This window comes from Papaver somniferum, chromosome 1, assembly GCF_003573695.1.
Source record: "Papaver somniferum cultivar HN1 chromosome 1, ASM357369v1, whole genome shotgun sequence".
Classification (NCBI taxonomy): Eukaryota; Viridiplantae; Streptophyta; class Magnoliopsida; order Ranunculales; family Papaveraceae; genus Papaver; species Papaver somniferum.
The window spans coordinates 221,040,479-221,112,567 of record NC_039358.1 but is presented as its reverse complement, the minus strand read 5'-3'; the positions used below and the strand labels follow the sequence as shown (position 1 = coordinate 221,112,567).

General features: G+C 35.9%; 3 protein-coding genes, 1 long non-coding RNA gene and 1 pseudogene across 8 annotated transcripts; all 5 read right to left on the bottom strand.

The window, feature by feature from the left end:
- Positions 1–17,944: 17,944 nt before the first annotated feature.
- LOC113316519 lies at positions 17,945–22,524 on the bottom strand. Of its 5 annotated transcripts, none has more exons than XR_003342999.1 (7): positions 21,873–22,524; positions 21,094–21,171; positions 20,891–20,982; positions 20,693–20,752; positions 19,719–19,794; positions 18,508–19,158; positions 17,945–18,307 (listed from the first exon to the last, which is right to left on the bottom strand). It is a non-coding gene; the product is annotated as an uncharacterized LOC113316519 (long non-coding RNA). The 5 variants fall into 5 exon arrangements; XR_003342997.1 differs by lacking the exon at positions 21,873–22,524 and having other exon boundaries at positions 18,508–18,674; positions 18,965–19,158; positions 21,094–21,854; XR_003343000.1 differs by lacking the exon at positions 21,873–22,524 and adding an exon at positions 21,384–21,854.
- Positions 22,525–27,909: 5,385 nt separating this feature from the next.
- On the bottom strand, positions 27,910–32,002 carry LOC113360698. Its single transcript, XM_026604174.1, has 4 exons — positions 31,694–32,002; positions 29,902–31,312; positions 28,698–29,592; positions 27,910–28,582 (listed from the first exon to the last, which is right to left on the bottom strand). The coding sequence occupies exons 1-4, from the start codon at positions 32,000–32,002 to the stop codon at positions 27,910–27,912; spliced, it is 3,288 nt and encodes a 1,095-aa protein (XP_026459959.1).
- Positions 32,003–41,855: 9,853 nt separating this feature from the next.
- Positions 41,856–45,375, bottom strand: LOC113316511. Its single transcript, XM_026564678.1, has 8 exons — positions 45,135–45,375; positions 44,679–44,897; positions 44,497–44,559; positions 43,996–44,062; positions 43,805–43,905; positions 43,245–43,289; positions 42,628–43,098; positions 41,856–42,334 (listed from the first exon to the last, which is right to left on the bottom strand). The coding sequence occupies exons 2-8, from the start codon at positions 44,811–44,813 to the stop codon at positions 42,167–42,169; spliced, it is 1,050 nt and encodes a 349-aa protein (XP_026420463.1). The 5' UTR covers positions 44,814–44,897; positions 45,135–45,375; the 3' UTR covers positions 41,856–42,166.
- Positions 45,376–46,101: 726 nt separating this feature from the next.
- Positions 46,102–50,030, bottom strand: LOC113316502 (annotated as a pseudogene).
- Positions 50,031–53,624: 3,594 nt separating this feature from the next.
- Positions 53,625–54,434, bottom strand: LOC113360690 (G2/mitotic-specific cyclin-1-like). The gene has a single exon (XM_026604171.1). It carries the CDS (start codon positions 54,315–54,317, stop codon positions 53,625–53,627), a length of 693 nt encoding a protein of 230 aa, XP_026459956.1. The 5' UTR covers positions 54,318–54,434.
- Positions 54,435–72,089: the final 17,655 nt, after the last annotated feature.

Sequence of the window (72,089 nt, the reverse complement as noted above, 5' to 3'; positions counted from 1 at the left end):
ATACAGGACCGGTCTACGAGGAGGATGATTGGAGTGGCTGAGAGACAAGGTGGACTATATATTTTCTGTGGTGTGCCGCATGTTGAAGTTATGGCTGTGCGTGAAGATACATATGAGTTGTGGCATCAACGTATGGGACACCCTTCAGAGAAAGTTTTGCAGAAGTTGCAAGGTGTGAGTAGATTAATCAAAAAGAATAATGATGCTTGTGATATTTGCCCTCGGGCAAAGCATCGTAGAAGCAGTTTTTCTAGTAGTTTGAGTAAATCAGATTGTATTTTTGATTTAGTTCACACAGATTTATGGGGTCCTTATAAGATCCCTTCATCATGTGGAGCTCAATATTTTCTGACAATAGTGGATGATTTTTCAAGAGGTGTTTGGATTTATTTAATTCAGAATAAAACAGAAGTTGAATCAAAATTTCGTGAATTTGTTGCTCTTGTGAAGCGTCAATTTAACAAAGATATTAAAATTGTTAGAAGTGATAATGGAACGGAATTTAATGCATTGCGTGGTTATTTTAAGACTAATGGAATAGTCTTTGAGACGTCATGTGTAGGTACTCCTCAACAAAATGGAAGAGTGGAGAGAAAACATCAACATATAATGAATGTAGCAAGGGCTTTAAGATTTCAAGCAAGCTTGCCGAAATGGTTGTGGGGAGAGTGTGCATTGACAGCAGCGTACTTGATAAATCGTACGCCTACACCTATCCTAAATAATAAAACACCATATGAAGTATTGTTTGGAAAACCACCTATATATAAACAGTTGAAGGTGTTTGGGTGCTTGTGCTATGTACATGATCAAAATAGTAAAGGAGATAAGTTTGCTAGTCGAGGACGGAGGTGTGTGTTTCTTGGCTACCCATATGGTAAGAAGGCATGGCAAGTTTATGATCTAGACACAAGAAAATTTATGGTGTCTCGAGATGTGAAATTTGTGAGACACAATTTCCATTTAAGACTGAGTTGAATGGTAAAACAGTTGAGACGGACATTATGGAGCTCTAGAAGTCATATAGCGACTGATGTTGCTGGGACTACAGCTGAGACTGATCGTAATGGTGAAGAGTGGAGTGATGATGAAGAGTGCCTATCCGCTGGCGGTGAAGAAACTGCAGGAAAACGACGATAGATGGAGATATCGCAGTACAAACTGCGGCACCTGCTGAAGATGTCTGTTCAGCGTCAGACTACAGCGTCAGAAAATTCTGCTGTTGTGAACAATGATGAACAAGCCACGGATGCTGCTGTTGTGAATGAAGATTTAGGAAAGGGGAAGCGTCAGAAGATTCCCTCGAGTAGGCTTAAAGGTTTTGTGACATGCACCATTAGAGAAAATAGTCCATCTCACTCTCAATCATCACAGTCATCATCCTCAGGTACACCTTATCCTTTGACATATTATGTTAGTTGTGACAGGTTTTCGGACATGCATAAAAATTATATTGCTACAATATCTGCAAAGTCTGAGCCGAGGAATTTCAGAGAGGCAATGAAACATCCAGGCTGGAGGAAAGCAATGGCGGAAGAAATACGGGCCTTAGAAGAACAAGGCACATGGGATCTAACAGAACTGCCACCTGGTAAGAAAGCTTTAGGAAGTAAGTGGATATATACGGAAAAATATGATGAAAACGGGAATTTGGTACGTTTAAAGGCGAGACTTGTGATTTTTGGAAATCATCAAGTTGAAGGATTAGATTACAATGAGACATTTGCACCAGTGGCAAAGATGACAACGGTTCGTATGTTCTTGGCTGTAGCTGCAGCTAAACAGTGGTATGTGCATCAGATGGATGTGCATAATGCGTTCCTACATGGAGATTTGGAAGAGGAAGTATATATGAAAATACCACCAGGATTTGCTAAGGGTAATCCGAATATGGTGTGTAAGATGAAGAAATCGTTGTATGGCCTAAAACAAGCACCGCGGTGTTGGTTTGCGAAGCTATCAACTGCATTGAAGAATTATGGGTTTCGGCAATCATACTCAGATTATTCTCTTTTTACTATGATGAAGGGAAAGATGCAACTTAATGTGCTGGTGTCTGTTGATGATTTAATTATTGCAGGGAATGATCCAGTTGCGCTTACACAATTTAAAGCGTACTTGGGTCAATGTTTTAAGATGAAAGATTTAGGAAAATTAAAATACTTCCTAGGTTTGGAAGTGGCTCGTAGTAAACGAGGTTTCTACATATGCCAGAGGAAATATGCGTTGGATATTATAATGGAGGCAGGTTTATTGGGTGCGAAACCTGCAGAATTTCCTATTGAAACCAATCATCGTCTTGCTTTAGCAACATGAGATTTGCTTTATGATGTAGAAAAGTATAGAAGATTGGTTGGACGTTTGATATATTTATCTGTCACCAGACCAGATATTGCTTACTCAGTGCATATCTTATCTCAGTTTATGCAACGACCAAGAATGGAGCATTGGGAAGCAGCACTTCGTGTGGTTAGATATTTGAAAAAGAATCCTGGACAAGGAATTCTGTTGCGCTCTGATAGTATTTTAACCTTGAGAGGTTGGTGTGATTCAGATTGGGCAAGTTGTCCTTTAACTAGGCGTTCACTGACGGGATGGTTTATTTGTTTTGGAGATTCGCCAGTATCTTGGAAGACTAAGAAGCAACCACCTGTGTCTCGTAGCTCGGCTGAAGCAGAATATCGTTCCATGGCGGCGGCTACATGTGAATTGAAATGGTTGAAACAATTACTCAGTGATTTGAGGGTTTATCATACACAAGCGATGAGTCTTCTTTGCGATAGTCAATCAGCTTTATATATTGCGAAGAACCCTGTTTTTCATGAAAGCACAAAACATATTGAAGTGGACTGTCATCTAGTAAGGGATGCGGTAATACAAAAGATTATTCTACCTTCTTATACTCCTACCACAATGCAGTTGGCGGATATATTCACAAAGTCGTTGGGAAAAGCTCAGTTCCATGCTATTTTATCCAAGATGGGCATTTGTGACCTGCATGCTCCGTCTTGAGGGGGGGTATTGATACACGTGACTGAGACTGTTTAGGAAAGTCTCAGTTATGTACGTCTCTTTGAGATTGTTTAGGAAAGTCTTATATAATAAGACTTCTAAGCTCGGTAACAAATCCGAGAATCCGAGACTGATATGGAATGTACTTTGATTAGGATTCTTTATATTGGTCAAGAGTTAGAGTCGTGTTAGGAAGTTATTTCTTTCCCAAGTATGAATCATATATATATATGTATCAATGTATTGTAAAAGAGAGAACAAGTTAATAAGAGATATCAAATTCTTAACAACCGTACATGTGTACGACTGCCAACGTACCCACTATAGGATCAAGCCCAACGTAGTTCTAAATAATGTTCTCTATTACAACTGTTGAATAGTTTGACTACAATTATAATCGTTTAGTTACATGTAGTCTCTATGGCTTCAACATTGGCATGATAAGCAACAGTATCTCATCAAATCATCGTTGGTTCATCATTAATTACTTGCTTCTAATGCTCCTTCGAGTAATTCTGCAAATTCACCCAAGTCGTCTTCGTCTTGGTCTTGCAGGAGTAAGCTGAAGCCGGAAAGATAATTCTGCTGGTTAGTTGGTAACAAGGCATCTTGAACTCCAAGTGAAGAATCTTCTTTAATAGCAGCATCTAGTTCTTCGACTGATTGGGAAAAGTGGTTATCTGGAGTAGTAGTATTAAGATTATCTTCAACAGCTGGTACTAAATCATTATCATCAAACGGAAAGAATTGTCGATCCCCCCATTGATCACCAGTGAGAGATTCAAACTGATCAGGCACTGAGGCTGCAGAAAGCATTGTTGTTGGTGCTGGTACTGGCACGGGAACTTAAGGATCCATTGTTGCCGGTGGTTGTGAATTTGTGATGGTACGCATTCTGATAATTATGCGTTACTGGAAAGTGGTGCTGATGGAAACCATGCTTCTCAAGCCATTCTGATAATTCTGCGTTACTTTGTTGAATCTGCTGCATATTTAAATGGAAATAATGATGATGCCCAACAAAAAGAAGACAGCTATTGGATGATGTTGTACTCGAGACAACTATTAGAACCAGTGATGCTTTTCTATGTTGGAGAGGATAGTGCAGCTGCTCAAGCCATTGCTGAAGCCATGAAGACATGTAACTGAAAGTTAAACTATTGTAGTTGTCATCAAGCTATATTAAGCAGTTGTAATGGAACTACGTTGGGCTTGATCCCATAGCATAGCACATTGTTATGGGTACGTAGGCATCCGTACACACGTACGGTGCAGCTCCAAAACTATATAAAAAACAATTTTCCCCATTGTTACACATGTATGTATTTATTCAATCTAATCTCCTCTTGTTCTGGTTCACAATACTTCTTACTATACTTTGCGGAGTTTGTAAAGCTTAAAAGCTTAACCCTATTGGTATGTCTTCTTAATAGATTCTTGTGTCTCGTCGCGGTGCTCGGGCCTGGAACCCTGGAAAGACTTGGATCCACATAGGCTCTTCCCTCTCGCTATATATTTCTCGTTAATTTTTCCCGTTTGAAAGCATGGAAATAAGTGAATCAGAATTCAAACGTTCACGTGTTACTCAATTAAAAAATTATGAGTTCAATCTAAAAAGTGGAGTTGAGTATGCTAGCCTTCCTGAAAGGCTGGATGGATTGCATGAAGTTTATCGAAAACTGTGAGCATGAGACGCTTGATCCCTCCTAAGCAAGAAGTGGTTACGGTTTTACAAAAGTGTTCATTAGCCTTTTGTTAAGGTTTTACAGAGGTTTAAGGTTTATGATTAATGGGTCTACGGTATTCAGTAATAAAAGAGGAATGTATTTTTTTCTCTCCTTGTTTTGAAATTGGTCCTCTTGCGCATTAGAACCAAAGAGGTCAAGGATAAACTAGGCTTCTAAGAGAGGTTGAAGCTGAAAAGAAAGCTTAAAAACCCAATTGTATCAAGAATGTCGAACAAAATGGCCAGTTGCCAGGTGAGGTTGAAGCTGAAAAGAAAGCGAACGTCCAGCTGCCACGGAAGCAAGAACAAGTATGAGATGATGAGGGTGAAGTTGGAAAAAAAAAGGAGAATGAGGAAAAACAAGACGTCTAAGACAAAGAGGAGGCGTATTAGTGTTGATATCCATTGGATGCTAAGTTTGTGGTTCCTAGGCTAGAGGATACACCCTCAACGGATGAAATCTCTGTGTGTCTTCAGGCAATTCAGCAGTTGAACTTAAGAACTAATGCGGCTCGTGCTTGCTAATGACTGGTGACCTTTTTTTTGTTTTGGTAGTATAATCACACTTTTTGTGTGCCTTTTTATGAAAGCAAACCCAATCTCGCTGTACGCGCCTTTCCCCTCACTCCAATATTTCTACTTCTCATCGTTCTATTTTTGGAACGGCTGATTTGTCTTGCAACAAGTGTTGGGAACAAGTTCTTACATGGATTGTGTATATTTGAAGCCAAGGTGTTTTGTCCCACATCTTTTAGATGAAATTTAATTGAAAGTATAAAACTATTATAATTGGTGCTAGAACTGTTTATGTAATTGAACTACGTAGGGCTAGAACCCATAGCTTGATCCCATAGCATAACCGTGGCTTTGGGTACGTAAGCAGCAGTACACACGTACGGTGCCAGCTGAGGATATCCTCTTTTTCTTTTCTTTTTTCTTTTTTTTTTTTACGTGCAGGGATATCCTCTTTTTCTTCTTTTTTTTTCCGTGCAGGGATATCCTCTTTTTTTTTTCTTTTTTTTTATGTATGCAGCCGTACAGAATCACTTGTTTTTGGATTGCTTCTTTTCAAGAGCAGTTTGGTTTTCTTTGGAGTGTCTTGTTCTTACCAATAAGAATTATGATGAATTTCAGTCGTTATGACTAGAATTAATTTTAAAGAACTTTGATAGGATGTTTTCATAGTAACTTCACATTCAAATTTCTCTTCATAAAAATTCTGATATCTAGAACTAAGTGTCCAACTGCAGCTATAATATTTCCAGGCTAGGTAGTTTGAGGCTAATCTAGAACTAAAGTGTCCAACTGCAGCTCTAATATTTCCAGGCTAGTTTGAGACTAAAAAGGTGTTAATTAGAAACTACTTTTGCATTAGACATGGCAGGAGACTGAGTTTTTCCTTGTTCTAAAAGATCCTAATACTTCTTCCTGGTAGATTCATGTGAGATGACTACTTCGAGCGAGAGAGACTGCTACTTGAATGGGTTGTTTTTATTTTAGTTTTTTCTTTATGTTTTGGAGACGAAATATTTAAATCATTTATATGCTGCAAAACTGGAACCGTTCTTGTGAACTACATGTAGAGGAGCTGTGGTGTAGTTTCACCAAGCGTAATCTTGCTGTACCCTTCTTAGAAGAGAGAGAAATACAAATTTATTAATCTGAACACCTTAATAGAGTACAACCACAAATGTTGGATTTGTATTACAAGACATCGAAAAAAAAAGTATGTGAAGGAAATCAAATTCCGTTAGTGAACTTCTTTTCTGCAACTTATAAACCTCTGCCTTGAATTCTTGAATCGCACAACCAAATCCATATAAAAAACTCACAAAATTCAAATAACAAGGAATGGAGAGAAAATTAATGCCAGATATGTGTGTTACGCACAATGAAGTGGAACGAACGTTCTTTGGAGAGTGGTGTTGTTAGTGGGACGAGTAAAGCCATCTTTGTGAATAAGCATCACAGATAGATTTAGTGAAGATGACCGATAAAATCTTCGAAGACCTAACAATAGGCATGGTGGAAGATTTTGGTGACACCGATTATATCAACTGGGATGAAGAACTACATGCTACTATTAAAGATTCTTCAACATTGGATGTCCAAGATGCCGTATTACCAACTAATAATCAGCATGATGATCTTTTCCGCCTCCTAAAAGAAGAAAAAAACTTCGTTGAATCTGCTGTATCATTGGATGCATATTTAAATGGAAGAAATGATGATGTACAACAAAAAGAAGACGACTATTGGATGATGTTGAAGAATAACTCGAGACAACTATTAGAACCAGTGATGCTTTTCTAGCTTGGAGACGATACTGCTGCTGCTCAAGCCAATGCTGAAGCCATGAAGACGTGTATTGGAAGTAAAACTATATATTATGATTGTTGTTAATCTATATTAATTAGTTGTAATGGAACTACGTTGGGCTTGATTCCATAATGGATACGTAGGCAGCCGTACACACGTACGGTGCAGTCCCAAAAATATATAAAAAACAATTTCCCCGAGTGTTACAGTGTATGTATTCAGTCTAATCTTATCTTGTTCTTCTGGTTCAGTGATTTAATGCTTCTTAGCTATACTTATTTGCAATACAGTTTCGTACGAATTGCATGCCAGGAGTAGAGTACGCCTGCCTTCATGAAAGGCTTGATGGAATGCATGATCAACTGATCATTTGCGTATATTCTGAATGCTGTCAGTCTTATTGCTGGTTTCAAATGTCTCTATCTTGCTTATACTATCTATCGTACTTGTGTGAGTTCTGTGCCCAAGGTATGCTTTCTGGCGAATTGAAAATAATTGAAGAGTGGACCACGTTAATTTTAAGCCATACATCTGTAATCGATAAAAAAAATACTGTAGTTGTTGTTGTGGAGTTATATATCAATTCAGAAACTCTATTAAATATAGTAAAGAAGTATGTTGTTTGTTAATCATGCTTCGTTATTGTATTCTAGATTGATGCAAGCTGTTGTGTATAAGGCAGTTGAATGTGATGCGAGAAGTGGCATGTCAGAATGCATGCAAATGTATATTCAAAGATAGAAAATAAATTTATTACGCTGAAGCCTAGTTAGCAATTCGGGATTCGGTAAACATACGGAACGGCAAACGTACGAGTATTATACGGTTTTGTAAAATCCAGATTCGGTCCAAAATTCGGTCAATGGGACGTGATTCGTCAGTAATTCGGAACAACATACGTACGTGTATAATTCGATTTATAAATGTGAGTTCGGTTCTGAAAATTCGGTATCTATATATAACAAATAATTTGTATTTATAAGGTCATAGACCAATTTTTATGCATATGTGTGAGTTATTTAAAGAAAAAATAAACTTAATATGATGATATTAATAATAAATACAACATTAGTTATCCAAGAGGACGTCGTATGGTGGTTTAGATGCTTGGTTAGTGAGTTTGAGATCTCTCTCACCTTCACCTTCAAATCTCTTCAGTCGTTTTTGTTTCATAAAAATTACAACACGTTACACGTCTAATATTCGGTCGTGTATGCTCGGAAGGCAGTAAAGCCCAAAAAGTGGAGTCTTTGAAAAGTAAAAGCTAAAGAATTTATGGCGAATTAAGCGGACGTATCATTCGGAATACGTAAAATTCGTGAACGGTTCGCGAATAATCCGGGAATGCCACATAATACGCGACTTGGGTTCGGAGTTGCAAACGTACGCGAATAAAACGGTAAAATTCGTGATACGGAAAAATTCGCGAATAATTCGCGAATCATTCGCGAACTTACTAACTAGGCGCTGAAGACCCAATACATTACATTATTACAACAAGTTGGATTTGTACTGCAACATCTTGCAAAAAAAAAAAAAAAAGAAAAGAAAAGAAAAAAAAGGAAAATGAAAAATAGTCTCCCCATAGTGAACAAATTTTCTGCAACCTAGAAGCTTTATATTTATTGCAGAAATAAACATATATAAAACTCACAATAAATAATACTAACAGTTTGGTGAATGGAGAAAATGCCGCACAATAAAACAGCGTCGTGTTTGGTATCCTGGATATCCCATCCTAGATTGGGTTATCCAGTAAAAAATTGTTAAAATGTGTTTGTCTCACTGCAATTCCAATCCTGGATAAGAATTACTAAACCTTCCTTGATTTTTGGAAGATAAAAAAGTGAGGTTAAGGTATTCTTCCAAATATACCTGGGATACATGTATCCTCACCTGGGTTAGACAGTTATTTTCCTTTAAAATAAGTAATTGTCTAAGAAATAATTATTTGTATTAACCTATTTCTGTAGTCAAACATACACAATTTAACCTAGCGCAAGATATGATAGAATTTTAGACAAACACCATTTAAACTAACCATTAACAAGGTTATCATAAATTAAATTAAGGTAAACCTTTCCAGGATATGTTATCCCGTTTCCAAGCTCCCAAACAGACCCAGCAGGAACGCTCTTAGGAATACGATGTTTTCAGTTCCGCCAATTGACGCATCTTTGTGTTAAGCGTCAATCAAAGAAGATTTAACTAAAATTTTCAGTTTAAGGCTCATACTCAGCTGTCAGCTATTGCAACATTGATCAGAACAAATAAGGTTAAAGGGTAAACCAGGCAAGCTGATAGAGCCTTGCCATATTGAATAGTGGAGGCAAGGAAGAAAGAACAAGTTAGTTGTATGTACAGCTTATGATGAGAAGAGAGAATGCCAGACCCATTTATATATACAGTGCAGCCCTCGATTACATTTTCCTCTCATAATAATGCATTCTTGTACGCAGTGGGGTGATTGTCATGATTGAATATAGATTATTACCTGGACTTACCAAACATGGTGAGATGGAAGTAATGTAGTGTTATGCATTTTCTGTTTTGGTAGGGTCATATGTTAACTTGCTGAACATATACTGATACAACAAAAGGATTTGTAACTGCTGGAGGAAACATCAAAATTATCTTAAACGTTACAAAGTCCGATTACATAAAATAAATTTGCAAAGTTTGAGATTCATACATACATAAATTTGCTATCTAAGAAAAATTTAAACCTGTATATGACCATCAAACCACCATATTACAAATCACTCCCTAGAATATAGACTCTGCAACACGACATTTTTAACTAGTAACATTGATTTCACTGAAAAAACTGGACCAACTTGTACACGAGCTTTGTTGTAAGATCATCATTGGTTAATATCAATACCAATACAAAAAATATACAATGCCATGACCACGGCTGACCACGGCGTTTGGCTGGTACCGTGGGCACGTTATGTGGGAAACAGAACCCTCAGTTTAAGTTCTAAATAGAGAATACATCGATGGGGGTCTACAATTAGGAAACTGATGCGATTAGTCTCAGATTAGGAAACAAGTTTAGAGGTGTTGAGATTATTAGTCTCACATTGTCTGGGCAATTTAAGATCCTGCGGTTTATAACTTCATGGGCCTAGCTCTCCACTCATTGCCAATTGGTTTTGAGTTGGATGCCCAGATTCTAACATGGTATCAGAGCAGGCTAACCGCGCCTTTACTCCTCGTCACCCGATTTAATTGTCCTCCACGTGTTAAACCCAACAAGACTACATGTGAGAGGGCGTTATAACTCTATGGGCCTCTCCACTCATTGCAAATTGGTTTTGAGTTGGATGCGCCTTTACTCCTTGTCACCCGATTTAACTGTCCTCCACGTGTTAAACCCAACGAGGCTACACGTGAGAGGGCGTTATAACTCTATGGGCCTCTCCATCATTGCCAATTGGTTTTGAGTTGGATGTCCGGATTCTAACAAGAGGAGTAGGTCCATATATATATATATATATACTAGGTATCACCGGGGCCTTACGGCCCCGGCTCAACCTCCCATGTTAGTGTCAGTTTACATAATTTATTTTTTTCTTATTCCAGGGTACTCATAATTTCATAACATTAGTAAACACTTAATAATATCAATACTGATCGAATCAGTCTGCATTTAGGCACTCATTTCCAGTAAAAAAATAAAATCAATCACTTGATTTAATTTCATCAATACTCTAATAATTTTTATCATTACTGGAACGTTTGTAAGCAAATTTCGAGGTTAGTGGTCGGTTTCTAATTAACCAAGACATGTGCCGACAATTGTATTTTTTTGTTATCTAACAAACCATTATACCTTGCAACAGGTGCACTTGCATTGTCAACTACCAATGCCTCTAGAGTATTGATCAATCTGGAGGTATGAGTCAATGGATTCAAGAAGAAGCAAGTGCGCAGAACAAAAAGTAGTACCATATCTTTTTTTGACTGCTAAAATCATGAAATAAATTTACATGGGCTCAAATCCAGGGAAAATGGAGTCATAATGACCGGCACGCCACAACCGGATGATCCTAGTGAAAATAGGAAGACTATTCTGAAGGAACTTAGTTTACTTTAGAATGTAATGATGATAACAATGAGAGAACAACAAATGAGATGTCTTTTTTTCTACCAATGTGATACTAAAGCACCAATTTGGTTTTAAAAAAATGATATAAGCCTACTCAATTTGGTGAACAATATTTTTTTAGCAGATAAGATTCTAATACGTTGTTACTTGTTTTTCTAATCATTTAATTAAGTATATGTAACCAATTTGATTGCTTACAAATTTTCCGAGAAGTTGCACGTTGATAAACTTTCTTGAACAACTGTATAAACTTTCTAATGTTTAATGCAACTTCTAGAATTCATTCATGTATCTACTAATAGCGATAACAATGTAAAAAAAATGTACGTGTTTGGATTACATGATCATAAGAATCCATAAAATCGTTCATTAACTAACACAAAAATATGAGATGTTCATTCCCAATTTCAGTTGTCATATTCCTACTAAACCGGTAACTACACACATTCAAAAAATCACCAAAAACGTAATCTATGTCACCACTTTCATCCACCCCGTCGATCAACGACATCATGAGAATCATGATCAACAATATCAACTGGTTCTCTCTTCCTTGAATCAAAAAGATAAAATTGAATCTAGTGAAAGCTAGTACACTATTTAGATTCAAATAAAAATTCAACTCACGAATAGTGGAAAATTAAGGTATCCTTAAAATGCTTATATAGAACCCAGCTCAACTTTTTATCTTTACATGTTGCCTTTTGTTTAATCAAAATTTTCAGTCAATTATTAATTTCTAGAACTGAATCTAGTGATTATCAAGTAAATATTACATTCAAATAAAAATTCAATTCAAGAATAATGAAAAATTAAGGTATCTCAAAATTTATCCAAATAACAGATTTGATTAATGAAACCAAGCTTAACCTCTCACCTTTCCATGTTTACTTTTACGTTTGGATAAGAAAAAGCTCATTAATATTGTAAAAGTGTATAGAATTTTATCTAAGAATTGAAAATCACCGTAATCAATTATCCAATCATGTATTAATTTCTAAAATATATATGAAGATTTTCTTATCGAACACTCCAGTCCTATGACAAAGTTTCCCGTGTATTGAAAAGCATTTTGGAGCCTTACCCTTTAGAGCTCTGTCATCCAGTTTGCAACCCTGAATTCGTCTTCATCGTCCAAAATGCCGCACGATTAATCTGAATCATCTGATGCAAAATCTTCGGTGGCATACATACAGTTAATGTCATACATACATGGACAAATATAAGAAAGTACAAAGCCAAGAAATAGTTTAAATGTGAAGTTACATTCTAGTGTAAGATGAACCCTTAAATCTGCAGGATCCATGCTAGCGTTATGGTGAGATTCATCAGTACATTGATCTACAATAAAAAACTATTCTTAGATCCCTGGGTGGGTCTGTGAAGAGTACAAATTCCACAAAATAGTTATTCAGATTCTTACCGGATAGTCCGAGACAATACCATCAGACGTATTCTTTGAATTGCACGTGAGTATCCGTTTAGGTTTGGAATCAAAGAATAGCATGTGAGTATCCGTTTAGGTTTGATATTCTGCATTAGACGCATGAAAATTCTGTCAAGAACATAGAAATGCAAAATTCACATTGTAAACAATAATAACAAAAGAATCCAATTTTGACACTGTAAATCAGTGCATGGCATATACTTCTTTCAAACATCACATTTCATCGTGCTTGTTGGGAATTCTGTTGTTTCTAATACAGCCGTAAACAGAATATTTCAGGATTAACACCCACAGTTTAGTTCAAATATTAAATTAAAATACCATAGTACTAAACCCATTGCTCTTCATACATTTGAAAAAGAGACCCTTGCTCGACTATTGCAAATTTCACCATATACTACTTCTCCAGACTAATTAATCTACTCATCCAACACACCTGCTGCAGAGCATCCTGGGTATGGTAGGATGGAATATCAACTGTGGATGGTGATGTAACTGCTGGTTTCCCTGATAGACTAAATAATGGAAGCTGAAAATACCATAAGAGAAGATACAGAAACATAATACAAATATAATGTACATCATATATCTTTCTTGGTTAAATTAATAATTTCTTGGACATGAATGGTTTGATTTTTATAGACAGAGAGGTAGGACTTGATTTAAATATGTTCAATTCTTGTTGATTGGCCAAAAAAGCTATAGGTGAGGATAGCATAAAGTGCCTGTAACCAACGTCATTCTTTTTATTTTAAGTGAACCCAGTCATCTGATCAGAGAAAATCCTACGGGTTAGAAGCAATAAATCACCTGGTTCTTAGATCGTCGTTCTCCTTGACCTCCCTTTTTCTCCTTACACTGTTGTGCTCTCTTCTCTTTCGTGCTTTCTGTGCAGATGATCGGAATACCTGGAAAGTCAAACAGTAATCAATATTACGTTACATATGGATATCAATAACACAATAAGAACATGTCTATGCCCAAACCACAAAATCATACTTTAGCCCAGAGAGATGATACATGTAAACTTGCACGCTCATCTTCTACATGTGTATTGGACTGTTGTGCAATGCAATTAAATAAACTCAATTTTCAAATTCCTAAGAACATCTCATTTCAGTGGACGAACATAAAGACTTGGATTAATTAATCTACTTATAAATTGGAATACTATGGCTCGGAATCCCTAGGAAATAACAAAGGAATGACTAAATGTAGCTATAAAAGCTTGTGGGTGATCCATGATGTCAAATAGACAAATGAAGAAATCACGCCAGTAATAGATCTGAAATATGGACACATGCTCGACAATTACAAAAACGTGATCCTTAGAAAGATATATAAGATAGCAATTCTAATTGCATGCTATAACAGAAAGGCATTTACCCATAGAGACAGGGAAAATAAACAGATAGTTCTTCACCTTGAGAATCTACTACTATCAAAGTTATTTTCACTTCTAATTGACTTGCTCATAAATTCCCAACAATATTTCAGCAATTCCGCTAGAGATTCTATATTCTTGGAAATTAATATGAACAGTAAAATCATTCCGTGTAAGAGAAAAAACTTTTAAGAATCAAGCAAAAATTATTAAAAATCTATGTTGAGATTCTAGAGAAAATATACATGTAAAAGTGTTTAGGAGAAACCTGTTTAGAGAGGCGATTACTCGAATCTTTTTGACCATTGAATGATAAAACTCCATCATGTAAGTGAAAAGAAAGAGACAGACCGTGAGAGTGACTCTACAAAGATTAACTAATCACCATGCATGGGACATGGACTTATGGAGTAATGAAGATCCTAAAAAGAACATGTACACACACAGATAACAGAGCACCCCCACTCATACCTAACGCTTTACTAAAAGATAGAAAACGTAAAACTTTCCAGTGTCGTTACTAAAGGAGATAGTTTATAGTAGTAACACTAAACCATACAGCATGATACTGACTATTGAGTATACTGGCATCAGACTAAAATAAAACATTTATAAATTTCTTATAAGTTATACTTTTAAAATTTGAGTATTTTGCACATAGTCATCTATACTTTTACTTCTCGTGAGAGGTTAAAATCATCATCGGACACATAGGTAACGGTAGCCTCACTTTAATAAAGGGAATGCAGTAAAAAATGATTATTGTCCAGTTAAGATTATATACAGTAGGTGGATCCAAGGTATGAACCAGAAAAACATGGGTAAAGTCTGGCTGCATAGCTTCTTTTCTTTTTCCGCATGGCGATGTAAGGTCAAGCATCATGACCTCCAAACTGTCTGATGCTTTTGTTGCTGTTCATTCGGCTGCAACGTTGAAGGAAAAGTTAAATGATGAAACTGAAACTCTCAAACACCTGCAACGGATAAAAATTCATCGCAATAAAACAAAAATATCTGCTCAGAATGTTTTTTACAACTTTCTAAATTATTTTGATATCTTAGATTATGGTAAAAATAAAATTCTGTAAGAATAAATCTAGACTTACACATGCTTATATGAAGGTACACTTGCAAGGATTTTCATGACATTGCTAGGTTCTTGACAATAAATAAAGCCATAAAATTTCCTGTCACAATAAGGAATGGGTAGAAAATGGAAGGAAATATTAATAACGAAAACAAAATTCCATATAAAATCTTGCTTAGAGAGGAATATAATTAAAAGTCAACGTGTTAAAAGAGCTTGACTGCAGAATTAGGGACACCACATGCACAGTTTGTCCCATTTCCTTTGAAAAGTTCTCTGAAACCTTCAGTGTTAGTTCACTTCAGTGCGATTCACTTTTAGAATATCATAATCATCTTCTTAAAGCTTAAACTAAATCTCGTATTCTTTATAAATTGTGTACCATTGCCCATTGGGCAGGAAAAAAAAAGACTAAACGTAGTTTATAAATTAAAATGAGAAGTAACTCTATCGTACAAACTCTTTTTAGTGTATCCCTCACCCTACTTGGGATTAACTTTGAAATTCAAAAAGATACCAAGTGTTATTGGACTAAGTATCATTACCTCAATACATTGAGCTGCTTAAGGAATAAAATTACTTGCTCATCTTAACCGATACCAATTAAGTATTCGTACTGTTTAAGAAATGAAATTACTTGCTCTACTTACGATTTTACAGGATCCGTTAAGGACGAAGCTAATAAGACGCAACTCAACTTAATTCACCATCTTATTTTTTTCATTACAGGTTAATGATGCAAACAGTTAGCAAGGTTATTGTCACATTTTTTCCGGTCGGGAAAAGTGATCCAAATAGAAAGCAAACAAAAAATGAGTTGGTTAAAATCATACATTGAGCCAATAACAACACCAGATGGAAACACCTTTTTTTCAATTGATTACGCGATATGAAATTCAATTTTTCAACGACATGATGTGATCTCAACAAAGATTAACAACCAAGTTATGCCTTATTTTGCAAGCATGATCAATTCCATCATTCTCTTGAATAGAATATTGTTCCTACCTTCCATCAACCATGCTAGATATTGCAAAAAGAACAACAAAAGTAAAAGCCTAACAAATTCATACCACTAAAAAGCTTAATAGAGAACCATACATGCAGTTAGATGTTGTACTTGTTTTGTAATGCAGGAACATATAAATCAGAGAAATCTCATACTCCATTAAATGACTCTAATACATATTAGAAAATAGGTTCCTTACCAAACTGGAAGATCGAGACATTTATCGAGCTGCACCACCCAACTTTCGTAGAGGGAATCATAACACTGTATTATACAGGATCTCTGAAACACATATAATTCACAGATGTTGTATCAATTAAAACTGGATTATGCCTGTTTAAATTTTATAACTGAATTCAATTAGTATATATACTATATGTCTAACTGTACTTGTGTGCAAGAGAAACAAACATCAAATAGACAAAAACTAACAAAGTTCAGTTTGTTCAAGTGGTATCTTTTCCTTTTCCGCACTCATAACACATCTCTACTAAAAGCCGAATGAATACAGTTTATATACATCAGATCGAGCTAGTAGTTACATGAATGGAGAATGCATAGAACATCGTTGGGAAGAACTTAGACGAACTACCTGATTGGGTACCGGGTACCGTAAAAACCTTGCAGGTTACCCCACCCCACCCTTCATCACATGCACTTCCGGTGGGAACAATAATTGAACTTCAGTTTCTTCTCACAAAGGCTTATGATACCTGTCAAATGGATAAAGGTAATAAGCTAAAATGAGAAGCTTACGGATGCAAACATATAAGAATTGTAGATGATAAACAGGTGCACCGAATAGCTCAATTGAAGTTACTTGCACCATTGGATTTCCACTTCCTACTATTACAAACAAAGAAGCTTATATCCACATCCAGATTCAACTTAAAATTGAAAAAACAAACCAAAATATCTAAGAAGCAGAAATTTCTAACCATCTAATTCCTGGTAGCAAAAAAAAATATGTAACTGAGTTACTTCGGAAGAAATCAAATAGAAGTGGGGCCGATGTTGCAGTTAAAATTACAGTTGCAAATGGTGGAGGAGGAGGAATATCATCTCCTGAAACTTTTCCTAAACCCAATATCTTAAATTGCAACATAATCTTAATAGAACCCATAAACAATAGAAACTCCATAAGCGAAATTCAAAAACCCTAAAACAAAGAATCAAAAGCCCTAGATATCATATACGAAATTCAAAAGCGAGATATACTGCTAAAAATAACAATAATCGAACCATTTGAAACTAATAGATTCAGAAATCAAGCAGAAATTATAAAAATTTGTATTTGGAAGTGATTTCAGAGAGGAGAAGAGGAAAAGGATCGCTGTGAAGTGGAAAAATTCAGAAAGAGGGGGTAATATTTGGCCGGTCCCGGTCGTGGATTAGAATTGCTGGAGTTAAATATAGCCACCACTTTAAAATTAGGCGTGGTGATTAGGTTGAAATCTAGAGGGTGAAACCTATAAGGAAGATCATGATGTCTTGCTGGCCTGATCAAATTTAGTCAGTCGGTCGAGCTTTTTAGGTATTCATGGTAGCCGGGGTCTGTGACCCTGATATTATTTTGAAAATTATCATTAAGGTTAGTTGTTTTTAGTCGGGAGTCTGGGAAATTAAGTTTCATTAAGAAATCTGATTATATCAGGAAGAATGAACAAAGACAAATGGAGATCGTATAAATATTAACATCTGCACATAAACACTCTCAAGTTTAGTCTCTTTTTATGATGTTTCTAGTGTCATGGTCTTAGGCCTCTTGTCTCAAGTTTAGGTCTCTTTTTTTCTCTTTTTGAGATTAACATCCTACACTAGGGCAAAGCTTTAAGAAGGTTAATAACTTTATATCTGGAATATAGAGGGAAACAAAAAGAATCCATAGAATATTTCCATTTCATGAGATTTTCTCATGAATTGTCTAGCGAATCTCCTCTCTATAAAATACAACATATACCCCGTATATAGAATATGATACATAAAATCCGAATCCCTTCATATTTTAATCAACTTCAAGAAGAGAAACCTAACCACTGGCGTTGCTTCCTCAGTGGATGATGCAATTGCATGAAATGTTGTTTGTCCGTCATCAAACCATTGAGCCCGACAAAGAACCAAAGCGACCAGGATGATACCAACCATCTGTAGGCCAACCTGGCATCATTACTTTTAGCTATATCGTTATTCTCCAATTATCGCAAGATACCTGTTTAATAAGATTGTCAACTGCATTACTGATATCTCTCTGTGGCTGTTCACATGAACCAACTACCCAACTCATACGATTCAAAATATTGCTAACCTATCCCACCCTTATTCTTCTTGCTGAGATATTCTATCATAGTTATAACTGCAAGAGGAAGAATAAGAAGGCGCCCAATATTTTGAGAATCTACCATAGCTTACCTTTATTGTGTTTCCTTCTTTTTGAGAACGCTTGGTCGATCCTCGACTACTACAAATGCCCGCATTATCTACCCATGCTCTTGCATTTTAATGCAAACAAATTTGACACATTCGCCAATTGAATAATTTTTGGCTGCCACGAAAACGACTTACAGGAAACATATGCTCTTTGTATTCACGTACACAGAAAAATCAAAAAAGAGGCACTTCTTACATGAACACATAAGTATGCAAGCGGAAAAATCATTAGATTCAAAAGATTCATAAAAATTATGCAGTTAGATCACAATGAAAGGTTTACTCAGATAGATAGCAGGTTCGTTCTACACTGGTTGGAAGCACCAGCGTGTTATCTGGAAAACTATCTATAGTCATATTCTATTGGCATGACTAAGAAGAGAATATCAACAGTAAGAAGACCGGGAGACCATCTTCTGAACCAAGGAGATAAATATACCTTCTCGTCATTAAATTGATATTGATAAACACGTCCAACTGAGCCCTCTCCGGTACCGATATCCAGCTGAAGCGTTTACTGTGGAACTAATTGAGCGGCATTCAGTTTCTGTACATATAACAGGTTTGCTTGAAAATTCATCTTCATCAAATGATTATGGTCACTTTAATGGTTGTCAAATCATCCATCAATCCCTACAAAAGAGATGAATTTCTGTTATACTTCTTGTTGAGGATGAAGGGTATGCAACATCCTTCAATAAAATAAGGGTATGCATAAAAAGGTAACATCAAGATTTTGATTGCTTTATCTAGATTGTTCCTGAGACAATGGGCCAAGCAGGTTGTCTATTTACTATCACGTTTAATCTTAGCATTCAGCACCAAATCAACGAATCAAAAGAGATGTACCTAAAAGGTGAGGGTCGGTCTCGATACCTGAGAAGGAGTGCAACTACATTACGGAATACTCGAAATCTAGTAGCTAATTTAAGTTCATTCTCATTGTCACCACTGGGAACAAAAAAGTGCAGGTCTTGAATAAACTTATAAATGCCGATGTGGTTATCAAACTTTGTTATCTCCCCAGATATGGTTAACATTTATATAGCAGATGGTAAATATTTCGCTTTGACTGCCATTTGAAGTGACATCACAGTTAACATGGGAAAACTGGACATGAAGAAAACTTAACCAACAAAATTATTATTAACATTCAATGCAAATTCTAACATGGGAAAATTAGTGAAAATTACCTCTGTTTGATACTAACGATCAATTTGTGCTTGGACGCAAGATAAACTGGAGGCGAAAATGATGGAACATTGATTACTGTTAAAGGGAAGAATATGAGCAGCATTGAGATAAAACTTTGTTATCCAAATATAATAAAATGACACATGTTTCAACGCTTTTCCATCGTAGTCCAAATACTGGGACATGCATAATTTTTATAAATGGTGGATATATGCACAACAGTAAGATAGAAACACCACTCATATTTTAAATTATATACAAATGGAAATTCTCTTAAGGTACGTAGACATACAATACTTCACATTCCCATCATAAGCTTCTCTTTCTGTTGGATCACTCATAACCTGATAAGCTCCTTGAGGTACCTTTTGCAAAACTTACACCTAATAATTAATCAATCAACAGTTTCTTTCTAGACAATGTAAATCTACTTTCTAGACATTAATGTAGCAGCAAGTTTATTTTCTATTTTTGATGAATGGTTTTCGTTACTGCCCTCTACTAATGACCTGATTCTTTCTTTACTACCCCTGAGAATTTACCCTAGATTAGAATAAAAGAGAGAATAAGGTTAAGGGGTTTCTTCACTGACTTATTTTCTCTTTTAAGCTTACTTTCTCTCGCTGCCAATTCAATGGCAGTAACCTCCCCTTCCGTATGTTTTGAGCGGTTAGTAGGCTCTTGAATTCGAATTCGAGGGTTTCGATTAAGAAGTTCCATTGGAATTATCATCTAGGTTCGTATGAGGTTCAGAGGAGAGAATCCAGAGTGGAGGAAGCTTAACCTGGAAATTTTAATAAGGAAATCTGGTTTAGGATTAAGATTTTAGTTTGGGACTGTGAAGTAATACAACTGATTCTATAACATTACAACTAAAATATGCGGAAAACATCAACATAAAACGATGAAAATCAAGAGAAACAAAGAAAACTCTAGCGATAGAATAATAGGATTTCAATATGTTTATGTTTACCTTTTTCTGGTAATCCTCTTCATCTCCTTTCTTATTCGACTTCGCATCTTAAATCACCCCCTAAATATTCAACAACAAAGAACAAAAGTAATATGAACAATAGGTATTTACCTGTGTTGTCAAGCAAAACAATAACTTTCTACAGTCCTAGAGAATTTTCAACATTGAGTAATGCCAAAAGATAAGTAGTATTATTACCTTAACATATCATAAACAATAACCCCGCCATCTCGTTAAATTTACTGCATAGGCTTGCATCCAACAATGTTTTACTAATTGGCCAACTGTGCCTGCATGTTACAGAATTGAGTAGTATGTTACAAAACTGTCAATAAGATTATGCATAATAATGTGTCGATATTGAGTAGTATGTTACAGAATTGAATTGCAGAGATGATTACCTTTGTCTATTAGACATCAATAACCATCAAAAACCTTCGAAGATGCATAATAATAATGGTATCTTCACTACGACAAACCTATAAAACACATGATTTTTGAATGTATAAGTAATTCTGAAATCGAAATTCAATTGAAATTTATAGGGAAAAAAATAGAGAAATATTTGAAACTGGAATATGTTTTCTCGATTGATTTCTTCATCTGGTTGAAAATTGAGCTCAACCCAACTCTTATCATCATCCAAGAACTCTCAAACCCCCATCTTCAATTAACCCATTCTCATTCTTACCGATTCAGACACAGCCTCAGCTGCTCTTCCCAAAACCAAACCCTAGATTCTGAAAATTTTCAATTATTTTGACTTAATCATCAATCTCAGTTCTCAATAACCCTTATCTCGACAAACCCATATCAATTTTCGCTCCGATTCCCTCTTCAGTTTCATCTGAAATTTCAATGAAGAAGTAAACAGATTTCTCAACACTATTACGATCAGATACATCAGATTCTGGATTCGACAATCCCCATTAGAACCAGCTATAGATTAATCCTCCTTGAAACAACTACTTCTTTACGGAGTTTGAGATCGACGAAAGGTTAAAGAGAAAAGAGGAGAAAAAGATTAGGGTTAGGTTTCTCAATAAGGATTAAAAGAACAAAGCCTAGAATTAATCTATCTTCTTCTCATATATATTCTTCAGAGAGACGAACATATACACCTTCGGCAGGAATTGTTGTTTCGTGAATTTGGGAATTTGAAAAAAAAAACACAACCTACCGTTCGTAGCCGTCCAAGTCAAACCCAATCAGGACGATAAGGACCGCCGGATTACCCTTTTCGGTAATCCTGTCCACTCATTGACTCTTTGATCAAGGAGACAAAGACCACCTTTTTTTATTACATCGATGTAATGTAATCAAGCAGACTCGTGAGAGAACAAAAAATTAAAGATGGGATCATTAGTTAAAGAAAGTGACGATGTAATCACTCCGTACAGTTTTTCAATTGTTGAAGAAGGAATTTATAGATGTGGGTTTCCTCCTGGTTTTCCAAAACCTTGTTATTTCTCATTCATTGAATCATTAAACCTTCGATCCATCATATGCTTGTGTCTTGAACTATATGCTCAAGAGAATATAAAATTTCTACAAGTGCACAATATTAAGCTTTTTCAATTTGGTATTCAAGGAGATACCGTAGATCCTTTGGCGCCTCCAGAAGATGCGATTATGAAAAGTATTAGAAAAAAAAAGAAAGAAAGATATTATCAATGAAGCTGTAAAAGTACTGCTAGATGAAAGAAATCATCCAATTTTGATTCATTGCAGACATGGAAATCATAGGACGGTTATTGTTGTTGGTTGTTATAGAAAGTTGAAGCATAATTGGTGTTTGCCATGTGTCCTCGAAGAATATCAGAGATTGTCAGGCGAGATAGCTAGACGAGGCGATATGAAATTCATCAAAAACTACGAGCACGAGACACTTACCTCTTAAACAAGAGTTTTTTTTTTCTTTTTTGTTTTTTTTGGTACGAAAGGGATTATTTTGAGTCGTTAAAATTCGTACATAACTTTGGTTGGTAACCTAACAATAAGTGGCCCCCAATACCCTTTGGTCATTAAGATTTTTTTTTTTTTTTTAGGCAAGCCTCGTATATATTGATAATGATAATCTGACGTAAAATCGGGGTTGATTGCAGGACTGGCCAGCCGATTTCCATGAATTCCAACCAACCAAAAAATACCAATACAATCACAATACCTAGCCCCAAAGTTACAGGAAAACCATGTTCCCAATCAGAATTTTAACCATTTCAGACAATTAATTACATGAATTCCAACCAAGAAACAAATACCAATACAATCACAATACCTAGCAACTCAGACAATTTACTAAGTAACATAACAAGTTTAAATGACCTAGTTTGGATTCTACGTAACCAATCCAAATCAAAAACTGGTTTTGGTTTCACAAAAGTCTTCACTTGTTTTTTGTTAACATTTCGCTGAGGTTTAAGGTTTAGAATTTATGATATTGAAATCCATGGGCCTAACTAATTATGAAAAGTGAAAACTACAGTGAGACCCATTCTCACACATTTTTGTACTGAGAAACCCACGGATAGAAAACTGAAGGCGCGCACCCATTTATTGGGGAAAAATTATTCTCAAACCCATAATTATAAAATTTTGTTTTCTCTTTTCTTTCTTCTCTCTTCGTTCTTCTTCTTCTTCTTCTGTTCTTCCTCCGCCGAATTCAGTTCATAGAATTGAGTTAAATCTTGTGAGTTGTTCTTAGGAAGCTTGTTAAATTGATTAGTTGGCGACGAAGGTGATGGTGTAGTGTTTGTTTGAGTTCTAGGAGAAGAAGAAGATGATGTTGATGTTTGTGATGAATCTCTCAAGGTTTGATTTCATGAACTTATTATCTCAAGGTTTTTATATCTCATAGTTTTCTTGTGATTTGACGAGCTTTTTTTTTCATTTTTAGCTTTCTAGATCTGGGAACTTCGGTTCCAGATATGACACAAAATTCAACGGAAACAACAACAGTGGATGTGGAAAAGAGAATTGGTATTGGGTGATTTAGGGTTCGAGAAGATATTTTGACGGAAAAGAGATGAATATGTGATGGCTAGCAGTTGGATTTCGAACTTCAGAGATAGAATGGGTTTTGGTTGCTCATGTTAAAGCAAGAGACGATAAATCGTTGTCGAATAATAGAATTGAGATGGGTTTTGTGCTGCTGTCAAATTGAGAGAAGAAAGAAGATCACAGGTTATGTGATTTATGGGTTTGTGAAGGATTGGAAGAAGGCAACAGATGTGGTTAAGAATGGGTTGATTTGGATTCAGTTGATAGAGAAGATGACGATGTTCTGCAGCGGAAGGAAAGAATGAAGGTTCAAATCGAGAATGTATGAAGAAACTGGAGGTGTTATTGAGATGCATAGATTGAGATAAACAAGGAGAGCTGCTGGTTTGGTCCTGCAAACAATCGGAAATGATGACGAGATGTAAAAGCCTGGAGTTCTGATTTTTGGCTGGATGGGAAAAGAGAGGAGGTCGAAGGTTTGGAGGCTTGATGAATCTCGTGTTGGCAGGTGAAGAACGCTGTAAGGAGGAGCTCAGAAAGCAGTACGGATACAACCCCCTTATGCACAGAAACCGAGCTTCAGCTGGTCGATACAGTGCCGGAAAGAAGAAGTTTTAAGGGTCAGAAAATGAGAAGTTGGTGCCTCAATGGTGTGTTCGATATTGATGGTATGTCTGGTGTTGGCTGAACTTGTTTTCCGTGGATCGAAATGGAAGCTGTTAGGGAGTGTTAATGGCATGGATCAATCGCAGACGAAGACTAAATAAGAAATTAAGCTTCCTTTGAATCTTGTGTTGTTAAACACCCCAGCTGTCAGTGTTGATGGGTTTTATCCCAATGTTGTTGTTGATTGATCTATAAAGCCAACTTTGAAGACCAAACTGATGGGACTGTAAAAAACTCTCACCAAAATTAACACAAGCAAGGTTTTTTTTCTGTGCTTGACAGGAAAGTGATGGTGTTGATCATCGAGAAGCCTGCAGCTAGGTACTATGTTTCCTTTAGTTTGGAAAATATGTTGGATGGTAAATATGTGTGTAAAGATACTCGAGACAGATGTAGGTTAATGATACATAACAGGTTATGCTTCCATAAAATTTGTTGCATAACTTGTTATGCATTCTCGAAATTGGTTGCATAACACGTTCTGCAGATTTCTTTTGTTTTGCATAACTTGTTATGCAGTCTAGAAAACTGTTGCATAACACGTTATGCAGCTACTTTTTTCTTAGTATTGAAACCAACAAAAAATAAGGTTGCATAACTTGTCATTCACCTTCAATAATATCTATATAACATGTTAGGCATCCGAAAATATGACTGCATAATGCATTATGCATCGAGAAAATTGTTGCACAATCTTTTATGCATCGAGAAAATAGATGCATAACCTGATATGCATCCGTAAATATGGATGCATACTGCATTATGCATCAATCTTTTTTATGTACGCACTAAAATCAACCAAAACAATGGTTACGTAACTTGTTATAGATGCATAACTTTGTTATCCAAATGCATAATTTGTTATGCAGTGGAGAAAATGGTTGCATAATTCCTTATGCGTTTGCAGAATGTGTTATGCATCTTTTTTGGTGGCTGCATAATAGTTATGTATCAAGTTTTCGAAAATTTTGCCTAAAATGATGATCCCCTCCGATTTTTTCGTGAAAAACAAAAATTTGATATTCTTGTTTGTACTCGTTGCGTAGCTCTCTTAAAAAGATTTCCAACGATATAAAATTTGTAAAATTCCAAGGCGCGGATTTTTAGATATGTTATATCCAAGTTGCGTTACCAATTATACTCCTGATGCATAACCTGTCATGCGGAAGCATAATCCGTCATGCATACATTTTTAATAATTTCATATAATTATGGCTGTCACGATACCTAAAATTAATTGTGGGCCTGACAATGAAAATATTATTTTTTCTGGATCTCCCCCTAATTTTCCCTTATAAAAACCCGCTTACAAAATTAGGATTGTCAAACTTTTGTCTTGCCTCACCATTGGAGCCGATAAGATGGGGCTAAACGTAGGCTATGGGATCAAGCCCAAAGTAGTTCCTGTTACATTTAATAAAGTTCTACTTAAATGCTCGACAACAGTAACACTATCGTTACCGTTTACATGTCATATAAATAGTTGAATGATATTTGAATGATAGATGCTATTAACATTTTCTGCATCGTTATAAATTAATATGTCTTAGTCATGGAAAAATAATTACTAGTGGAGCATCAGAATTGAGTGTGCCTCCATTTTAATTATCCCATATAAAAGTAGAGAAGAAACTTGTGAATTACAATCTCCCAATCATTCAAACAACCTTTGTAGTCTAATGCGCATTTGGAGATCAAGTTAGGGCTGTTCATGGTAACTGGTTAATCGAGAAACCGAACCAAACCAAATCGATTAGGGAAAAACCGAACCGAGCCATTAACTAATGGTTGGTTTTGATTTAGAAAAGATGAAAACCGAGATTAATGGTTTGGTTTTGGTATGATAGAGAAACTGAACCGATAACCAATGGTTAACCGATTATCTGCTTTTCACCGTAGATTTAGATATTAAATCCTAACCATTGGTTAAAACTATAAAAATAAAAACCCTAAAAACTAAATCTCATTTTTTTTCTCACTTTTCCTTTCTTCTCCTCCGCAGCAGCCTCATCTTCTTTTTCCTGTTTAATTTTTGTCTTCTCCTTCTTCTTTCTCTGTCAATCTTCTACTGAGGATTTGAGAACCAAATCTATGGTTACGAGATTCCGAAAAGAAGTGTTTGGCTAAGGAACGACTAATGGTGGTGGTATTTACTTGAGAAGTTGAATTAAACTCATAGAAAAGGGGAATCAAAAAAATAGGATTTGAGTTTGATGTTGAGTTTATTTGTAAATCGGTAAGTTAACAGTTGAAGATCAAAGGGCTGTTGCTAGATTGAAGTTGTAGTGTTGTTTTTGAAGAATAATTGAGAGGTACCGAAACTGTGAAGAAATTAGGGTTTCTGGAAATGATTTCGAGATTCAATTAAGGGTGATTAAGAAGGAATTACATTAGGGGATTGAATTAATGAAGGGGTTATTGTTCAATTGATGATGTGAATAGGTTTTGTTGATGATTTAGGAATTTAGGGTTTTGAATTTGAAGCTCAGATGGATGATTAAAACTGTTAGTGAAATTAAGGTTTGATCTGAGAAACTGTTAGTAGAATCATATATGTAAATTATGTAAATTCTTTTTTGATGTTATTGCTGGATTAGGCAAAATTCTTTGTGAATTTTTTGTTTCTGTGTAAATTGTTTTTTTTGAACAGTCAGTTACCTAAAACTGACATATTTATCGGTTATCCGTAACCGAGTGGTTAAAACCGAAACCGGATGGTAAAATTAAAACCGAAACCGTTGGTTAATGGCACGGTTTTGGTTTCAAAAATTAGAAACCGACACTAATGGTTTCGGTTTTGGTTCGGCTAGAAACCGACCATGAACACCCCTAGATCAAGTACTTTTTTTTTTTTTTTGATAAAAGGAAATTTCATAAAACTAGCAGAAGAGAATTACATTGTTTCCATTACATAGGACACTAGACCATTTTTCCTTTCTAGGCTTATCTCACAGCCTAGAATCAACATGTACATGCACATGTTTGTTAAGGAATTTAGCTAAATTATCCGCTAGAAAATTACACGACCTCCGAATATAAACAAAGGAAGAACAAGCAAGAAAATTGTTGGACTCTAAAGCTTGCATAAAGATAGCTTTTGAAGTCCAATTTACAGCAAAATTGTTCTTCTTGATACTGTTTATCACATTCTGGTTATCATTGAGGAAGATTAATCTTTCATTTCCTCTCCCTCTATCCCATCTTGTAGCTTCTCGGCAGGCTCTGGATTCAGCTTCTTCTGCGCCGGTGCACCAACTTGTTCCGCCTGTAAAATCCATAATACACCCACTGTCATTAACTTCAACAACCCCGTAAGCAAATTTCTTTTCCTTACTGTGAAAAGCAGCATCGAAATAAATGTAAGAAGAAACTCCCTGATTTTTGTCGCAACCATTATGAAAACAAGCAGGATGAGATATATCACAAACAGGAACAACCTTCAACCTTTGATCACAAACCATATTATTATGTTTTAAAGGTATTGAGGACTGTCTTTCTTAATAAAATCAATTAAGTCCTCCGGGTTAGGGATAACATTCTCAACAACCACCCTACATCTGTACTTCCAGATATACCAGAGAACATAAGCAAAAAAAATCTATATTATCCCTATCATTTAGCCACACAAGAAACCAGTCCTTGTAAGACAAATTAACTGCAGAGTAGAAATGATGAGAGAAAGATAGCCCTCTCCATACAGCTTCAGAGAAAATACATTTTGTGAAAATATGGTTAACACTTTCAATAACATAATTATTACACAAGGGGCAATGAAGGTCTATGGGAGTATGTCTTCCCAATAACTCTCTAACAGGCAAGCATTCACTTAAAGTTTTCCACAAAAAGATTTTAACTCTAGGCATTATATTGAGTTTCCAAATTCTTTTCCATTCAACAGGAGTGTTGACATGATTTCTATCACACAGAAAATTATAAGCAGACTTAACAGAAACAGATCCATCTTTTGTACCAATCCATATTAGGGTATCTTTTTTAGTGCCATCATAAACAATATCAAGCATACTAATCTTTTTCCTGGAGTCTTTATCAAACACACGATGAATGAGTTGGGAATTCCATTTTCCTTCATCATCCATTAAATCAGACACTTTAGAGATTAGATGCATAAAATCATTACTTTTCGGTTTAGGAATTTCCCCTTGAGGGAGCCATTTATCAGACCAAACTTCTATATCTTTACCATTTCCTCCAACAGTGATTTTCCTTAATAATATCAAGACCCTTACATATGATAGTCCAGACCCAAGACTTAACAGATTTCTTCTTGTAACTAAGAGGCTCAGACTTTGGGAAATATTTATTTTTCAAGATGATACACCACAACTTATCAGGATTCTTAATAAGACGCCAAGCAACTCTGGTGAGCAAAGCAAGATTAAACTTATGAGAACTTTTAATCCCTAAACCTCCATTAGCTTTACTAGTACAAATGAAATCCCAAGATTTAAGATGCAAACCTCTATTGTTTTTGTTTTTTTGCCACCAGAATTCCCTTTGAAGAGCATTCAGTTTGTCTAAAGTTTTATTAGGTAAGAGAAAACACATCATTTGGTACATAGGCATTGCACTAGTGACTGAGCAAATCAGGATTGTTCTTCCCGCTTGGGACAGAAATTTGGCTTTCCAACCCTGAACTCTATTGTAGACTTGATCTAGGAAATTTTGATAATTGAAACTCTTAGACCTATTGAAGAACAAGGGTGTACCTAAGTAAGTGTCATTTTTAGTAATTCTACCAACCTTAAGAATTCTAGCTAACAATTTGCAATGCTTGTTTTCAATTTTCTTGCTAAAATAAATGCCAGACTTCTGATAATTAACAATCTTCCCAGATGAATCACTAAAAATACTAAGAGTATCCAAAAGATTTATAGCCTGAACAATAGAAGCAGTGGTAAATAAAAAGGACTCATCCGCAAAAAAGAAACGGGAAACAGAGGGACAATTTTTATTAACTTTTATACCAGTAACCTTGACCGTGCTTTCAGCATGAGAAAGAAGCTTAGAGAAAGCTTCCATGCAAATGATAAAGATGTAGGGTGACATAGGGTCACCCTGTCTAATTCCTCTAGTAGGAAAAAAAAATTCACCCGGAGAACCATTAACAAGCACAGCCGACGAAACAGTGGAGATACAATTATAAAGAAAATCACATAAATCATTTGACAAACCAAATTTTTTTGAAAACAAACGTAATGAAGTTCCATTCAAGCCTGTCAAAAGCTTTGGAAAGATCAAGTTTCAAAGCCATATGACCAGTCTTCCTCTTACTGGTTTTCATGGTATGCAGGATTTCATGAGCAACTACAATATTATCTGTTATCTGTCTATTGGGGATAAAAGATGATTGGTTCTGGGAAATAATCTTATCTAATAGGGGCCTAATCCTATTGGCTATGATTTTAGTCACTATATTATAAAAAGCATTGCTAAGGCTAATAGGTCTAAAGTCACTAGGGTTTTTAGGCATTTTAGTTTTGGAATAAGCGTGATGAAAGAGTGATTGATTTTCTGATTAAAACCTTTGTCTTTAAAAACTTTTTGGACCCAGCTAATAATATCATCCTTAAGTAAATCCCAATGTTGTTGGTAAAAACCAGAGGGGAAACCATCTTGACCTGGAGCCCTCCAAGCATTCATCAAAAATAAAGCATCTTTAATTTCATTGTCCTCAGGGATATTAGGAAGCCTATCATTATCATTATCATCAATCAATGGGGTTAATATGTTATTGAATATAGGATCAATGTTGTTATTACTAGTGCTTGAAATATTCTTGAAATAATTTGTGAGGAGTTGACTTAATTGTTGTTGTCCTTCTATCCACAACCCTGTGCTATCCCTAAGGGTATGAATTATGTTATACCTATTTCTATCAGAAGCATATTGGTGAAAGAAATTCGTATTATTATCATTTTCATTTATCCATTTTTCTTTAAAATGTTGGCCCCAAAAAAAATTTTCTATTTCATACCAATTTGCTAGCTCATTCTGTAACTGCTCAATTTTGCTTTTTGTCTCCAAACTATAAGGTTTCTTATTTTCCTCTTCTATGTTCTCTAGGATGTTAGAAATGTTCTTAAAAATGTTGCCAAAATCCTTTTTGTTCCAAATTCTAAGGTCATATTCTAAATTTCTTAATGTCTTAAACAGATTACTTTTATTTTCCTTGGTTTTCTGAACAGAGTTTTTCAACACCTTCTTATAATCTTTGTATTCTACCCAGCACTTCATGTATCTATAGGTCCTATCCAATTTATCATGATGTGGAAGAGTCTCAAGTAGTATTGGGGAATGATCGGACACTATCCTAGTAAGATGCTTATTACTGGATTTCACAAACAATTCTAGCCATTTATGATTCACTGAAACTCTGTCAATTCTCTCCTGAATATACTGGTTTCCTGTTCTTTTATTAGTCCAAGTGAAGGGGAGACCCGTAAAATTAAGATCAACCAATCTTAAATGTTGGATACAATGAAACATGTAAGCAAAACTACTAGTAGAGGGACTATTACCTCCCTCTTTGCCATCTTTATGCAATATAAAATTCATATCACCTATGATAGCCCAAGGGGTATTTACAGAGCTAACGCTTTTAATAAAATTCCATTGGTCATCTCTAAGATTGTTATCTAAAGCTCCATAAATAAAAGTAATAAACACATTCATGTTATCTTTGATCACTTGAAAATGGAAAACATTGTTTTTGAAAACAATAAGTTTAGCATGAACTCCCTGGTTCCAAGCAATGGCAAATCCTCCAGATCTTCCAATATAAGGCATAGTAAACCAATCTTTAACTTTCAATCTTTTGAAGACTTTTTCAACAGTATGTGTATTAACTTTCGTTTCCGAAAGAAAAATCATATCCAAGTTATGTGATTTATTAAGGTGATGAAGGTGATATTGTTTTAGGATAGACCTAATACCCTGAAGATTCCAGGATAACACCTTGAAGTCATACCCAGAGTCTCTGTCTTCCATGACCATATATGAAAAAAACATTCTTTTGTGAAATGGCAAAAAACTATTCATCATGCATTCTAAAAACAAGCATATGCACATTATCATGCTAGTAGAAAATTTCTTAACATAGACTTTTTTAAGACACTTAAAGCAGACACTACTATGTATTTTATGTTCAAGATGCCATTGTAGAAACATATAAAAAAAAGATAAAATTTCAAAAACTCAACATTCCAGCTTAAACAATAGTATATAGGACTTTTAAAAATATGAGACTTGCATATAAATATATAATTTTTTGCATATAAATATATAATTTTTTGAGAAAAGGTTGTCATGGGTTACCTCAAGCATTAAATTTTGCTCCATACGGAAAGTGTAGTTAGAGCTAGCAACAGGATTGGCCATTTCCATAGTCTCCACAGTCACTTTATCAGCATTGTTGGCTTCTTCTTCAATGATACTCCAGTAAAGAGCATTTTCTTCTTCATTTGTAATGATATCAGGCTGTTTTTGAGTTCCTACAGCCCTACCAACCATAATACTGTCATCCTTCCTCTTTACCAAGACCCAAGAATCATCACTTTTTGTACTTTGAACAGGATATTGGTTCAAAAGTCTAAACCACTCATCCTTCCTTCTTTTCTGATTCATTTCTTTCTGACTGATTCCAGAGTTCTCAATTATTGGAGATTTCCTTTTTCCAACCTTCTGATTTCTGCATTCATTCTGTCTTCAAAGCTAGAATTGTTGACATCCTCAGGGTTAACTCCAGACCCACCTGCCGACCCAATTTCCATAGTTCTCTTGTCACCAATAACTTCAACTTCAGCCATCCTCTCCTTGTCAAAATTGAACACAATACCTTCATCAATTCTTCTCCTTTTTGTAGCCCTTCTTTGATTGTCTTCCCTATTAATTTGGCTGTCAAATATTCTGATACCAGCAGCAGCATTTTCTAAGTCCTCCATGCCATTATTATCTTGAGAAGATTGATTTCCATTCTCTGCATTTTCTTCTTCTTCATTTTAGACATACACCTTAGGAAAGTTTCTGTTATAAATTCCCCTCCTAGCCTTACATTTTTTCTCAGGGTGGGAATCATCAATATGCCATCATATGAAGAAAGTGCCATGAGGAATCTCCATGAAGAAAATTTTAACCTTCATTGTTTCTCTATCATTTGGATCAATAATGATGACTTTAACATCATGAGTCAGAGCTTTACCTCGGGAGATATATGCAACCACATGAGCATGGTATTCTCCTTGATTATCAGAGGACCAACCAAAGAAAGAACTTTTCCCACTTTCTCTGCCACTTGTTTAGCCACACAACCTTTTCTAGACAAATCACCTCTTAAGAAGAATTTGATCCTATAGTCTTGAGCTGAAAAGTCTACTTCTTCCACTTTTGCTTCATTATTACACATTCTCATAGAGAACAAATAACCTTGCACTCTATTTGGTATGAAGTAGATGGCAGCAGCATAATCAGCAGCACTTTAGAATATAATGATAAATACTTTTGGATCACCAGTCTTCCGAACAATTATTCTCCCGATTGGAGACAGAGAGGTGTTGAGATAATGAGCCACTTCACCAGTTCTGAGACCTCTAGGGTCCTCCCCCTTCTTAATCTCCTTAAAGATTTTAGCAATGATTCTAGGAAATCTCTTGTTTTCTATGTTCACAGCAGCATCCCTAAGAAACTCCACATACTTCTTAACAGAACTTGTGAGAGATTGAGCATCATTCTCTATGATATCAGTGAGTTGAGAAATGTAATTCCTGGTTGGAACATCTGACATTTTGATTGGAATTAGCAAATAACAGAAAGTATGAGTTTTTTTTGTGAACTGTAAGAAAAGAGCTTGTGTAGTTGGTTTTGGTAAACTTTCTAGTTGATAACCAAAGGAAGTTCTGATTGTTGTGAGTGTTAAGGTTAGCAATTTTTGAGTATATATAGCTAAGATTTCTGAGACTAAGTGACACATGTATGCTATAGAAAAAAGGTGCCAGAGAATTAGAATGATTACAAATACATATTTTCTGGATGCATGCAATCTTATGATTGTAGTGACTGATGAAATTTGCCACTTGTAAATTACTTCTCACCATTTTTGAGTTGATATGACCGGAGATTAAATTAAATTTGATATAAAAAAAACTCCATCACTGCAAACATATGACACTTGTAATGAAGTCTCATTAAAACCAAAGTATTGGGAGGTATAAACCATTTCATGATGAATGCTGCTATTGCAATCTTTGGTTATATAAGTATTCCCCAAGAAGAACTTAAATCTATAAGTATTCCCCAAGAAAAACTTAAATCTATGATTACTTCCATATTATTATAATTTGTAATTGTCCTGAGATGTTTGTTTACATCCAATAAATAAGATGTTTTACTTTCTTTCCAGGAGAACTCCTTTTGCGTACAGTGAAAAGAACCAGAACACTATAGCACAACCAAACTTCCCTGAGAGCAGTTAGTGACCGGAGATGGCCTCACCTGAGCATTAGCTCCAAATATGCTTTCCCTGCAGAGACAGAAAAGCAAACAATAGAGGGTAACCAATTTAGGTAATATGAAATTTTTCATCTTAGCAAAGACCTAAAATTGACCTAAAAATACCTAAAATTGAATCGCCAAAAAAGAATCAAAAGGAAATCAAAATAGAAAGGAAGGGGAGAACGAATAAGAAGGGGAATAAAACAAGACAAACAAGAAAGGAATGGGGAGAACTAAGAAGCAGGAAAATTAAACAAAACAAACAAGTTATCGCTCGAACAAAGAAAAAAGACCTAGAAAACAAACGAATCAAAGAAACAGACACTGAAAGAAAAATTCATGAACAAAAACACCGAATCTAAGAAAGAATAAGTGAAAGGGGAAAGAAAATGAACAAATTATACAGAAGAGATTCAGAAATCCATGGAAGCACGGAGAGGTTTGAGAACTGAGTTGACCCGATTTTATCGCCGATCCTCAGAGCCTCCTGTCCTTCATAGTATATAGTTCAAGCATCCCATTTGGAGATCAAGTACTCAAACCTGAGACGTTGGAGTAAACTATAAATGGAAAAGTTTGCTCATATTTTCTTTAAGTGGAAAAATAAGCCATATTTCTCCGAATCTCCTGAAACATGTGCATACTTGTATATATTTCTCGAAGATGAACCAACGTTCCTTAAGAGTATTTTATACTTTTCGAACTACATAATCTCCAACTAATATCTTGTCGCTTGGGAGAAACTTGTATCCTGGAGGTAATATTCCTTTATCAAATGCCATCTTAATCTCCTGTAAATTGTAGAACATACATATGATTAACACAACAAAGTAGAAACTAAAATAGTTTGTAATAGTGAAAAGCCAAGAATTGAGAAATGATGATCATATCATATAGATTATAACATTAACATATATGTCTACTACAAAGAACATCAAAAACTCATCTAAAACACATAATTAACGCTAGACGCCTGATTCAAAAAAAAAATTGGTGCTAGGCAGTTTCGTGCTGTTGGCGCTTGGGAATGTAATTTTGATCTTGGTCGGGCTATGGATAATGCGGTGGTGAAGAAGAGGGCCAAGTATTTGGAGAAATGCAAGGGTCAGAAGCTGGGGTTTGGAGTTCTTGCCTTCACAACCTTAGGTGGGTTGGGGAGTGATACCGAGGAGTTCCTGAATAGGTTGCGAAACTATATGGCTAGTCATGATGAGAATATCTTTATCGGGGATTTTCTCTTTCATAAGATAGGTGTGGTTCTCAATAAAGGGATTGGAGCACAGCTTGTTGTCAGGCTTCCATCCAATAATTGTAAACTACTTGCAGTTCATGATGATTACTAAACTTGTTTTCTTTAAAAAAAAAAAAAAAAGATTTGCATGTGCAAGCAACTAAAAAATCATAATTTGATTAGTTTCTAGAAAAAAAACTTGCACACATCTTACCGTGTTTAACCAATAAAAGTAACTAGAAAAGAACTTGCACACATGTTACTGTGTTTAACCCATAAAAGTGAAAAATAATTGATTCATAATAATCAAACTGTGTTTATAAAAATCCAAGAATTGATGATCGCATCCTAATATATCATCCATAATATACAACAGCATCAAAAAAAAAAAAAAAAACTCATCTTTCTTTATGTTGAAAAACGGGCGTAAAAATATGTCATTAGAGTATCCTGTTGACTTTACCTCTAGACCTAGTTAGATAATTCAGAATTTGAAAGGGACTACAGAGATGATGTAGGAAAAGTGGCTAATGATGAGAATGAAGACACAATTTAAGGGTCATCAAAGTTTCTTCCCATTGAGAAAAAGGCAGATTTTGATGACGAAAACAATGTTGAGAAATAGAAGTCTCTGGAGGAGATACCTCCCAGAAAACATATGACAAGTGATCTACAGATTTAATCCCTAATGAAATTCAGTTTTTTGTTGGTATCGTTTCTTCCATGGGAAAAGAAAACGAAGTATATTTGCTACTTACAAGAATTTTTAACCAGGAGAGAGTGAGAGAGAGTGAAAGACCGCTACTTTTAAAGAAAGAAGAGGAATGGCCGGATGAGTTGTTTTTTCTTGCTTTTTTAAAATGGTTTTTGGGCCGAATCGAATTGGAGACCTGGAACCTCAAATAAAAGGATTAATGGATTCAATTGTTTTTGTAGATTGAAAATTGTAAATGCAAATAGCACGCATGCTGACCTTCCAGCAATATATAAAGCTGCAACAACACACTTACACCATCTGTGTAAAAAGACATCCATACCTAAAATGTAAAAAGAAATCGGCTTAGCTTCGCATCACTTATGCATCATATCGCGATCTGTCTTGAATGTTATACGATCTTCACCTCAAATCCATGTCATTTATCCTTCTCCGTAGCATGAAATCAATACCTGCAATCCTGGTGTTAACGCAGTCTTGCTGGTATTACTTCATGTCGTCCATCTAACCTTTCAGGAAGGCTGGATAAATCTCCAGTTGTATGTGGCCGACGAATTCCCCAGTCGTATCTATATGTTCTTCATTGTGCAATGTTGCCGCGGATTTGATCATCTGCACAAAATTTGACCAAAGCCTCAAACCAATGGCACAGAGGATAAAATCTGATATTGAGCTTAGTTATCAATTTCATTCTATGATCATGCTGATATTGAGCTAATTTGAGTGTGGTAGTAGGTTTGAGGTAAATTGAGAAGATTTCTACTTAGATTACTTGGTTTTACGGAAAGAGTACCGAGACAGTGAATGTGTTTAAGCTTCGGTGGTTTTTAAAAACACTCAACTTATTGTTACACCCTATTCACATGCACTTTCATATTTAGCCGAATTGGTGTCCAAAGTCTAGGGAAAATATACCAACTAGCTAGATCAATGAAGTTCTTATTAATCTACGTAACTAGCTAGGGTGCGAGAGACCACCGCAGTGAAGTATACATGTATTTGCAATCTATGGCACAGCATGAAACAATTTGTTTTTCTTTTCTGTAGTCTCCCAATATAACCATGTGACGTGAGTCAAGAACATAAACTTTTGTCCTGGTTTATCACCCTCAACACTGGATTGGAGCTTTTTTCACAATAACCGATAAGATGGGCAAAAAGTAGGCTCTGGGATCAATGCCAACGTAGTTTTTGTTACATTTAATAGAGTACTACTTAAACGCTTGACAACAGTTACACTACCATTTACATGCATGCCATATGAGTAGTTAAATGATAGTTGGATGATAGATGTTACTAACGTTTTGTGCATAGTTATACATATGTTTTAGTCATGAAAAGATAATTACTAATAGGTGCGCATCCATTTCAATCATATCCCATATAAAAAGTAGAGAAGAAATTCGAATTACAAACTCTCCGACCTTCAACTTCAAGCCAACCTTTGTAGTCTAATGCGCATATGGAGACCAAGTAACCTGAGACGTTGGAGTAAACTATAAATGGAAAAGTTTGCTCATATTTCCTTTCTCTCTTGCTAATGCGTTTCACTTTATTTTCGGTATATGTTCTTACTGCGGTAGTTCTTTTTACATTCATATTTTTTGAAGTTACCTATGTGTATAAATACGCTTCATCCATGTCCAGTTTATTCTTCGCCTTAGAGACTAACTAGAATTTCACCCTTACCGTGACGGCACGGCCTCCATCCATAATAAGTAAAAGAAAAATTATGTCAATTTCAATGCTTGTCACTTTTTTGTTGACTTAATATATATTGTCAAAAAAAATTTATGTTTTTTTCCCGAGAATTGCTAGGTTGACTGTAATAGTTGTCTTGAAGAAATCACCTAGACTTAGTGAAACATGTAGTGGGATCAACTGAAAACCGGCCCCACCTAGTGAAACATGTAGTGAGTACAACCGAAAACCCCACCAAATGAAACATGTAGTGGACCAACTGGAAAACTTTACTATCCCAACAGTAGATCTATTACCCAATCATCATTGAATTTTTCGCGGGTTGTTCTTAAGAAAAATTACGGTCAGCCTGCACAATTGTTTCTTTTGTATTATAACCAACTTATTTTCAAAACTGAAAATCAACTACAACTTCCATCATAATTTACTTGTGTGCTAACAACATAGAATAGAAATTACCCACTACCTGAATACTGCACTGACCAACTGCATTACCACCACCAGAACCCCCATCACAATTACCTCATGATATTATCGTCACTGGCTCTATGGACCAGCACCCACAAATACCACATGATTGACATGAATATTCACAAATTTATTATTTATTTAATGAAAGCATTTATTAATATAATCATAAAAATTATAAGAAAACATTAATAAAATATTGATTTTTGTTAAAGGGAGAGCGAAAAATGAACCGAGAAGAACAAAAATCGTGATCGACTCGCTAAATCAGACCTAGTTAATATTTTATCTTTGAATATACCAAATTATCCCTACTAAAACCCCAAGGATTTCACCGTCGACACCACCAAACGGAATAAAATGGAAATGTTTCACCATCCTTTTTACTTTCTTAAACTCCACATCAAATCCTAATTAAAACGAAAATATTATGAATCAAATCCAGTAAAAAAAAAACAAAGAGGTCATTAACAAAATTGTTTAAAATGGCATAAACAGATAGTATATAACCATTTTTTTCCCCAAGGAAAGATAGTACATAATCAAAGGTGATTGGTACATCAAACATATTTGAATTCTCCAATGTTATACAAACAACGACATCTATAAAGATAGCAAGCAAAAAAATTCCAGCAAAAATTTCAATCAGAAACCTTATTTGAGCTATCAGTTTCCTTGGAGAAAGTGGATTCCAACGTACCCTTCTACTCTTATACTGTTATTTGTTCCCTTTATTGGGTTTCTTTTGAAAGCTTTAGGTAATAAAGATATTGTGATCAAAAAAATTAAGTGTTCAATTATCAAATTGGTTTTCCTTCGATATAAGTAACCAAAAGGTGTTGTATGTCTAATAACAAAATTTAGAAATATCGTTTAAGTAATCTATGACACATCGTGAATCAGGATGTTTGGTTTTGATTGAGTCGTTGGTAGAGTTAAAGAAATGACAATGATGGATTTATTTGGGAAGGGGTGTGCGTTTGTGTGGTTAGTGGATTCTAAGAATAGTTTGGTCCGAATTAGAAAAATATATTGAATGGGACCTAATTAGCGAGTTTACTACGATTTTCTCTCTCCTCAAATCATGTTTTGTTCTCCCTTTAATAACAATAATGATGAAAGTCTATTTGTTAAGATAATTGTAAGACATTTATAATGGAGTCTTGTTATTAGGAGAGAAAGAATGGACCCGAGGAAGGAAGGATTATGAGGAGGGAAATAAAATTTCCAAGGAGGGATTAATTTCTAAAAAGAATGATAAATTATCTAAAATATCCTTGACATTAGGTTTAAAATATTTTCCTCTCCGAGAAAAAACTGAAGATAATCTTGTTTGGAAACTGATCAAGAACATGAATGTAGAGCCCGTACGTTGAAAGTGATATTTTAGATCGCCTTAATAACGAGCGAGACTGTTATGTACTGTGTTGAAAACTGGAAGGTCAGTAACAATCGAATAAGTAGTATTTTATTTACTACTTGAAGAGATGGCGCATAATTAAGCTATAGCTTAATCTCGAAAACTTCAACAATGCTTCTTGCTGTTTAATGTTGTTTAGGAAAACTGCACAAAACTATTTTTTTGCCTTTACTTTGTTTTGAATTTCTTTCGTGTTAGGATCTAATTTATCCGTATGTACAACATAGAAGATCAATGCCTGCAAAGAGAGAAGTAAAAGCTAGGAAAGTCCTAACTAAGCCAGAATGGCGTCAATAACAAAGGTAATTGAGTAAAGAATACCCAGCAGCTTTGTGTTCTAGTAATAGATTTTTATTAAAGGTTAGGGTTTTTCCTGTTTTTTGGACGGGGAATAACCAGGATTATGACGGATCCTTAGAACGCAAGGATTAAGAACAGATGAGGTTATCATGGGTAGGATGGGCATTTTTTAAATATTTACTTATTTTTATTGTATCTGACTTTGACCGCACATTGACTGAATTTTGTCAAAATCTTTCTCTCCTCGTATCCGTTCTTTCCCTCCTAATAACAGGACTCGTCAATAAAATATTCAATGATGAATGTATATTTAGTAATAAGATAATTGGAAGACACTTTTAATGAAAGATTAATAAAATATTTAATAGAAGTTCATTTAAGAAGATATTTATAATCAAAGATTAATAAAATATTTATATTATTTAATGAAAGTTTATTTACGAAGATAACTATATGATATTTATGATTTAAAATTAATAAAATAGTTATTATGAGAAATTAATGATCCAATAATGATGTAAACACCATCTCAATAGATCTCTTGTAAAGTATAGAACATGCATATCATTAACCCGATAAAATGATTAAGACTGAAATAATCCATACGCCAAGAATTAATCGATCTCCTGTAGAACATGCATAAAAAGCTCATTTTTCTCTAGATAACACTATATCCCTAATTCAAAAAGAAAAAAGAAAGGATTTGCATGAAAGGAACTTAAAGATCATGATAAGTAAGGGTAAGGATCCTGTGCCAAATGGTTTTGACAAACTCTTTTGACAAAACACATTATCCGTCGGATTTCATCCATCTAACGGTCCAAATAGTCTATGATGTGGCTATGAAAGTAAATCTATTACTTGTTTGGCTGCGTACAAAACCTAAAAGAAAACAGTTACAAGTATTGGAGATTTCCTCTTCATCCCTGTTTTAGGTTAAACAGTGAATCCAGTTTTGGCGAATATCTTTTAATTATATTTTGATCGATAGATGTAATTGGTAAATATATGTATTGATCCGTCATTCGTTGCTGATTCTTAATAGGGTCTTGCTAAATCAAGTTGAAAATGTTGTTGTGGAAAAGATGCATAATAATCCAGTCCCAAGCTTTCACTTCTAACGATAGGACGATAATCAAAATTTGTTTCCGTTTCGGAAAAAAAAAAGATGGTCTCAAAACGGGATTCAGAGATTCTCAACCTATACATGATTTTGATTCATCCATGGCAAAACAGAAAATGACAAAAAACACACATCTATATAATAAGGATTAAATAATTATACGTTAGGAGGATTGATGGAGGGTATAATTTTGATTTCCAATCCATTTTGATCAAGTAGGATTTCTGATTTCTAGTACATACGAAATTTGATTTGCGTAATTTAATTAGTCAAAACCAAACAAGTAATAGAGTTAGTTTTGGTGCCATGTCATGAACTATTTGAGCCGTTAGATCGATAAAATCTAATGGATACTGTGTTTTGTCAAAAGGGTTTGTCAAAACCTTTTGTTACACAATCCCGACCCGATAAGGATAAGTAATTTTGGATAAAACTGATGATGTAAACAAAATTACATGCAACCCAAGAAAATCAAAAGAACCCTTAAGTGTATGGGCTACCCAAAACCAACTTAGATTCCAAATCCATCGAAAAGCCCATTACCAATTTTGTGTGTTAACAGCTCTGTTTGACCAAGGATTGACCGTAGACCAACTAGCATTGACCTAATTACCCATGTGAACCATGCTTACCCCTATTCGTGAACGAGTGATTGAACATGGATTTCTAGATAGGTTTCCGAGCACTCTATTAGAACTGTGATAGCATGTGTATTATGGTGTAAGCCATTTCTACTTGGACACTCTAACTAATTTTGAGCAAAAAAGGACCATCTCCAGATAAATCATAAATGAAGGGTAAAAAATCCCCTTATGTACAAATTACCAGGGGAATTGTAGGTAAAAGACATGTACCGTCTTCATTAAGCAGCGTATTGTTTGTCATTTTTGAATTCCTAACTTGAGCCTTTGCATATATATTGTTAAAGATGTGTCATATATATTTGGATTATTTTTCAAACGTAATCAGTTCTTCAGCATTTCACATTTATTTGTGTAGTATAATAACAATTGACAAGTAATCTTTCAACCCTCCACCCAAAAATACAAGTAGAATTTACTGAATCTCAGTGCAATTGAAAAGAAAAAATTACATTCTTACTGTTACATAATGGCTATAGCCAGTAAAAACTACGACAACCTTACTGACCTGCAAACCCGTATTCCCCTACTTATTAGTGTTATTATATTTATTTTGGTTTTTATTATTAGCTACAATTCCTTGAATAAAGATGATAAAAATGTGTGTTTTCTACAAAATATTAAGGAATGTTAAAGAGGAAATCTGAATATTTTCTTCGTAGTAGCATTACATTTAGTGTTATTTTCAATTATAATTTATAATTACTTGAAGAAGAATTTCCATATCTCTCTGTCAGACATTTCTGTAACCATATGAATACCAAAAATCCCTTCTTCATCAACCACGTTTCTTAGGTTTCGCGAACCTTGGAAAATGTGATGACTCTTCTTTGTTGTCAAGTACAGGACTCCATATGGTGGCCGCAAACACTGTTTGTACAAAAGAAGCTTCATTAGAATACAAAGATACAGAACACAAAGACAAATATAGTGCTTAAGCTAGGCTGAGTTATTTGAGTTTGGTTATGTTCATCGGGGTTAACACCCAAAACTCCAACTGGTTGCTTTCATACCATGATAGCTCATATTTGTGTGTCCTTGGACAAACATGATTCAGATAATAATCGAAGATGTGGGCTATGCTCAGAGACCTTTTTCGTCTACTTTTTATAAGCTCGACATTTGGGTGAAGTTCCTATAATACGAAGGAAGAAGAAACTAACCTTCTTTATGAGAGCATATAACTTCTTCAAGCAGATCACTGAATGTTGGATTTCAGTCATCATAATAACATCATACCCGCCTTCTCCTAAGTCGGACTCGTTCGCCCTTTCCCATGCTCGGCTTCCAGATTTCCTAGACCTCCTTGACGATGATTCTTGCCCCACTAAAATGCTTCCATCTTGACTGCTGCAACCATCCATGAAATCTTCTTCAGAGAAACACTGACTCATCCCAGTAATAATACCCTCCTTCTTAACAACAGATAAAACAGAGTCGAGTTCTTCAAAATCGCCAGCATAAAAATGGACCTCTGCAGTCACTGACTGCCTTGAAGGAGTTATTGGGCTCTCAGTCTCAGGTTGACGACTTTGTCTATCACGAGCCTGCTCAAGATTTGCAAGCACATTCGGTATGGTTGAACATCTTACGGTTTCCGCATTCAGATCCTGAAAATGCACCGCTGAAGCTCCCTATGATTGGACAAAGAAAATAATCAGAGTAGGAAGAAAGAAACTGTTGACATTTTTATTCGCAACATTATCTGTTCGGGAAGAAAGACAATATCTTGCAGTTTCATTGGAATGGAACTAGAAAGTGGAAAGAAACACGACATTACCTTTAAGCAAGCAAAGATCCCTGAAAGTCCATAGCCACAATTGAGCTGTAACAATCAACATACAACCAGATCACTTCCATGGTACATGACATACTATTTTCGCACCTAGTTGAGAAACTAATGAATTCAGAAACAGGGATCATTCAAAAATGTAAGCATGGGGGAACTTAATATCGCAATAATTTCACTACATCCAGATTCATAAATTGAATCTCCAGCAACATAAAACCACCTATTGGACCCAGGTGTTGGAATTACTATTACGGGTAGGACTACTGCCTGACACCAATCTTGCCCACATCTAGAATGGAGCTAATCTATAATCATACACTTGCCCAAAATGAGTTATTGTATAACCAATCCCATAATATTTCATGATTTCAGACTCTGGACATACTTCATGGTGGTTTGGTTTTATAGATGAATACAAATAAGTGAATAGCAAGTATAATTGCTTACAGGATTTTCTTGGTAAATGCGAACAGTGACAGAAAAACGACCTTGTTTAAACAAAATACCTAACTGCAAAAAGAAGCAAGTTTCCGAAAAGATAAATTTACCTCAAGTACTCGTTTTCCCCTAAAGCTCAGCTGCCCATCACGTATTTCATGCTTAAGGACATTAACAAGATCAATAGAACTCTCCCAACATTTGAGAAAACCTGCAGAAGAACCGGGTAACAAGTTCCTGAATAATGACTAGTTTACTGAAAACCTGTTTGACAACAAGAAAAATTAAGAGATTCACTTACCGTCAGGTTTGGCATGGATAGATTCTGAACTACTGAATCCAATGATATCAGACACGCTAACTCTTCCCTGTAACACAAAATGAAACACTTTATCAGTTTTATCCACTTTCCGGAAGGACTTACTAGTTGCTAACTTAGACAATTCACATTATGAAGGACATTCCCACAACAACTGATCATTTAGCTAAGATTTATCTCAGACAGACCACATTCTTTAACGAATCTTCTTCTTTTCCACGCAAAAGCGTCCATAATCAGTTAGAGACCAAAATTAACAAATCCACATGTTATAAAACTCGAAGAGAACAGAACACTGGACTTTAACGTCACGGCTAAACTTGATAGTGAGAAACATCATAAAGCCAGTGTTCACAATAACACTGTCAGTAGCTAGCCATAAAACAAATTGACAGTTCAATGGCAAGCTGAATACCAATGTCAATGAAACAATTACAAACAAGAATCTCTTCTAACTTAATTCTGGTAGTGGCACGACAATACCTTAAAAATGTTTAAACCTTGCAACTCCACGTTCTCCCCAGCATACTTGTAGGGATGAGCTGTCTGCACAACAGTCAACAAACAACTCTTAGGAATTTTGTCTAACACCACATCTTCATCCCAATTTCGCAAACTAGAGTCAGAAAAGGTAAATTGACTAATTGAGTGTACAGGAATTATACCTTTGAAGGAACAATCTCAACAGCTGGTGATGGGAAATCAAGATCCCTTTCGGGAACATTTGTAATGGCATGAGTGGTTCTATCATGAGGCATTAACCCAGGTATACATTGAGCTAGAATTGATGGTGCACGCATTGTAATAATAATAAAGCCCAAATCTTAGGATCCAAAAATAAATAAAAATCCTCTTCTCCAATCTAAATTTAGCAAAAATCAAATCTGCACCAAATTAACATCAAATTCAAAAATCAGATATAAGAATCACTCCTGTAATGAAATCTGACAAACCCATATCAAAATTTGCAAATTCTCAACAAATAATTGAATAAAATTGCAACCTTTTTAATGGTCAAACCCTCTGTACGAGTCTAATCAAATTCCATGAATTTATAGATAAAGAGGCTGAAAGTAAAGAATAATAGGAAAAAGAAGAAAAGGGGGTGTGAAAATACTTACAAGTTTGATCTGAAAATTCCAAAAGAGATTGTTCTTTTGGTTTGTCTCACTCTTGTTGTTCTTTTGAGTTTAATAATGGAAGTGTGAAAGAGATCAGAAATTTCAGAGAAAAAAAAACCCTAGAAAAGTGTCTACTCATGAGTCATCACCAGCTAATTTTGCAACAAATCCCAAAGTCAAATCAAAAATTTAAGTAAAAGAAAGAGACAGAGAGTTGAGTATGAATGATGATGGTGATGATGAAGCTTCTTAGAATCAATGGAGAATATTATTATTTCCACCCCAACTACCTGCTTTTTATAATGGTTTTGATTACTCTCACACCTTGGTTACACTATCTAGCTGGAGGGCAAATGGTTTTGTTGGCTTGGTGCTATGTTGTATGGTATTGTTTTGCTTGGCATGGTTTGGGTTCTGTCGGAGAATGGTAAAGTTGTTAAATGTTGATATGGTATCTTTGACAAGAGTTCAAAACTCATGCTAACAATAATTTTATGGTAACTACTAATCCTTCGACGACTTAAACATGGTTGATAGTCTTCTTTGGTAGTTGTAATTAGTCATCTATTAAGGTCATATTTTGATTTCATTTTTAGGCCACCATGCAAAATTGCAAACTATATGAGAATTAGGGATCTAATTGGTTGTTTGGATATCAGAAGCAGATTTTAATACCATAAGTTAGAAGTAAAAAAAATTACTTCTAAAGTTGCTTTTTGACTTCTGAAAGCAGAAAAGTCAGAAGTTAGTTTGGATACATAATTTCAAAGGCTTTTAAAAGCAAAAAAGTTAACTTTTTGTGAAGCAAAAACATTTTGTTTCTGACTTCTGCTTCTAACTTCTGCTTTCGGTATCCAAACAATTTTTTTGCTTTTAGTAGTCATTTTCAAGTCCCCAACCTAACTTCTAAATTTTTCGCTTCCAGAAAATTGAAAAATTACTTCTCATAGTGCATCCAAAAAGATTATACCAGAAGCAGAAAAATCAAAAACAAAATATTTTTGCTGCATACAAAAACTAACGTCTGCGTTTTCTACTTCTAAAAATCAAAAAACAACTTCTGGATTGACATCCAAATAGGCTATAATATTACTCGTGTCGTATGACCTCGGGATGGTTTTTTTATTATTAGTAGGGAACTAGGCTGGCTAGTCCAAACCTACAAGTCTTGTAGGAAACTTTGTAGCCTAAATAAATAAATTTGTGTATCGATCAAAACCCCACCAAGGCATAGCTAACATTCAATTTTGTCTTCTCGGGCTTACCAGGTAACACTCGAACTAAAAACATCATCGCAGAGTCTACTTACAATTTCCATCTAAGAATGTAGTATATATTACATATGAATGAGACCCACAAACTGCTCAACATGACATTGATATAATGGTATCACCGTCAAGAGGAAAGGCAAGGCGCCAGGATTCATGTCCCTTTAGGCTTGATATCGTAGGTGCACATTTTGTTCTTAGCACAGTTGATCAGAATGTTTGCAGAATCAATACCTGAAAAATGTGATAATATCATTGAGAAAGTACACGGTTTCAATTGCATTATTGCATAATAAGCTTTACTACATGAATAGATGGAAGAACGCAAACCTGCCAGGTATGCCCCATGAACGTAACCGTTGTAGTTCTTGCTGGTATGCTCTCCGGTGAAATAAACTCTGTCAACAGGCGCCTTCAATTGCATATCATGAAATGAAAACATGAAAGCGGTGCTCAAATTTTTCATTTAGAAATATTCCCTTCGTTTCTGGAAAAGTATTACTTTCACTTTTTCATTTTAGCCTAAAAATAGGTTAAATTGAAAAAGTGAAGGTAACACTTTTCCAAAAACCGAGGTAGTAGAAAGTATCAAGTTATAAAAGCTAGAAATCTTGCTCTTAAACAGGGGTTTCAAGAACTAGGCATCAAACCTCGGATATGACAACAGTGGTCACTCTATGTGTAAATAAAGAAGTAGTGAGCACGTGCGTTGCACGACGACGATGCTATTTTTCACATCATATTTTTTAATTTAAAAATTATCGGTTGTTTGTACTTAAGAATCAATCATTTGTTTTGTTTTGTTTTTTTCTTGTAGGTTTTTCTTCAATTTTTTTCTAAGTTCTGTTTAATTTTAAGCTATGTCTAAAAAAAATAAGATTTTAAGCTATGTCTAGAAAACATATAAGATTTGGAGACATAAAAAAAATTGAAAAACAAAAAATTTGATATCATTATTTGTGCTCATTGCGTAGTTAATTTAAAGGGCTTTCCAAATATATAAAATTTACAAATATCCGACATGTAGTTTAAAAGATATGAGATTTTTAAATATATAAAAAGTGCATTTACTTTTATGTCCCTGTAAACATTCTTTATACCACTTTTTTAAAATCTAACGGCTGATAAGAAAGAGGAAGTCTAGTTATCTAACGGACAATAATAATAGTTCGGACGGAATTTTATTTGTAAAATTTAACGGTGGAATTTTAAAATTTGGAGATCCAACGGTTATATTTACTTAAATTTTGCAATCCCTTATTGCTATTAAAAGGGGAGATATGCATACCCTTATTTGATCGTTCTCGTTACGACCAACTCCAATGGGCCAGTTAGAGAACGTGCCCTTGTAAAATTTATTGGACCACCATTTCGGAACTAGTAGTACTGGTATGTCTGTGGCATCTGGGATGTTCTTCCCGAACATGTTTCTTAATACATCCATGATTTCTTCTTTTGTCTGTGAATCAGATTGTTGCTCTATTCTTCTTGATTCGTCGTCAGTTACTGTTAATTGTAGGATATTGGCTCCTGGGTACTCGGTCTCTAAATGCTAATAAATTAAAACACATAAAGAAATTTAGCCATGAACATATATAGATATGCTTACTAAGATTTAATGATATGAATATTACCTGCCAGTCTGTGTATAATAACCACGTTTCTCATGAGCATAAATGAAGAACTCGGTACCGTTACCAGTTGGCCAGAACTTGTAGGGGAACTTAAGAAAAATTTTAGTGTGTATAAACATGTCAAACTGATATACTGCCAACAACTTCGAATACTGCTCCATGCAATTGTCAAAAAATGAAGAACCCAATTGATCAGTTTGACTGAGGAGAACATATAATTCAAATGGTACTGTTAAGAGAGACGACTAACCGGCAGATCGGGAACAAAGTTGATGAGGTTAGTTTGAAGAACACCAATACTAACAGAGACCATCACATTGGCCGTTTTATACACTTCGCCATCCTCTGTCTTAACAACAACTCCGTTTGGTGAATATTGTATCTCTGTCACTTAGAACATGATATTTGGTAGAATATCTTCCACAGTGAATATGTGGAGATATGAGAACATGATACTGCAATATAAATATAAGTACATTAATATAAATATCTCTCATATCTCCACATATTCACTGTGGAAGATATTTTACCAAATATCATGTTCTAAGTCTGTCACAACCTGTTATTCATCATTTAATCACTACATATTTATAGATAAAGACGATTATCATCCTGGTCCAATTACATTATGGTGGTTATAAAAATATCGGTTGCACACCTTGTTAAGTTTAAGTCGAGGCTCGCTAAATTCTCCGGCCTTATTTGTTTTAAGATATTCCTTAGCAATGTAATGAACCACACTCTCATATCCCCTTGAATCTGCAGCGAAATAGCTATCATCTCCGAAATTTGTATAAGTTGGCAATGGTTGTGTGTTCTGCAAACTAGTGACCCTGGGTGGCTCCCCAAAGCTGGAGTCGCAGGAAAAGTAGTCAATCGCCATCTCCAGAGATGTTGATGGAATTCTGTATGGATGTTTACACAAAATTTAACTGTTTTAAAAGCAAATTAAAGAAAATAATAATTATCTTTTGTCGCAAACGAAATAAAGATGCTTAACTTGTTATTCAACCGTTGGGACACCAAGACTGAGATATCTTCTTCCCTGTGTCTAGATAATGAAACCGAACAATTTCTGCTGAATTCGTAAAGTTGGTTCATTAAGTTGTATGCTTTCTCAGCCACTGATACGTTATAAAGCCCACCTTTGGTCACAATATATAATAATAATAGATTATTATTGAGATCAAACAGTAGAAAATTTGACATAAATGTGCATTTTCTATTTGTTCATATATACTTTTATACTTTTGTTTGTAAATGTTGGCTGAAATGTTGTTCCATTGAGAGTAGAAGGTTTTGAGGCCAATCTTGTTAGCCATAGTCCAAATAGGATTAACTTTGTTCCCGTTAACACCTTCGACCCAATTAGCTCCCAATTCTACTGATAAGCCTGCAAAAATTGTTTTCTTAATACGACCACCAATTCTGTCAGTTGCTTATAATACCAAAATATCCTTTATTCCTGCGTCAGATAATGTCTTAGCGGCAGATATACCTGAAAACAGCAATAACTGACAGATGTGGAAACGGAGCTTATGGTTTTAAAATGCTCATTACGTACAATTTAGCTTACTCTTGCGAGTGAGCTACTCACCGGACATGCCAGCTCCTACCACTATGACAGTCGAAGTAGCAGTCTCTGTAGCCACATTTGCTGGTGTGCAGTGATCGATTATTACCACGATTAGGAAAACGGAAAGCATTGCCCTCTTTCCCATATCTCTCGGTCTTTTGCCCTCTCTCTGAAGTTCAGAATCTCAACTTTACCTTGCTGATTTCTAATCCACTCAATTTAGTGATAATAATAATTAATGTGAAATGATCGGCCAGTATGTCACCTTATATTTCAGCCTCTCCTTATGGAGACTCTTATCTCCATGCATTATTGAACGACCAAAGGGAGTCCCTATTGATGAAAAATAACCAATGTTGTCCGTCACAATAAATGTGCAGAGAAAATAAAACTAGGCCACTTTCATTTCTAGGTCACTTTTTTTATTTCTTGCAAAACTAGTCAAGTTAAACGGATTCCATCCACTTTAACCATCTCGGTCAATTTATCGCGTTGACTTGTCAATATCTCGCCAAAATATCATATAGGGAGATCTCATACATGTGGTAAGATTACTGAAATGTCCTTCACACGTGTGTGTCAGTCACACTAAATAAGATGTCCACGTGTTGCTATCTGAGAACCTAATCTAACTAAGACGACGTCTCGACGATTAATTGAACGGCCATGATAGTGACGACATGAGTATATGAAACCGGTCGAGATAAACTCGATCTCATTTATTCTTCTTCTTATCTTCTTCTTCTTTGTTTTCTTCTCCTTCCGTTTTCTTTCTTCTGCAATATTTCTAGAGACAAATTCTTAGGTTTATTGAGTTGCTGATAGATGATGGGGTTGAGGAATTGAATAACAAGAGGGTGATTGTCCAATAGATGATGGGGTTGAGGAATTAAAGAAATTAAGGTTTACTAGAGAAGTCAGGAAAGGTGGAATCGAGGGTTTAGAAGGCTGATTGGAGGTGGGTTTGTCACTAATTAAGAGAAGGTTGAAGTTTTTATTAGAAGCAGGAAGTCGGGGTTTTGAATTTGAAGATGAGAATGATGTTCTTCCCCAAATTGAGAATTAGGGTTTATGGATTTCAATTTGGGTTTGTGTGGAATTGATGATGATATTGAGTTGGTGATAACTGAAGAATGAAGGGGTTGATGTTACGCTGATTATGCAAAGTTGTACTGATGAAAAACCAAAATGAAATGGTAATTTGGGGTTTCTTTGATTTAGACCCGACGACTTATGTGAATTTGGTTAAGAGTTGATGAATCTTATTTGGTTATATGTGATGGTCCTGCAAGCAAGGAATCAATGAAATGTATGAGTTGAGTATTATGATTGGGATTTGAATCGTGCTTAGCTAGACACGGTTTTGGATCTGTGCAACAGGGTTGTCGAAGATTGGCAGGTGCACCTGTTATTAGATTGGCAGGACGAAGATGATGGTGATAACGCTGTTGAAATCAGAAACGCAGATTGGATCTGAGATAGAGTTTTAAGGGAATTGAATCTGGAGAATCGAAGATAAGGTGGTGTTGTTACTGCTTCATGGGTTCAAGGATTTGTATTGCAGGCTTAAAAGATGGTTGCAATGGAACTATGGGATTTGTATTTGGCAGAAAAGGGTGAAACTGGTGTTGATGAAGGAATATAGGCTTGCAGTGGCTTTGTTGCACAAGTATGGCTGGAAGAAGATCTGTTGTCGTTTGAAACAAAGATGGTTGAAATGGTTTGGTTAGATTGCAGCTGTGGGCTGAGTTGTTGCCATGATTAGATGTATGTTTAGGATACAAGGCTGGTACAGCAGGTGTTTTTGTTGAAGCTGGTTTGCAGTGGAGATTATGCTATTGTTGAAGCTGGTTTGCAGTGGAGATTATGCTATTGTTGAAGCTGGTTTGCAGGTGTTTTTGTGGCTGTGGCAGAGTGCAGTTGGCAATGGCTGTGAAAGAAGTACAGTTAAGAGCATGACAAGGAGTTGTTGCTGCTAAAGTTGGAAAATTTGTGCGATTAACTGGTGGTAATGAGAGGGCTCTCAACTGTAGAATCAGGTGGAGAGCAGGAGCAGTTGGTGGCAGCTGAGCTGCAAATGGTTTATGGAAATCTAAAATGGCAGCTCAGCTTAGTTGAATTTCTGATGTAAATCTGAAATTGGGTTTTACATGGATTGATTTTGAATTGAAGGAGATTGGGCCAACTAATGGAACTGTGAATGGTGATATGTACAAATTTTTCCCGTGACATGATTCCCACGTAATCAGTCCACATGGCATATCAGATCCCACGTATGCAATCCACATGGCATATCCAAGCCCACATGTACAGTTTTTATGTTGATTTAACTGAGTTAAATCAATGATATAACATTAAATCAGTGATTCAAAGGACTTTTAGGTCTTTTTAGTTACACCTAACGGTATTAACTTTCCATCCATCACTTTTGGTCAAAACTTGCCTAGTCTGGCAATAAATAAAAAAAGTGGCCTAGATTTGAAAAGCACCAAAAAAACAGGTCTATTTTTGTAAAAAGTCCAAAATAAAATTAGTTTTAATTTCATGAAATTCAAATTCATCTTCAAATAATCAATCAACTCGTTCACAAACTTCTTTCAACTACAATCATATAAACATATTATCAGTTCGAATTTCATCTAATCATCCACTGAATCGATCAGATGATTCGGACTGTAAAACGGGTAAAGAGGTTGAACTTTTCGGAAACGGACTCACTTGATCCGACCCATGTCCCACGTTCGACCCACATTAAAAACCCAAATAAAAATGCACACAAGATTCGGAATTTGACAAATTGAAATGGATATTTCGTGAAATTGAAAAGGAAAATTAATCTGAGTAACCCATTCAACAGCTTTACAAACAAAACCCCATTAACAAATTTCAATTTTTGTTACAGAGAATGAAACGAAGAAGAATTAATGGAGAAGATGATTATTAAATATAAAAGAAACAATACTTATTTGATTAATTTACAGAAGATTATTAGGCTAAAAGTACCTCTGATCCTCCAAGTTGATTGCTTTCACCAGAGACATTCCGATATTGAAATCGCCATGGAAAAAATGTCTTCTTCTACACCTCAGATTTGGGAAAGTCTAGTGATTTCCATAATTTTTAACAAATAATCAAACACTGATGGAACAACAAATTAAGTAAGAACCCTTCACTCGAAAGCAATGATTCTGCATTTCAAATAAATGGTTTTGCGTTGACATACTCACACCGATTGAGAGACCTAGAACTAGAACAAGCAGCTTTATTATTAACAGAGAGACCTAGGTTTTATCGGATTTATTAGAGAACCAAGAATTTTGTACTCAAGAAAATATCAAAAGTTTGATGTTAATATTTACGACCGAACACGTGGATACACAGGAAACTGATACAGACTCAAAGGAAACATGTGGCGTGTGCTAGTGATAAGAATAATGGATTTGATGATCTGCTCTGTAGCAAAGGAAAAATGATTTATGGACACGTCCATATTTCAACGCGACCTATTCGCACATGCGTGCGTGTGTTGGATGGATGGATCGGAGAAAATGAGATTTTCCTAGAACTGCCCAAATTGTTCTCTATTATAGTTGCTGGCAAGAACATTGCAAGTCCGATAGTTATTGACTACTAATATTTACGCATTCGATAATACTATCCGTCCCTAACAAAAGAGGCGTAAAATATGTAGTTTTACTTAAAACTAGACTAGACTAAATCTGATTGATTGTTGGTCGGCCTACACTGCTGTAGCAGTAATCTAGTATAGACTACTGGTGGGCTCAGATTTGTTGTCATGTTTAAGAAACTTCAAATGTTTGAAAAATTAGTTCTAATTGGTTTCAGTTTACTTGGAAAATTGATGCCAAAATTATCCTTAAAATAAGATCAAAATTAAAACACTTAAAGTAGTAGATAGACCTTATTACATTTTAGTACAGTTTAAGATTGACTAGTTTACGGTAAAACAAGACATACAAACGGATTCAAGACAAGCTTGCCTTTTTCTGGATCAATCGATCAAAATTTGCTGCGCAGGTGGTTGTAGAGCTACAATGTTGTGTGTACAAGTCGAGTATTTATTATAAACCGCCCGAAGCTCATGTTCAGGTGCATCTGAGTGGAAGTTCACCAATTGCTTCGCACATTCGATAAGCTGGCATTCGGAAAATCCAGTGTAATGCTCAAGTGTTTTACTCCATTGGGGAGTTTTCTTCAGTGTGCGTTGTGCTGCATATACAGCAGATGCTGCCAACATCGACGGGCTGTATTTTATCATTGCATATTGCATTAAACCCAACTCCGCCAAGAAAAACACCATGTTCTCCATCTCCTGATCTGCTAGAGAAGCCTTGATAAATCGAACAAGGAAATGGTATGTAGTAGGGACAGTTAAAGTCCATCCAAGTTTTTCCAAAATTGATCTCTCCATGGCCAATATCTGCTTCCTCTTGTAAGTCCCAACCAATTCATCAACTTTTACTGCCGCATTTTCTTCGTACTTACTTGCTATAAGCATAGCAGTATACCCAATTAACTTCAACTCCTTCTCTCTCACAACTCGATTTATCGCAAGGTATCGATCGACAATGTGGATGGTAAGATATAAAGTTTCTGGCATAAATTGAAACCAGTCATGCTCTATAATCAACTTATCCACCAGAATCATCCTCATATCTTCAGTAATCTCCTTTTGCGAGTTCATATAACCACGAAGTCGACTCGAACTCTCGGCGCTTTTATAAAATTTGTATATATCTTCAACATACTCTACTGCAGCCAAAGGATTATCAGCGTCTTCTGCATCTATATCGAAAATTGAATCATTAGGTATGCAGACAGTCTTTCTCGGAGCAGGAAGAGCTGAATAATAATAAGTTCGGGTCTGAACTTTCTTCTTCTCAGGTGATTTCGGACAATTCACAGTAGGAAGATTATTTGTCTTTAATACAAAATCATTACTAATGTCTCTAACAGGTGTAGTAAATATATTCCCAGTCTTATCAATCTGGATCGGTTCAATAACCTGATCATCTGCATAACAGCAGAGGAAAAAAGCCATTGTTGTGAAAACAAGGTTTATAGAGATGAATGAAACAGAGAATGATTTCAAGAAACAATTGAGAAAGATGATCGATGGACTCTTAATACATTATATATATAGAATAGGATATGAAACTGAACCGAAAAATAGAAGCTAACGAAATCTTGTAGTACTAAATTAAGAAATACTTGAGGAAAGAAAGAAATTTAGCATCTGGGCGCTGCTACAAGAAGGCTTCTATAACAAGACTTTCCAATCATCTTTGACCAAAGTCATGGTTGTTGTTAGGCCGGTTCCAATGGCAAATGGCTAACCACCCATTTGCCATGCCAGCTGGCCTGGCAAACTTCACGCGCCATTATGGGAAAATGAATAACCGATCGAGTTTCCACCTACCGGTCGATTCTCCACCGCTGGAGGTTTCTTAGCGACCACCAGGTGTAGACTGCACCGCTGGAGGTTTCTTAGCGACCGCCAGGTGTAATCTCGACCGTTCAAGGTCGGTGCTCTACCGCCTATAAATATCCCTATTCCCATCAGTTTCCATTCACAAAACTAAAATTCTTTCTTCCCTTCTCTAGAGAGCATACCACCGCGATTTTTTAAAAATGAGTTCCAAGAAAGAAAGACAAAGGAAAAGAAACAGGAAAATCTGTTGCAGATAGTGATATCGTATGGGTTCAGGATAAAGAGTACGAGTTCGCTAATGTCAGGCAACTAGTTCGATCTGGTGTAACATCTACGCATTTATCTAACCATCCCGAGCGAGTTTTGTTACCTAAATTAAGAGGTGGCACTAGAGGAAAATGGAAGTTAAACCACTGCCAGTACAAGTGGGAATATCGCTAAAAACGACTGTGTCCATCAGCTGTATTTTAGAAGTGGTTTTTTCCGAAACGACTGTTTCTCACATACGTTTAATTCTTTAAAAGAACCACTTCTTTCAACAGTCACCCGATATCTCTGGTAGAAACAGTAGTTTATTTTGATTGTAATTTACAAAAAAAAAATGATTTGATTCAGCTGATTCACCTGAATCTAGAGCTAGAATCAAACATGGTGGGGAAAAAAAACTGAAACTAAAATTGAAATTAAAAGAAGATAATATTAATAACTAAACTCATTTTACAATTTCAACAAATTACAATCACTCAAGTCTAATACTAAACATGGAATCCATTTTACAACTCAAAAAAATTACAAACTTATGAACCACCACTGCATCAACAGACCACCACCCCATTATCTGACATACTAGCTCAATTCAGGTTCAAGATGCTTCCATAAGATATCTTTTTTGTTCTCGATATCTTGTTAACATGGATTTACCAATTTTGACAATATACTTTCTGTTCAACTGGTTTCTGGAGAATAAGAAAAACAAAAATTTAACGGATGACGTAGGTCAACAAAAACAGCTAAATAAACAAGAATTAAGAAAAAAATACAAACTATATTACCTGATTTTCAATTTCAACATCCAAATTGTCAGAAGAACAATGTAGACCTCCAAATGATGTGGTTATTTATCCCAATTATGGTAAGAGTGTACATACGCAATGTGTTTGTTGTTTGCAACACCTACACATAATTTAAAATATGATAAGTAACAATTTTATCATGAATCCACTAAGGCTAACTCTTAAACATCAGTGTTCGTAAACAGTAAATGGTCTTCATGAAGAAAACTAACAAAATAAAATAAGTATGAAATGATCTTAGAAATTATTTTCAGAAGAAGTTCCAATAATGTAGACAATGATGTCGAAAAAATTGCAGTTGGAGGGCTTTACTTGCGGGAAAATATCCAGAAAATGTTTTTGCATATCCATAAGTTCCATTTTCTCTTTGCAAATGAAAGTCCGTATAGAGAATAAATTCAATCCTCTGTTCAATACCTTTATACAAAAAAGTGAAGTGGACAGATCAACTCAGCCAAGCAGTAAAGAAAACAGCATACTTAGTGATTAAGTGAAGGAGAATAACATCTAAGAATAAATTTGAACCTCCGTATAGACATAGAAAGTAAAGATCAAAGCAAAGATTGCTAAACTTCGTTAACAGCTACATATGATACATGATGGACATCCTAGTTCCAGAAGGGTTGTTTCAGTTCATCAAAGTATATCAACATCTAAAAGTTTTTGTATGTACATTTTTCCTCCAAATCTTATAAGTTGACGGAGCCAGAATTTTTGATTGGGTGGGGTCCTGTGGAAAAAGCTTGCACCTTGATTAATCTTGCTCCTATGTAGTCATAGCCGATTGTATAATTTAGTGTGGGAGTGTCATCATTTCTCCTAACCTTTTTTTTATAATCGAATCTTATATGGCTAATAACATAAAAGTCACTTTAAAATTAAAAGATATTAAACAAACAAGTAGCAACCACTAGTAATTTTGAAAGGAACATTGTTCATCAAATCAAATTATTATAAAACGTAAACAAAAAACAAAGTTGGATAAAAACCACATACCAAGGGAGGAAGTAGCCTAGTAGAGTAAAAGTAGGAACAAAAATTTAGTTGGTTTGCGAGTGATTCTCATGATTGCTTTTATCGGATGACGAAAAGAAAATGTCTCACACGTTACAAACAACTAAACCTCTCGGTATCAATTGTGTTTTTAAGGAAATTTAGGTGGTGCCAGGGCCTCACCCACCCTACTAGCGCTCCGTCCCTGTTATAACACTAATATGTTATTCAAAAAAGTTCTCAAGGGTCAACGATTCAACAGTTAGTGAAAATTCAAACTCAAAACTAGTCACATTAACAGAACAACAACAAACTAGTACACTCTAAACTAGTCGTATCACAATGACTCAGACACCCGAGCTTAAACCAGGGCTTTAAACTTTTTGCCATGATATCAACCATTTCAATGATATCACTTATACAAGATGACTCCATTAATTTCAAGTTTGGTGACAAAATTGTATCAGGCAAATATATCAACCAAGTTGTTGTACCTTATCTTTCTCTGTCCTAGTGTAGAGTTATAAAAATAAATGCAAAAATAGGGGTGATTTTATGCGAGTTACAGTTAGTATATAAATGATAAAGTCGACTTTCCAGACTCCGTTGAGGTGTATATAGACTAAATATACGGAAGCACATAATTAATAATACGGAAAAATTGAAAAACTTACATTGCAGAGGAGAGCAAATGTGTTTCTTTCCCAGGATTCCAATGGCTTGTGGTTTACGAGGCTCGTGAGATCATTATTCATCATGGCGGAAATACACTGATATAGAGAGTTTCTCTACAACTTCATCAATCTGTGCAACGGAACCAAGGTGACTGAGAAGCTTTGTCATTGATGTCCCATCATCTTCAAACATAACCTTCAAGAAGCTCAACATTTCTTTATCATCCTCAGATCTGTTCAAGGACGTAAAGTAAACATCATTTTTATGTAATTAACTACTGGAAATTAAAACCACTATTACATACTTTATAAGCTTGACATAGAGTTTTACCAAACAACTGAGTTCGGTAACTTAATGGTTTTTTCTTCATCTTGAGTTGCAGCTTGAATTTCAGTGGGAACTAATCAAGTAAGAAAGATTATTAAGAGTAATATGAGTAAAGTGAATAAGATAAAGGGTCTGACATAGGTTTTTACCTGTAAATGTACGACGTGGGTTTTTACCTGCAAATGCACAAGATAGTTTATTTGACAGTTAGTTTACAGAACATATTCATTGTATCTATCTCCAGTACATATCCACCCACCCATACTACTATGAATCTCTGTCTCCGCCTCCACCATCTCCAGTACCAGCTCTATATCCACTACTACAAAATTGACTACATCACCATCTCATACACCTTACATACTACTACAAATACACTACCTCTGCCATCTCGGATACCATCCTTTTCAACTACAAGTCACCACTAACACCTTCACCAGTACTACTGCTACTACTAAAAATCACCACCAGCGCCACCAGTGCTACTGCTAGTACAAGTCACCACCACCACCATCACCGATAGTACTACCCGTTCATATTACTCGTACCAGCCTCATCTACCACCACTATCTAGTACTTGCTCCATACTAAAAAAAAAAAAAAAGATACTACCACCATCATCTCCATTTCCTGCTCATTACTATTAAAAATCGTTGCATTCACCATCCCAGACACCCGCCCATTCCTACATCATAGAGATCGAAATATACCCCTATATACCCAAGGACGACTTAAATAGAGGGTTGACCTGTAGCACATAAAAAAAATCATAAAGAGAAAATTAAAGAATGGGACAGTTATAAATCAGTTCAATGCGTTAAAAATCAATTGTAGTAGGCTAAAGAAATTGACTTAGAAGACTCGCCAATGCCTAAAAATGGCCAGCACTTGATAACAATCTGAGTGAAGGTTTAAAGTTTAAACAAATGAGTATATAAAGTTATTAAGACGTAAATAAAGTACATAGTTCATGACTATTATCGAGTACAGAATACACAAAAACAAGACTTATTGGCTACTACTTTTCTTGTTACAGATGCAAACTTAGAAACATAAAAAGTAGGAATTTATAGGGACATTCAAGTTGAAAAGTTTTGGGATTTAGAAAAACCGATCTACAAATATTTCTCCAAAAAAGATCAACCCTAAAACCTTAATAAGACATAACATCGCGACCAATACTCAATAAAGACGTGAAACCTTAACTTAAAAGAACAAAAATTAAAATAAAAATTAAAACAAAAATTCTAACTGGGAATAGATACCCAATATTAATAATTACAAATCAAATCAGATAAAAGTGATAGAGATGTTATACCTGTAGATCCAACTTATCTTGAAAGTCTTCTACATTAAATAAACACAAAATAATTAAAACCCTAACATAAAATAAATTGAAAAAAAAATAGAAAATCCAATTTGTAAAAACCATTTACCTGATGAAATTTGAAAATGAGAATTGTTGATTAAGAGCTCCACCTGCACCTGAAAGTCTTATACAGAAAACATAATTACTAAATTGAAAAAATAACAGAAAAATTAGATTGGTAACGAAAATAGATTTATAAAACCCTATCGAAGCAGTAAAATCGCATCTTTACTTGATGCAGTTGGAATTTCAGATCTAAAACTTGAAGATTAATCATATCTTTACTTGATGCAGTTGGAGTTTCAGATCTAAAACCTGAAGAATGAGATGGGGAATTTCAGTAAAATAATCAGGAGAAGGGTTTGCTGATTTCTCTAATTCCAAGTTGGGATTTCTTAGGTTAGAGATGGAGAAGAAGAGGAAGAAACCGATAGACGGGGAAAATGAGAGAGAGGAATCGAAAGAAATGAGAAAAAGAGAGAAATTCTAGTTATTTAGAAAAATACCTTTCGGAAAAACTACTGTGACAGAGATGAGTTTTATTTTTTCTTGTAAAACAACTGTGACTCATGGCACCATAATAAGATACAGCCCAACAACAGTGGTTTCAGTAAAGCCCAGGAAGTGGTTAAAAACACATAATCCACTAGTGTGGGTGGCCTGAGCTAAGTGAAATTTATGAGGTACTCCCAGAACCTGTTCAAGCATCCTTGAGAAGATATACTTGGAAGCATTTATATTTAATGAAAGGAAAAAACCACAAGACTCAAATTGTGCGAGTTATTTGTGAACGTTGGTGGAACACTGGAAATACATTCTTTTCCAAGGATTTTGAGTGTGGTAAGTTCTATTTCTTCCATTCAATAGTTTAATTTTTAGTTCAGAAACAAATTTTAGTTCCACATACAAACTTTAATTTTATAACCATGTTGTTTTTAGGGTTCACACCGTTAGATTTGTATATGTTGAATGGAATAAAACGTCAGGGTGAATTAGTACAATTTAACCAAATCAAGTGGATATCAGAAGGAAGATGGAAACAATTAATCCCCTTGTACGCAAATGATACTGGAGGAAAGCCAGAATCCAGAGGATTATACTCATATGGATTAAGAGTGTCTGGGTTGAAGGCTTTTTTGTCCCGTTACAATGCCATGGGGTTAAACAGAGCTGAAGATTATCCCGAGCTTGAACGGATTTTTGTATTATGGATGTTAGGCCAAGTTTTTTTCCCCAATGCTAGATCAGTGTCATTAGTTGGTTTTCTGGAGTCTTTACAAGATTTAAGTAAAGCGCCAAATTATGATTGGGGTTCTGCAATTTTAGCTGAGCTACACATATGTCTCGGTGATTGCTCAATTAAGAAGACAGATAGCTTAAATGCATTTTGGGTCGTATTGGAGGTAAGAACTATTTATTAAATTTATTATAAATGTTATTTTTCAGTGGTGAAATGTACTAACACATCAATTTTCGTCAATGTTCTTTTTCAGCATTGGTGGTATACTTACTTTACGATCAGCGAACCTGATCTTCATGATAAACGATTAATTTTTCCAGTCGTGTACAAGTACAAAGCTGATAATTGGATTGGCCAGATTAACGATGGTCAAAATGTTGTTGATATGCAAAGGATGCAACAAGTGTGCAGAACTAGTATCAGCATTACGCCAGCGTCGTATACAGTAATAGATGAGTTCAGTGAACCAGTGGCTCAAGACATGCTTCGGTTAAGCCTTAAGTGACTTGTGTTTTACAGTCCAGTTAGTGGTCAGGGTATTTGGTACTACGGAGAAAGACATCTTTTTCAGTTACAAGGAAGAAAGGTAAAAGCAATCAACCAGTTTCCTTGCTCAATTATTTCACATGAGGATTGGATACAGTTGATAAATAATGGACAACCTTGGGAAGAAGCTGAAGATTTGATCTAAGAACCAGAAAATTACTATGATTACTATAATTGGTACCAAAAGGTATGCAAGCTAAATATTGCTGCTCATCCTCAAAACTTAGGTAGTGTTGACTTTCCAGCAATTGGCAATTTGCCACTTACAGATCTTCCATCCCAACCCCCACCACGGACGGGCGAACCATGTACGTACCCTAGCACTCAAATGGGGTCACATATGCCTCCATTATCTTGGGAAGTCCAGACTTCATCACCGAGTGAAGATGTTATTACAGTTCCACTTACTAGTGAAGGTATGCAGCAGAGCTATCTATACGATGTTGTGGATGCAAAAAAGGAAGAGTATCAGACCGAGTTGAACAAGTTTGTGCATTTTACCAATCAATTCCGCAATTTTCACTTGAGTTAGATGCAGGCTTTGAGTTATGAATTGAGTTATGAATTACCTGAGACTCCGTTAGGGTCAAGTTCTCAAATGCCCGGTGACAGCAATACAAGAGGTCGTGCAAGTAGAGGTCGTGCAAGTGGAGGTCATGCAAGTGGAAGTCGTGCAAGTGGTAGAAGTCGTCATGACACTATGATGGAAGAGACTCAGATACCACCAACAGCAGCAAACTCGGAGACCGGTTTCCAGTCTCCTCTTGGTTACATTCCTCAAGGTCCTGTACTTACTCCTGGTGGTGCACACGTCAATTTGGATGCATTTAGGAAATCTGTGATTTATACCCCAACAAGTTCAGCATTTCACCGATTTCAAGCACCTGCAATGCCTCAGGTGCCATTTCAAGGTTATGACTCACCTGATGCTACTCAACCATCATCTCAGAGTCCAAATAATGAGTTTTCACAAGATCCAACAGGATTATGGGATTATGTATTTGGTGGTAATCGTTAGTTTGAGAGTTTTTGTTAGTTGTTTTTGTTTTTGTTAGTTGTTATTTCGTGGTTTGTTTAAATCGTTAATGTAATTGCACTTTTGTTTGATAAATAATAATCTTCGTTTAAAGTTTTCTACATAAGTTATAATTAAGAACTTAGCATTGGTAAGCTAGATTAAATTGGGGCAACACTTTTAAGATTTCATAACAACTTGCATATCGGAACTTCTCTCCATTGTCACGCAGTCACTTTGCACAACATCTTTGATCAATCTCCATCAGGGTTTCACCACTTCTCATGTTTCGAGCCTCTTCCCTTATCATACCAATATACTTGTTAACATTCTTGGAAATTATGGAGAACCGAGCACCCAACACCAACGAATTCCGATTGTAGAGGTTCGTTGTTTCTTCTTCAAATTTCATTAAAACGCGTTCCCAAAACGGAATTCTCCGTAATGCGCCAACAACGATTGATGATTAGTGTAGAAAACATAATTCCTGCAGATGCATTCATCTTCGAACGTGCTAAAATTTAGTTGATGCGCAACTCTCCAACTATTTGCTCTTCTTAATTCATTTTGCACACTAGCTCGAAGTGCAACTCTTTAATTTTCGGCCGCATGTTCCTCTTCTATGAATTGAGCCATAGACATGTCTTGAGCCATTGGAAAATATAAGAAAATAAGAAGAAGGTGTGAGTTAAAATGGTAGAGGAATGTGGTATTTATAGAGGGGAGATTTATGGCTGTTGGATCAGATTCTATTCAACAGTGCAAACTAAACCGGCCGATCTTACTAAACCCGGTAACGGTATATCTAACACCTAACGATGTAAATCACACCGAACGGTCGAGACTCGACCGCTCGGTAGAAACTTGACCTGGCCTGTCTAAGTGGCAAATTTGCCACTTAGCCAGGCCAGTTTGCCACCTCCATAGTGGGTGCTTAAATGGCAAACATTCATGTTTGCCACATCCATAGGAATGGGCCTTAATAGTAATCTTAAGGTAGCCCAAATCAAGGGACCAAATTATAACTTTAAAGTTCCTGTTTAAAAAATTTACACCCTCATCTCGCATTAAAGAAACCCCAAAAGGAAGTTGGGTCATTTCGCACCAAACTTAGTCAAATACATTGATATTTCGATACTATCTCGCCGGGACATTATTGTACGAACATGAATAATGATAGAAGAAACGAATGTTCATCCAAAGTAGTACACATTTCAACTACTCAAGATTAAAAAAGAATTAGGCGGTGAAGAATTTTGTGTATCATGAGACACCCAACGGAACAAGAAAACATACAAGATGATGCAAACACTCCGCCGGTACATTGACTAGGATTTCAGTTAAATCTAAAACCTAATCCGGACAAATAAGTTTAAGGTACAACCTAACATCCGGAAATATATAAGGTTTTTCTTGAAATTTGTATAGTACACAATTCACATCGAATAAAGACACCGGGTATAAATGTTTTGTCCTTATGTATAATACCTCCGGCTTGTCTCGGTCAGGTGCGACACGGGACAACGAAATCTCGAGGAAATTTTCGTTGAAATATCGGATCAACTGTACGGTTCTTGTTTCCAAATTTTATATATGTAAACATATATGTATCAAGTGTTATGTACAAATTTGCACAATTTACACGGCAAAAGCTTGTATAAGTATAGTGAAACAACACCATTTTTTAGAATTTGAAAATAAAAAACAGGTTTAGCTTTTAAATTATCTTAAACAATCTATCTTGATTAACCTTAGCCAGACTAATTGGATTACACACGTCTCAGATTTGAATGACTAGATGTCATAGTACTATACGCTTGTGGTGTAGTTTTGACCAAAATAGTGCTAGTTGTTTTCGAGACGGAGAATTAATCTATGCCACTAATACTATTAGATTTCCCAAGTGGTGATACAATTTATGATACTTCATGCAAGATCATCATTCACAAATGTGTATATGCAGCTTTTCAACCAGAATATCAATCTAATCACAAAATCAAATCTTTCATCACCAATTTTGTCCAGCAAACACGTAATAAATCACTGGGAAAAAAAAAGCTCAAGGAATCAAGCTTTGTTTCACTTTAAAAATTAAAAAACAAACAAAGATCATATTGAACAATAGCATATATGGATTTAAATACTTCTGACTCTGTTCGTTTCATTGATGAAAGAAACAAAAAATGATTTTCAAGAGACCATAGAGAAGGATGATCGATGAATTAATTTACAGTCGAATAAAATATGAAACTGAACCAAAAATAGAAGCTAATGAAATCTTGTAGTACTGTATTAAATTAAGAAATACATGAGGAGAGAAATAAATTTACCAACCACGCGTTGCTGATAGATTATTTTACGAACATAAGTAATAATAGCGATGACTTTATAGTTGTATAAGAAACGAGTGTTCATCCAAAGTTGTACATATTACAACTACTCAAAATTAAAAAAAGAAAAAAAAAGAATTAGGCGGTGACGAATTTTGTACATTATGAGAGGCCCAACGGAACAAGAAGACATACAAGATGATGCAAACACTCCGTCTAAGGGTGCACACGGTACGGTTCGGGTCGGTTCCTTCCCAGGCCGAGTACCTGTATCTCCCTAGGTTCGGTTCCAAAATTTTGGACCGGTACCTGTACCTTGTACCTCGGTTCCGGTACCATTCGGTACACGTACGGTACCAAGTACGGTTCCGGTACCAATCGGTACTTTCTGTCAGAATTCAAAGACAGATTTTCCTGTCATTTTTCCAGATAAATTGAGTACCTGTTTTTCAATATATTAACCAATATCTCAATCAAAGAATAAATTAACAACTAACACGTAACAATAATACTAGCAAACCAAAGTTCCAAACAACCAAAGTCTTGAAAATCTGAAAAAAGAAAAAGTAGCAGTAGCACACAAACACACACAATAGTCTTAATTCTGAACCACAATGCACTGGTGGTGGCATTATCAAATAGCAGTAGCAACGACAGAATGATTGGACAGTGGTGGCAAACTGGCAATGACAAATACAAAGTCTTGAGTCTTGATCTTCTATTCCATTCCATGGCAGCATCACTTGTGGTGACATTGTTGTTGATAGGACCAAGTAACGCTACAGAAACAAGTAATAGCAGTTAGTAACTATTAGTCTATGTCTAATACTGCCAAACATAAGTAAATAGATAGTGCTCTTTAAGTGTATTCTAAGATTCAAATGACTACATACATTTGAAGATTCAATTGACTACATGAATCAATGTATTCTAAGCATGTTCTCTGATTTCGAGACATACCAAGGAATCAACAGATTCGGGTTTGTGAGTAGAAATCACCAAAACTGATGTTTCAATTTCGAAAAAAACCCATGCTTTAAAACTCCTTCAAATACAATAATCGAAAACAAAAACTGCATAATCAAGCAAAAATGAGAAAATCAAGTAAAAATGGAAAAGAACATGTAATAACAATAAGGTTTATACCTGAGGAAATTGAGAGAGAAACAGGTTGTGAAAGAACCGAGAGAGAAGTGAAAGAAGAAGAAGGAAAAAGAAAATGAATCACTTCTGTTTCTAACCCTAACTTCATTCCTATATATACTAGATATCTACCACCGTTAGATTAGATAGAAATCTAACGATCACAAATGATCGGTACACTCGGTACAGTTCGGCACGGGATATGGGTAGGGCCGAGTACTTGTACCTCCCTAGCCTCGGTTCCTATTTTTTGGACCGGTACCTGTACCCCCTTTCTCGGTTCGGGACAAAAACAGGTACGGTTCCACCGGTTCCGGGACGGTCCGGCGGTCCGGCTCGGTTCCTGTGCACCCTTAACTCCGCCAGTACATAAACTTGGTTAATTGAGTAGTGTTTTTATGATTTCATTTAAATGTAAAATCTAATCCGGACTGTGATACATGAAAAAATAACCCCTTAACGAATTTGGGGTGCTTCTAAAAATAAGAGTGAGCTTGGGTCATGGTATGGGGACATGGGGACTAAGCCCAAGTCCAAGTAGGAAATACCCATGAAGATGGAAGGACAAGTGAAGGATTAACAAAGAAGAGAAAGGTTATGTTAGAGAATGGCATTAAGGATAATTAAGAGGAGTTAGGACATGTGTCATAATGAAGTAAAAGGAAGGGCTTTTGTGAAAGGCTATAAAAGAAAGGACAAGGTACAATGGAAAGACAACTCTTTCTCTTACCACATTTGGAAGTGTGAGGTCATTTGGTGTAAGCTAGGATGGGTAGGACCAGAATTAAATTCACCCCTCAACATTTGGCGACCACCGTGGGAGGCTCGTGCCTAGCCCACCATGACATACCCCAAGGACACTAATTCAGGCGAAGTAAGAAATCAAGCGGCTGATCGACCCCTTGATCTGGATGAGGTGACAATAGAAGACGACCATAGTGAGGAAGAAACACCGATTTTAGGCGTAATCAAGCAATCGGCAAGCCACAAACCCCAAAGGAAAGAAATAACAACACAGGAAGAGAACGAGCAGGCGGCTCGGCTAGCGGGACCCGTGTCATCGACCTTACAAAAAATTCAAGAAGAACTGATTGAGCGCTCACGAAGAAGACAAGAGCTTGAAGACTGGATAGCACAGGCGATAATAACAGGCCAAAGACCCCCGAGGAGGCAACAAGAGGAGAACATAAAAGTGACAAAACAACAATGACATCACAAAAAGAGATCGTTGAATACCTAGAGAAGAACTATCATGTGATAAAACAAGACAGCCTTTGCCGCATACACAGCCATACCCAGCACACATTCGGGAATATGCGTACCCTTCCCCAAAGTTCAAGACGTACGAGGGTCAAGGAAACACGCGAGAACATATCATCCGATTTCTATCAGCAATGAACGACAGAGCGACAGACGGAAAGCTGTGTTTAAAAGAATTTCCTAAATCACTCACCGGCACGTCGTTCACTTGGTATGACAACCTGAAAGAAGAAAGTGTGGACTCCTGGCAGACCTTGTCCACGCTCTTTCTTGGAAAGTTTTACTCAGCCAAAAGGAATATAACGGCAATAGACCTGAGTAGGAGCGGACAATGAACAAGTGAAGAAGTAGGAAAATACATCTTGCGTTTCCGGCGCCTAACACTGGACTTTCATGAAGATATCAGTGAAAAAGCGCTTGTCGAAATCTGCGTACGTAGGATGGTTCCATCCTTCAAGAGGGGTCTAATTAATTTCAGATTCCAGACTTTCGTTGAACTAGAAGAAGCAGCTGAAAGAATCGCTGACTGCGTGGAAGAGATACCTACAGATTCTCCTTGGCATACCACAGTAGGCATGGTATCGGGAATGTCGCGCAACGTGAAGCCCAATACTGATGAATGGAGGAACCGATCTTACGCCAATGACAGAAATCAAGGTAGGAGCGGAGGACACAAACGTGATCATAAGACACCACTCACTCTCCCCTGTGATAGGGAACGAGCGATCAGGTTGCTGAATCGTTGGGTCGCCGAGGGAGAAATTCAGCTACCCCCAACCACAGTAGATGTCAACAGAATGGATAAAAACTTAGCCAAATACTGCTATTACCACCGAAGAATGGGACACCCGAAAGAAGAATGTTTTGTCATTTGAAGCATATCTGAACGCAAGCGAGCAGCTGGGGAACTTGAGACAGCAAAACAAACGATTGAGCATGACTCGTTCCCTCGCCATTAACCTGAAAAAGAAAGAGAGTAAGAACGCGGAACATGACCCCGCAAACTGTAAAACACTATCCTTTTTGGTAAGAATAGAAATTTCTCTCGATTCAACAAATAAATACCCCAAAAGGTCTCATGGCAGCCAGAGCCGCCTGGTCGACTGACAAAATTCATAAAAGGTCTCAAGACAGCCAAAGGCGCCTGAGTGACTGAAAAAAGGTCTCAGGGATGCCAAAGGCGCCTGATCGACTGACAAAATTCACAAAAGGTGTCAGGGTAGCCAAAGGCGCCAGATTGACTGATAAAAGGTCTCAAGGAAGCCAAAGGCGTCTGATCGACTGACAAAATGTCCTAGGGTAGCCAAAGGCGCCTGATCGACTGACAAAAGGTCTCAGGGCAGCCAAAGGCGCCTGATTGACTGACAAAAGGTCTCAGGGAAGCCAAAGGCCCCTAATCGACTGACAAAATTCACAAAAGGTCTCAGGGCAGCCAAAGGTGCCTGATTGACTGACAAAAGGTCTCAGGGAAGCCACAGGCGCCTGATCGACTGACAAAATTCATTAAAAGTGTTAGAGCATAGCTCGGCCGACCTCGCATGCGTTGCTATCTCAATCATGTTTGTCAATGTTAGTGATCAAAACTATGAGTCTTGATTTGTAGTCTATTATAGCTAAGTCTCGGACTAGGATAGAAAAGTGTAGTTGAGCTCAAGGACTTCATGGCGATTCATCATACAACGACGAAGATCTACTCAAGGAACCGTGGAACTTCATCAACAAAAAGGTATGTGGAGACTTGAACTCATCTATCACTCAAAAGTATATCTCTTCTATCTCCTACTTCTTATGAGACAAAAAGTCGTATATTATATAGACTGGATCATATACATTTGACATTTCGAGCTATGTATTCACTACTTATTTTTTTCTCGAAATCGTGTGTTGGTAAAGCGTTTCGCTTTGATCAAGTTTATCTTCACCTAGTGAAGAAAGTCATGAAAAGTTTCAATTACTTTAAGAATTGCTCTGACGTGAAACGGTCTTTGAATAACGGCTATATAACATCCTCTGAGAATGTCTCAACGATTGGAATGAGAGTTTATATTACATAACCATGTATTCGTTAATCCGAAGTTTTCGAACTTTGTTGATTGAGAGAAACCGGAGGAATTGGCTTTGCCAAGTCCGCGAACCCAGTCTGTGAACTCAGTCCGCGAACTGACGGAAGTTCTCTTACCGAGAATTACTGCTGGGATTTCCAAAAACTCGTTTGCGTGTTTAGTCCGCGAACTGGAGTAAGTCTCTTTGCCGAGATTTTCTGCTGAGTTTGGAAAACTCTGCAAGTTTCCTTAAGTCCTCGAACTTGTTTGTGAACTTAAGTGGTTATGATCTAAAGATGTGCTCTGAACATGAAACTTAAATTACTAAAGAATGCTTTATGCAAACCGTGGCTATAAAGTTCATGAGCCGATTCAAATCGAATCGAATCATCTTTGTTTGAATTGTGTCTTGTGTAGTTACATAAGATCTCATAGCAATTGAACAACTCTCTAACTAGTTCATATGAGTCAATTGAACTAGTTATGGTGAAGAAGAAATAGGTTACTATAAATTGCCCATATGGTTAACCTTTTGGGTTACTATGATTGAACCAACATACACGTACACGTTTGGGCACGGTTTTCACAAACCCAGTAAACGCCTACCCAAGTGTGTGTGACAAGCTAAGTTTTTTTATCTAACGGTTGAGAAATATTAGCTTGAATCTTAATCAGGTTTTCATCTAACGGTGAATATGGCTTGCTTTGTAACTAAGGAAAAAACCTGATTTGAAGGCTATATAAAGGAGACATCTATCATTGTGCAAAACTAATCCCCACACGTCTGTGTGATACTAGTGCGCTCGCTAGAGTCGATTCTCCTTTAACCTTTTGTTTTCTTCTCTAAAACTAGGTTAACGACTTAAAGACTTCATTGGGATTGTGAAGCCAGACCGATACTACTTTTATCGTAGTTGTGTGATCTGATCTTGCATCTTCTATCGTACGAGTACAATCTATTGATTGGCTTGAGATCGTGAGAATTCTCCGATAGGCAAGATAAAGAAGTCACAAACATCTTCGTCTCACTGTTTGTGATTCCTCGACAAACCGCTTGTGTAGTCAAGAAGGATTGTTGAGAGGTGATTGATTAATCTAGGTTATTCTTCGGGAATATAAGACCGGATTATCAATTGGTTCCTTTTCACCTTGATTTTATATCTTAAGACGGAACAAAACCTAGGGTTTTTCTGTGGGAGACAGATTTATCCTTTGATAGACTTTTCTTTGTGAGACAGATTTGTTTATTATCAAGTCTGCGATTTTGGGTTGCAACAACTCTTGGTTGTGGGTGAGATCAGCTAAGGGAATCAAGTGCGCAGTATCCTGTTGGGATCAGAGGCGTAGGAGTACAACTGTACCTTGGATCGGTGGGAGACTTATTGGGGTTCAACTATAGTCCAGTCCGAAGTTAGCTTGGAGTAGGCTAGTGTCTGTATCGGCTTAATACAGTGTGTATTCAATCTGGACTAGGTCCCGGGGTTTTTTTTGCATTTGCGGTTTCCTCGTTAACAAAACTTCTGGTATCTGTGTTATTTCTTTTCCGCATTATATTTGTTATATAATTGAAATAATACAGGTTATGCGTTCGTGATCATCATATGGAAATATGACCTTTGGTTTGTTGATTGATATTGATTGATCCTTGGATATTGTTCTTTGGTACCGTCCAAGTTATTCCTTGTATTTGATAATGACTGGCTATTGTTTTTAGCTTGAGTAAAAATCAAATCAAGAGAGAGATATTAACTCCTTGAGATACTTTTATCTAGATTGAGTCTGACTGTCTAGTTGATTCTCTAGCAAAGTATTTCGGAGTTAGTCCATACAGATTGCTAAGCGAAATATTTGGTGATGTTGTTAGACCCCCGTTTTTTCAATTGGTATCAGAGCAGGCAAACACATTAAAGACCTCAAAAGTCTGTGTTTGTAGCGATCTGACTATATGTACTATAAAGTCTCAATAGACGCTTCACCAGGTTTCAAAAACAACCGCAAGAAAAGGTCTGACAAACTGGTGACTCTTCAAAAAGGGTTGGATGAACAAATCCGGATCAACTATGGTCTTGTTGCAGAAATTGCAATTCTTAAGGATTTGATATCTGGAAATACTCCCTTTGAGAAGTTGAAAAATCTCAGTTGTTCCTTTTTCAAGAAAAGTCATAAATCAGATAGTAATCAACGACAGAATGTTGAGAAAACTGATATGGCAAGGAACCAGTCAGACAATCTTCAAAGCATAGGCTCATGTTGTGATCCATCCGATCATATACATCAAGCTTGTATGTTCTTTCAAAAGAGTCTTAACGTTGTAAGTAATCTTTGGAAGAAAGCTAAACAACTGTATAATTCTCTAAAAGTTCATACAACACTACCAGGAAACTCTAAATTGAGAAGTACGAGTAATATGGTTGTCTTTGCTTTAAGATCCACATCTCCCTTTCAATGATTTCTTGATAGTGGATGTAGTCGACATATGACAGGTGATCTCACTTGGTTTGTTTCGTCTGTTGACTATGAAGGAGGCCCTGTAACATTCGGTGATGGATGTTGTTGCTACATTAGCTAAAAGGGAACGATCAAGCTACCCGATGTTCCAGAAATCCATGATGTGGTATACATTAAAGGTATGACTGCTAATCTTCTTTCTATTAGTCAAATTTACGACAAGGGCCAACGAGTTGTATTCAATGCGAATGGATGTGACATTGTTGACAAATCTGGGAAAGTGATTTTTCAAGGAACTCGTGGTAAAAACCACTGTTATATTCTTGATACTCAGTTTAGCAGCCGTTGCAATTTGACTAAAGTGGAATCTACACATCTTTGGCGTGAGCGTTTTGGTCACATCAATTGTCGCCTTCTAACTAAGATCATTAACAAAGAACTTGTTAGAGGCACTCCCAAAATCAATGCAAAGATTAAAGGTGTATGTAGTGCCTGTCAAAAGGGTAAGCAAACGAAATTTCACCACAAATCATCTCAAGATATTCTCACTAAAGCTCCACTTGA

Excerpts from the sequence above, each read along its gene's own strand:
- LOC113360690 (XM_026604171.1), bottom strand. The coding sequence starts at position 54,317 with ATGAACTCGCAAAAGGAGATTACTGAAGATATGAGGATGATTCTGGTG.
- LOC113360698 (XM_026604174.1), bottom strand. The coding sequence starts at position 32,002 with ATGAATCAGAAAAGAAGGAAGGATGAGTGGTTTAGACTTTTGAACCAA. Across the intron at positions 31,313-31,693 it reads AGCAAAATTTAATGCTTGAG|GGTATTAGGTCTATCCTAAA; the intron begins GTAACCCATGAC and ends TGGAATCTTCAG. Across the intron at positions 29,593-29,901 it reads AAAAGTTTTTAAAGACAAAG|GCTTGAATGGAACTTCATTA; the intron begins GTTTTAATCAGA and ends AGCTTTTGACAG.
- LOC113316511 (XM_026564678.1), bottom strand. The coding sequence starts at position 44,813 with ATGCGTGCACCATCAATTCTAGCTCAATGTATACCTGGGTTAATGCCT. Across the intron at positions 43,290-43,804 it reads GGGGAAAACGAGTACTTGAG|CTCAATTGTGGCTATGGACT; the intron begins GTAAATTTATCT and ends TGATTGTTACAG. Across the intron at positions 43,099-43,244 it reads GGATCTTTGCTTGCTTAAAG|GGAGCTTCAGCGGTGCATTT; the intron begins GTAATGTCGTGT and ends GTCCAATCATAG.